The following is a 72,089-nucleotide window of genomic DNA, read 5'->3' as shown; positions in this document are numbered from 1 at the left end:
GAAGACCTAAGTGTCGGTACCTAGAACATGACGAACTTCCATAATACGGGCAAGATCCTCATGAACTGGTTTGCTTAAATTTCTGCTAATAATACAACCAAACACAATTTTTTAATTAATTAAAAAATAAAATTATCTCTTTTCTTAATTGTCGCAACTACCTCATCATTCTAATTAAAACACAAATTAAATTTTAAAATTGAAATTTTCTCTATTCTTATTAATTATCTCTAAAAATTTAAAATTTTATTTGGTTTCATACAAGTATTTTTCCTCACTCAATATAATATTTAGATGCACCTTTTGGTGTAATTTCTCTCGTCCCCTGTTTTTTGACCGTGAAAATATATAAAGCTTGAAATTGTAGTGTTTGCTGGAAGCACGTTCACATATATCTTTGACAAATTCTCCCAACTCCTCCCTAATACATAGTAATCTCGAACTATAACAACTTTGGTAATAGAATTATCATCTCGTCAACGTTGCATTTAATACAATCGAGTTTAACTTTGAAATTTGAACTTTAAATTTTTGAAAATAGATTGCCTCCATCTTTCTCTCTTACGTTTTTTCAATTTTTTTTATATCTCAATTAGAGCCAATATGTAGAATCATGCATGCATGAATACTATGCATAAATTTATAGTATATATTAAGAGAGCTGAGTTGGCCCATCCACAAATAATAAGATAAAGTTGACATGAACCCAAGTTCCATTAGTCTACAATTTTACAAACTAATTCAATATTTTAACAAAATAAATAAACAATTTTCATGAATAGAAAGCTTTCGGATATGGATGTAGAACTTAATTCACACGTAATCTACTAATTTAATTCATAACTAAGGCTACTTAATTAAGAAGCAGATAACATTCGTCATGACCACGACCAATGCAGTATTCATGCATGCACAATTATGACGTACTATTTAATTAATGTGGCACCTTGCATGACATTTGCATGCATTGTATATTCAACATTGACAATTTGCAGCTTAGAATACCTTTTCAAAGGGGTTTCCTTCAACTCCTTATGTGTCCATCAACAATTGCACTGTTGAAGTCATCCATGTAACATTCAATACAATAAGGTATAAAATTGCATGCTGTTGAATAAATAATTTGTTTTAAAATAATGTGATATATAATGAAGCTCATCTAAGCTTATCTTAGTAGCACACATCCTATTAATAAATATTTATATATTATTGCATATTAAAGTACTCTGTTATTTTTTTTATTAGCCATCTATTTTAGAAGATTTTTGTGTCACTATAATTTATTTATTAATTTAAAAGTTTTAAGGTTACATTAATATTTTTTTTGTTGATTATGTTATTACCTATTTATTATTGAGAACACCTAAGATATAATGCACGCTTAGCCTATAATATATTGTTGTTATTGTATATAAATTTTAAACTTTATCAAAACTTTATATTATGGTTTTGTTTGTGAAGTATTTTTTAAATGATTTTATTTGAATAATTGTTATATGTAGTTTTATAGATACATATTTGAGAAAAAGTTGGGTTTTAAGAATAATACAGAGGATCAATTAATTATGTTTATAAGATTTTCTTTTAATGAGTTTATTTATGTATGAGTTTATTATAATAGTTAAGAATATGTTAAATTTTAAGAACTAATAAAAAGATAGATATAATTGCAAATAATATATACTACTAGAAAAATCAAATTTAGAGACGGGAGAACTTTGACTCTAAAATATGAAATTTTTGTCATTGATGATGTTAGAGACGAATCTAATTTCGTCATTGAGTCTTTCGTCTCAAAAGAATTAGAGATGGATTTATTATATTGACCGACATATTTCATCTCTAGAGATTTAATTTCGGCACTATTATAATTTGGTAATGTAACTTACAAATTCCATATGGACAGAGACTAAATAATAAATCCATCTGTACAGAGACTAAATAATAAATCCGTCTCTGAAAATATATTTTAAGAAATTATTTCATTTATAAACCCTTTAAAAAATAATTACAGTTTTTTATTTTTATTTGAAAACAAATGCATAACAGTATTTAATTTTATTTTTTCATTAAGTATAAAATGCCAAGAGTTGCGAGAGTTAAGTAATCCATTGTATAATATAAAATCTTAACGAAAAATGATATGTTAATATAAATAGGGTATAATCTACTTTTGCCTATATTTTATTATTCTTTTACATGTTTTGACTAATGTGCTATAAATAAAATGTGCTTCAAAACTACCGTATGGGTCTACGGTGTCAAAATATTGGTGTACAGATAACATTTCTCAAATTTAACTTAAAGTTGTCTAAACATATCATATCATGTATTTGATAGGCAAAAATACAAGATTTATAATATCTAAAGCTAAAAATCCCATTATACACATGGTGCCTAGCTTTAAATTGTCTATTTTCAGCTCCCCTTGAGTTCTTAAAGTATCCTTCACCCCTATCAACATAACATACATTCTCAACCAACATTTTGAGAAATGTATTCATATACCGCCACCACCTTTTCAAACCTACAACAATAAGAATGTACAATAATAAAATCAGTAATTCAAGAACATCAATAGTCAACAAGTTTCTTAAAAAAAAAATAATAATAATAATAAAGATTTTTTTCTAATATTAATATTAGTATTGTTATGAATAAATATTATTGGAGATGTCCATATGTATTCTAATCTTTCATCTTCATATTCCCTATTAAGCGGTATAGTAAGGTTATGATTTTTCACCTTCCTAATGTCCTATAAATAAGGTCCACTTTACAATGTAAATAATACTTCTTGAACAAGATAATAGAATAGCACTTTCTCTACTTCATCTCTATATTGTTTTTGTTAATTTCTTAACACGTTATCAGCACGACAATCTACAACGCGAGTAATGATATAGCCAGGTTCTACGTTATTTTTCTAATCTTATTTGAACCAATATAATATAATTCGTGATTTTGTTACTATTTTTTTCTTCATATAAATATGTTTATTTTTTTATATATTTTGTAGAGAAATTGATTTTCCTTGTGCAATAATATTAGATTTCTTTGATCATTCTTGTTAAATTCCGGAAGAATTTAACATTAAAGCATTTTTATATGTTTGTTCGGAATTGAATTTTAACACATAAAAGTGTTAATTTAATATTCAAGCATCCCTGAAGGATTGCATATAGAATAATTTTTCTTGACCGTTGTTTATGGAAATAGTTTGTGATGTGATATTTATAAAACTAAATATTATTATTAAACTAACTCCAAATTATTTGTCAAAGATTGAGTTTGATCGAGTATTGTGTTTATCAATAACTGATGAATTCCAGAAGAATTCAATGTTCAATCACCTTTAAAAGGTCGCATCTATAATATTATTGAATCCCAGAGGGATCTCATAATTTTTTGTTGTTATATCGATCTAAATATTCATAATTTGTAATATGTTCATTAGAAGATTGTCATTCCAGAAAAATGACACAAATGATTTTAACGCATCCTAGAAGGATGGTTATATATATATATATATATATATATATATATATATATATATATATATATATATATATATATATATATATATATATATATATATATATATATATATATATATATATATATATATATATATATATATATTTAGATTATTGTTTATAACAAATTATTTATATAGTTCCTGAAGAACTTATCGAGCATCCCTGAATGATAGAAAAATAAATTATTTTTATAGTTCCTGAAGGATAATAAATCAAATTAATTATATGACGATATAATTTTAGTGATATAATATTGTTTGATTAAATATGTTTAATTTTATAAGGGGTAATTGTTTGATAATTATATGATCATATGTTCATATGAATGTATTTGATTAAAGTGTTTAATAATGAAATAATATTATATTGGTTTTGACTTATATTGGAGGTATCGAATATCTTTGTATTACACAACACAATTTGGACAAAAAATGTGTAATAGAAAAGCTATCGTCTTTTTCCCCACGTTTGTACTACACTTATATTAGTACAATTGAAACACATGTCATTGTAAACCAGTAGTTTATAAATTAGACTTAAATGTGTCGCACTACAAGAAAAGTTGCAATTTGCCAGGGGCTAATCCCCTCACAAATGGCAAAAACCCCTCACAAATACAAAATTTGCGAGGGGACCGCTCCCCTAGGAAAACAGGGGGTCGCAAATACATTTCCGAGGGGATACACACGTCGTAAAATTGTCAGGGGTAAAGCCCCTCGCTAAATGTAAATCCACTTTTCAAGTCTGCAACATGCAGACTAGACAATGACTAGTAGTCGGCCGATGTTCAGAGTGCGTCAGACATTTTGCTTGGGAAAAAGCCCCTCGCAAAATGCAGTAGTTTTCAGTTTGCGTGGGGTTAAGCCCCTGGCAAAATGTTGTCCATCTAAAAAATAATAATAATAAAAATAAAAATATATTTATAATATAATTTAAATTAAAACAAAATTAATATAATATATATATATATAAATAATTAATATTTATATAAAATTAAGAAAAAAAGATAAATAATTAATATTTATATAAAAATAAGAAAAATAGGTAAATAATATAATTTTCTAAAATATAAAAATAGTGTTTCTAAAATTAATAAATATACACTATTTATACAGTTACTTTAAAAAAGTAAAAAAGTAAATATACACTTGAAAACCTTATAGCTTGTTAAATGATAATAATAAGTTAGTAACCATATAAATTTTGGAGATGATTCATGAAAGAAGAAGAAAAAGTTGAAAAGCGAAATCAAAGTCAAGTCTATAGGAGCAACCAATCAAAGACCAATATCCTCTCCTCTTCTAGTGTTTTCCTATCAACTTGCTTTTCTGTATAAATATAGACTCAACAAAGAAGAAAATTTCAAACAAGTGTAGGAGAGAGAGAGTCTCATCACATGAAAAATCTATTTTTATTTATTTTTTAAAAAATTACTATGAATCACCATAAAACTCATTCTCTTTTCTATTTTTCTCTCTTTCTTCTCTTCTCTTTCTCAATCTCAGCTTTCGACCTTGCAACCATACCCTTCAATGATGGCTATTCTCCTCTCCTCGGAGATGGCAACGTTGTTCGTTCCGTCGACGGCAACGGCGTTTAACTCCTCCTCAATTGTTACACCGGTAATTCATGAAAGAAGAAGAAAAAGTTGAACAAAAAATATTTTTAAAAATGGAAGGAGAAAAGGAGCGGTGTAATTCATGAAAGAAGAAGAAAAAGTTGAACAAAAAATATTTTTAAGAATGGAAGGAGAAAAGTAGCGGTGGGTTTGGATAAGAAATCTAATATTTCTTATTATATAACATGTACTGAAGCAGTGGGTTTGGTGGGCATTTAATGGACCCATCAAAATTACCGTGGAGTATCCCCTCGGAAAATATTTGCTTGGAAACACAACCTACAAGCGCAGACTGCCAGCCTTGTGGATGGGACGCATGCATGTAATTATGTGTGGGGTATCCCCTCGGAAATGTACACCAGTCAGTTTTTTTCAAAATTCAAAATTATGCCGTGGACTATCCCCTCGCAAAAGTTTTTTTTAAAATTCAAATTTTTTCTCTTTTTTATTTGCGAGGGGTTCCCCACACTATAGTTTTTTTTTTTTTATTTATTATTATGTGTTGCGAGGGGCTTTACCCCAAGCAACTTTATTTTTTTGTTTGGGGTTTTACCCCTGGCTAAATCCCCTGGCAAATTGCAATTTTTCTTGTAGTGTCGTTGGTAAAATCGATTGGGTCATCTCAGATATAATATGATGCGAATAATTTGTATTGAAGAACCAGAAGTTTCTTCAATCCAGTCATTTTTTGTGTGTTTCTAAAGGAAAATAAAAATTTGAGAAATTGCGATTTTATGACATTAATTGTTGCATAGACTAAAATATCATGCATATGTCTCTACTCACAACCAGAAGTTTGTGAAATTATTTTCTCAACTAATTAAACTAAGATCTTGTTTTCTGGATTTTTTAGAAATTCCTGTATAAATATCACATATGGTTGATACTTATGAGATCATCAGTTCTAAATTATATATTTGAAACACCCAAAGTATGATATTGATATATTTATTCGCATTAAGCCAACAAAATACTATATCTTAGTCCTCCCTAATTAATTTATTCTAATACTTCTCATCTTAGTGAACATTTGGATGTGTTGTGTATATTCCAGTTGCTCCAATATAATACATTAAGATGAGTCATGATAGAATATTGGAAAAATATAGTTAATATGACTCTCAATTTTGAGGATATAATTTGAGAAAATAATCAAATACTTGATTGCAGCTCAGTAGGCTGATTATCACTAAATAAATTAATTTTCCTAATATTAGGGGGAGGGAAATGAACGGTTGAAATCATGAACAAGAAGTTCAAACGAACAAATTAAAATAAATTATTGTCTTGATTCTCGTACAAATCAATATGAATCAAAAGTTCAAAATATTATTCATTTGCAAAGTTTATGAAATAAATTATCAACTGGTAATACTCCACTCAAAGTGGGTTCTCCTATTGGATAATATAATATTGCAAATGAGTTGTTGATGCGCCTGAAGCGTGGTATGAAAGTTGGTTCCAAAGTTAAAAGTCCTCTACTAAGAAAAGAAACTAAAGATGACCCGAGTGAGGATATGAAAATGCTAAGAGCACTTTGACCTAATTTAATTTCTAGTTCCATAAGAACAAATCAAGTACATGAAATATGAAATAAAGAGATATCGATAAATTATGTCATGGATGAAATGGAATGAAACCAAAATTGAGATAACCAAATAAAGTCAATATTGACAATGTCTTTGTATATAATATAACGCTAAAAGTAATCAATGATAACGAGGATCATGAGTCAAAGACTATTAAAAATTGTAGACTAAGTGAGAATTGGGCAAAATAAATATATTCAATTGAAGAAGAATTAAACTCACTTTACAAGTGACTCACTTTTGGACTTGTAGTCCGACCACCTCAAGGTGTGAAACTAATTGGATATAAATGAGTTTTTGTGAAAAAGAAAAATAAGAATGATATAAAGTTTGATTTATTGCTCAATGATTTTCACAAAGACCTAATATTGATTTTGATAAAACATATTGACCTGTAGTGGATTCAATCGATTTTTGATAATTAATTAACCTTGTAACACATGAATGGCTTAATTTGAACATGATGGATGTAATGACGTCTTATTTATATGGTTCACTTAATAGTGACATTTACATGAAACTCCCTGAAGGGTTCAATATACCAGAGGCACGTAATTGTGGATCTCGATATAATTACTACATTAAATTGAACAAGTCTCTCTATGGACTGAGAGAATCTGGATGCATGTGGTATAATCGCCTCAGTGAATATCTATTAAATGATGAATATACAAATAACTCAATTTGTACTTGTATTTTCATAAAATGATGTGGAAAAGAATTTGCAATAATAGTTATCTATGTGCATGACATACATATTATTGGAACTCCTGAAGAGCTTCCAAAAGCTATAAATTGCTTAAATAAAGAGTTTGAGATGAAGGACCTAGAAAAGATAAAATATGTCTAGGTTTGTAAATTGAGCATGTAGACAAAAGAATATTTGTACATCAATAAGGCTATATAGAAAAGTGTTGAAATGATTCTATATGGACAAATGTCACATATAGCCTACTCTAATATGGTTATAGATCATTATATGTGGAAAAAGATCTTTTTAGGCCTCGAGAAAAGGATGAAAAATTACTTGGTCTTAAAGTATCATATCTCAGTGCAATTGGAGCACTAATGCACCTTGTTAATTATACACGTCTTGATATATCATTTACAGTTAATATATTAGCAAGATACAATTACTCACCTACACGAAGATATTGAAACAGAGTCAAACATATACTTCGCTATCTTAGAGATGCAGGTTACTTGTCAGATCCTCACAATGGTAGATCAGAAACAAGTTATTTGTTTACATGTGATGGTACAACCTTCATGGAGATCTATAAAACAAATCATGGCAACAACTTCATAAAATCCTGCATAATTATTAACACTACATGAAGTCACTTTGAAGAAGACATTTTAAGCAACGACTATAAAGAATATCGTCTCACATATAAATGTATACACGAGGGAGAGAAAAACATATGTTTTGCACTCTTTTTCCCTTCACCATGGTTTTGTCCCACTAGGTTTTCCTGGTAAGGTTTTTAACGAGGCAATTCATATTTAAAGGATATTGTACTCTTTTTCCTTCTCTAGAATTTTTCCCACTGGATTTTTTTTAGTAAGGTTTTAACGAGGCATATCCTCAATGGACATCAAAGGGGGAGTGTTATGAATAAATTTTATTGTGGATGTCCATATGTATTCTAATCTGTCATCTTCATATTCCCTATTAAGTGGTATAGTAAGGTTATGATTTTTTACCTTCCTAATATCCTATAAATAAGGTCCACTTTGCAATGTAAATAATACTTCTTGAAGAAGATAATAGAATAGCATTTTCTCTCTTACTTTCTCTACTTCATTTCTATATTGTTTTTGTTAATTTCTTAACAAGTATACTGAAATTAAAACCTGTAGAAGTGAAACAAACTTGATTATTTAGAAAATTAAAAGAATGTAATATCAAATAACTTACTTTTCACATTCTGCAACGTGTGGAAAATACTTAGTAAGCTACTAGCAAGCAAATAGGGACTTATCAACAAAACATAGAAATGATAATTTAACAACTTACTTTAAATCTCATAATTCATTAATGTTATTTTAACTTTAGAGATATTTCTAATACAGGCATAAAATAAGAAAGAATATAAACCAACATTGCAGTGGAGTTTAGGAGGCATGGAACCCTTCATTTTCATTGGATATCCATTTAGGATAACTTGCTTTATTTGTTTCGATCATTAGTTCTTGCTGAAAAAAAACAAATAGACATAAATACTCCCTCCGTTCCTTTATAATTGTCACTTTTGTGAAAAATTTTGTTTATTTTAAGTGTTACATTTCAAAGTTCAAAAAATTATTTTTGTTGTTTTCTCAAAATTACCCCTAATCATTATGATAGAGAAAGAAAAAGTTAAATAAAATCATTATTTAAAAATTAACAATAATCAATTGTTGTTTTGGTATGTGGAAAAACTTAAAAAGTGATAATTATAAAGGAATGGAGGGAGTAATAATTAATAGCCATATACTCCCTCCGTTCCTTTATAATTGTCACTTTTTAAGTTTTTACACATACCAAGACAACCAAGGATTATTGTTACTTTTTAAGTAATGATTATTCATTTTCCAATAATACCTTAAACTTTTTAATATTTTATTTAACTTTTTCTTTCTCTATCATAATGATTAGAGGTAATTTTGAGAAAACAACAAAAATAATTTCTTGAACTTTGAAATGTGACACTTAAAAAAACAATTTTTTTCACAAAAATGACAATTATAAAGGAACGGAGGGAGTACTAGAAACATCATGGTGCTTTTGGACTTGTAAAAAACATCAATTACAATAAAAGTGTCATAGATGTACCAGCACATATACTATTCAGGTTTCAACTTATCCCCTATAAGATCTATTTCGGCACCTGAGAAAGATACTAGTACACTCAAACATAAAAATGGAATACAGTTAAATACTAATAGCAGTTCAAGGATGCAAGCAAACCCAAATAGTAACATTAAAATGCATATGCACAACTTCTTTTCTAGTTCAACTTCTTCTTTACGGTGAATCTACTTTACCACAGGAAGCACCACCAAGAGCAACCAAACAAGATATTTAATTACCATAAAAGAAATAGGCACAACATATGCAAAATTTTGAAGGTGTGCATAATCAAATAGTCAATTTTTTACTTTCGAATATACCAATTTATTTTCGACAAAAAATCTGTTTTTTTTTTTTCGGAAAAATCTATTTCAAACTATTTAATTTCAAACAAATTATATATTAGAGCCTTACTTAGACTCCATAAAAAACAAAAATATAAGGGGACTTTGAAATATGAGGCCAAAAAAATATTCTTTTTTTTTTTTTTTGATTGGAAAGGCCAAAAAAAATATTCATTTTTAGTAAAGGGCCTAAAAAAAGGGCCATATAGAGGTTTAATTGTTAGGACTTTGCAATTTAGGGCTTTTTTGACCCACAAAACTGCTTCAAAACAGTATCAGCGCAACAAATATTTGGGGACGAATAGAGAACCAAGACCAAAAGATGATGGGTGTGTTTGGTTCGAGGTAGATGGATGGAAAGGGAGGTGGAATTTCTAATTAAATATGTTTTATTCAAATTTTAGAAGGGGGAGATAGGGGAGGGGGATTTGAACAGGAGGAGAAAGAATCTGAATTTTAATATGTAAAATATTATCATGTTTATTAAAATGTCTTCAGTTTAATTTTAGTATTTTAAAATTATTTAATTTTTTTCGTGTTACTACTTCTCTTCTATGTGATTTTTTTCGATTATTTCTATCAACTTATTATAACTGTCATTTACCTTCAAAGTTTTGTACTTAATAAAAATCATGATCATTGCATTATTTTCATAATTTTTTTAATGTTTATTATGCTTATTTTTTCTTCTAATTTTGTTATTTATCATATCATATTTTCTTTTATATCAAGTTTTAAATAATTTATTTTATTTTTTGTTTATTCATTTTTAAAAAAATCTAAATTATTAATTTTAAGAATAACTTGTTTTATGTATTTGCTTTATTGGATGATTCATTACAATTTAAAAATTGTTATTAGCATACAGTTTCATTTGTGTCGGAGAATTATAATCTAAATCAAGTGTACTCAGTTTATTAATATTATGGTAAATTATATTTTAGTCTCTCAATATTAGAAATTTTATTACCAAAAAAATATGTATGAATTTTTCATATTTGAATATCATATCACTATTATAAGATCATAAGGACGAAAAAGTAAAATATTAATAAAACTCCTCTCTTTCCCTCCTAAACCAAACATATTTTTAATTAAAACCCCTATATTCCCCTCGCATCTCTTCTTTTAAATAAAACACATGTCTGATTAAAAAAATTCTTTCCCTCCACTCCTCTCCCCCTCATTTAAAACAAATAGACCCGAAAGGACTTCGAGAGATTGAGGGGTTTCGGAACAAGGGAAATAGGGATTAAGGTATTCGAAGAGATGGAGTGATAGATGAATGAAAGGTTTGGATACCAAAGGATTTTGAGAGAATAGTTTTTTTGTTTGGTGAAATTAGAGAGAGGGAGGTTAAAAATTAAGGCTTTCGGTAAAATATGATGGAGGGAAAAGTTAGAGGTTCTCAAATTTTAGAATTTTTCTATGAAATTCAAGAGGGAAGAAATGAAATTTTGAGAATGAGTAACAACGATTAGAGTTGGACAAAGACCCAAAAATCGGCCCAGCCCGCATAACCGTAGCTAAAAAACCAAACTAGGCGAGATTTACATGGTTCTGTGGGCCCGAAACACGGTTTTGTTTGGGTTTAAATGGACGGGTTCGGTTCAAGAAACTAAACCTCGGGTAACCACACCCGCCCGCAGTAATTATTATTGAGAATTTCTTATCTCTCCCCATACATCTCTCAGGCACCACCGAATTGGCAAAAATACCCTCCAACTTCCATAGATGCATCTCATGAAACACTCTTTTTTTAATTTAGTGTTGATTTGTTCCCTAGATGCACATACGAAAGTTTCCGTAGATGCATCTACGGAAGCATTTAACGTTATATATCGCGCCAGACCCTTTCCCTCCCTCATTCATCACATTTCAAAAACTCAACCTCTCTTAACCCCAAATATCAAACTTCACCAATAGTGCATTTTTCTCCCGAGTTCGGCCGACAATGTCAACATCTAGCGTAACATCCGTAATTTTCCTTAATTTAATTTAATTGGAATTTAAATTATTTTATTGGAATTATTTGGCATTTCTCTGAAAATTATAAAAAATAATAGAATTGGGCCGAGGTAGTGTTTAGTAAAAGGAGGGGTGTTAGTCACAAGGACTTTATACTAAAATTATATTGTTTTTCATAAAAGAAGGAAAAGAGGAAAATGAGAAATAGAACGTGAAAAGAGCAAAAGAGGAGAAGAGAGCAAGAACGTGAAAGTGCAGAAGCAGAGAAAGAGGAAGAGTTCGAGAATTTGGCTAAGGTAAGAGGGGACTTATCTGATTAGCATCTATTATTGGGTTAGGAGTTAATAGCATAGAATAGGTGTGGAATTCGTGTCATACCCTAATTTTGACCCCCCTGAGATGTCACATCATTGACTTCAAATTCAAAAATGTTTCTTGATTGGTTTGGAAACCGTGATCAAGACTTCATTCATTCACTCTTGATTGGTTTATAGAATTCCACACTTCAGCCAAGACGCACTGAATGCCAGCCCAAAGCACCACCTTGCAATGCATCGACCAGCCATTGGAGATTACCTTCCAACAATCCTCAAGACAGGAAATAAATTGTCTCAGATCCATAAAAACATCAAACCAGTTCCAGAGTTTTTTGCTGAAATTGCAGGAAAAGAACAAGTGCTCCAAAGTTTCTGCCTTGGATTTGCAAAGAGAGCATTGAGAAGGAAAAGAAAATCCTATTTTGAGAATGTTTTCATCAGATGCAATAGCATTGTGAAGATACTTCCAAAGGACAAAAGTTATGGAAGGAGGGATTTTGTTGTACCAAAGCCAATCTTTCCAAGGAACATGATTGGAATGAGCTTGGAAGAAAGAATAGGCAGTTTTGGAAGTAAGAATGCCATTGTTAGAGTGTTTCCAAAAACGAGTATCTTGAGATTCCTCCATAGGTATATGGTAATTGGAGATATGATTAAGAAGAGAAGGGAAAGCCATAGAAAGGTTTGTGGGGATCTTCCACTGTTTATCCCTAATAAAGTCAACCACTGTAGATGTCAAGGTGTTATGAAATTGAGCAGGAACATTTAATTTAGAAGCTAGAGGTTCCCCACACCAAGAGTCCAACCAGAAATTCACAAACTTACCATCACCGATACTCCATAAGGAATTATCCATAACATTAGTAATTTGTTATTTGATGCCATTCCATAAAGATGAGCCAAGATAAGAAGCTACATGCTTACCTTTTCTTAAAGCCTTGACTCTGAGCAGCGTGGACCAACTGCTATCATCCCTAAAAAAATCCCAACACACCTTGAGATTAGTGGCTTTGTTGATGTTGCTAATGGATCTGAGTCCCAAACCCCTTTCTTTAAAAGACTTGCAGCATTCATGCCAAGAAACAGTCAAGAATTTTTGTTTGCCTATATCACCACTACACATAAAATTTCTGAACCATCTCTCTATGATTTTGATTGTTTTAAGTGGCCAGTCATATATTTGGATGAAGTATATAATCATTCTGAAAAGCAACTGATTTAATAAGTTGTAGCCTACCAGCCATGGAAAGAAGAGAGGCCTTCCAGCTAGAAAGCTTAAGATTTATCTTGTCTGCCATAGGTTGAAGATGCTTGGACTTAATTTTCTATTTAAATAAGGGGATCCCTATGTAAAGGTAAGGAGGGAGTGCAATCTTGAAACCAATAATGTCAGCCAATTTCTTGTGTCTATTATGGTTCATGGCTCCAGCATAAATAAGGGACTTAGAGGGGTTACATATATGGCCAGAGCAAGCAGCATACCTAGCCAGAAGATCTTTAATTAATGGTTGTGATGGATTTGGAATCCCCTCTGCAGAATATCATAATATCATCTGCAAATAAAGTGTGTGAAGGCACTGAACAATTCCTAGTAGCTTTAATCAACTTAATCGATCCAGAATAAACAAGATTTGTGAGTCCTTTACTAAGGATATCTTTAGCTATGCAAAATAGATGAGGAGATAAAGGATCTCCCTGCCTAACTCCATTGGTGCAATTGAAGAAGCCCACCTGATTACCATTTAATCCAATTAACAAAAAGGCAGACTGGAGGATAGTTGAGATCCAAGAGCAGAATTTGGGACTGAAGCCATAAATGTTAAGAACTTTAAGTATGAATTGCCATTGAAGAGTGTCAAAGGCTTTGGCCACATCAATATTTAAAGTAATGTTTCCCGCATAAGCCTTCTTGAAAAAGAGGTTGGTAGCCTCTGAAGCTAGACCAATATAGTTGCTTATTTTTCTGCCTTGAATGAATCCATTATGCTCCTTAGAAATGATTAGAGGGAGAATACTTGTCAGCCTATCAGCTAGGATTTTGGAGATGATTTTGTGCTTGAAGTTGGCCAAAGCTATAGGTTTGAATTGCTCCACCTTGTTAGCCCTTTGACCTTAGGGACAAGAACAATGGTGTTAGAGTTGTAGTGAGGGAGAATCCAGTCCTCTTTGAAGAATAGAGAAACAACATTTATGACGTCGATGCCAACAATATCCCAGTAGGTTTGGAAGAAAACAGCTCCAGATCCATCTGTCCCAGGGGCTCCATCTTCATTGAGACTCATAACAGCTTCCTCGATCTCCATTTCAGTTGGAATCGAGGTTAGAGTTTTGTTAGTGTCCTCATTGATAAGATTAGGGATGGTTTCCTCCACCAGTCCATTATCTTGCAGAACAACATTCTTATTAAAAAGCTGATGAAAATGATCAAGAAAATGCTTTTCAATAGTATCCATATTAGTATGAACAACATCATTTATGGTTATAGCATTGATAGTATTAGGGGATCTTTTAATAGCAGCATATCTATGGAAAAATTTAGTGTTTCTATCTCCATCAGTACACCAATTAATTCTGGCATTCTCTTTCCAGAATTGCTCCTCAAAATCCAAGGCTTTGTTATATTCCTCTTGAGGATTCTTCTCATGATTCCTTAGGGTGTCGTCATATTCCTTATTAACAATAGCCTGCTGAATATTCATTAAGTTTATCTCAGCCTCTTTGACCTTTTCCTGCACTTTACCAAAATGATTCTTGTTCCAATCTTTGAGTTTGGATTTTAAGATTCTCAATTTTTTGTCTAGAATATACATAGGGCAACCATAGATTCTAGTGTTCCAAGTTTTTTCCACAATTTCCCTGCAATCAGAATGATTAGTCCACATGTTCTTAAATTTAATTTGAGAAATGTATTTTATATCATTAAAATTAAAGTTGAGAAGGATATGATAGTGATCTGAATTGGCTTTTGTTAATGTGTGACAAGATGTTTTGATGTAGCAGTCTATCCATTTGAAATTGCAGATGGCTTTATCCAACCTCTTTTCAGTAAGCTTTTTAACCTTCCGGCCATTGTTCCAAGTATATTGGTTTCCCATGGTTGGAACATGAACCAGATGATTGGAATCAGACCAGCTGAGGAACTCTTTCATATGAGTAGTGGCAGGGCAGCTAGCACATTTGTATTCGCCATATTCTATGATGGCATTGAAGTCACCAATGAAACACCAAGGAGTATCATTAATAAGAGGACCAAGACAACTCCAAAGTCTTCTTCTATCTATGTAGTTGGTGACTGCATAAATAACAGAGAAACCTAAAACCAAGTTGTTAGAATCAATAGTGAATGATATATGTTGGTCATCATATTTCAAAATGGAAGGATTCATATCCATTTTACAAAAGCACCAAAGGTTTGGATGCATATCTAATCTCTCATTCATGGCAAAAAAGCTTAAGGTTAAGCCTCTTGGGCCAATTGGAAGGAAATTTTTTTAAGTCCATCCAAGGTTCTGCAATGAAAACCATGTCAGGATTGTTTATATTTATAAGCCTTTTTAGGGCCAGTCTGGAAGAGGCATTGGCAATGCCTCTTATGTTCCAGGAAATGCACTTCATAAGGAAGTGTGAGTAACACCAGGCCTAAACCTAGTAATGATTTTTCCTTTACTATCCTTGTTTTCTTCTTAGATGTCACTTGTTTGACACTTTCAAGATCTTGTTCATCTTCTTGCTCAGCCAAATTGGCCCAAGAGTCAACAAGGAATTCAGTAACAAGATGAGTATCTCCCTGCATAATCCGTTGAGTTTCTTCTACTCTTTCAACTTCAAGAGTTGCATCCACAAAATCTGATTTAGAGTCAGAGCTAGTTTTATCTTTTTCTGTTTCATTTATAACAATGATTTGATTTCTTTTCACTTTTTCTATAGTATCTTCATTGCCTTTGGGGACACCACTAGTCTCACCCACTTCTCTTTGCCCTTGTACTTCCTTTGGGACAATATAATCAGGTTCTTCCACCTCTTTATTATTTTCCACATTGTCATACCCCAAATTTGTCCTACCCTTTAACTTCTAACTGGCTTAGGCTTTGCATTCATGTACATACATCACTTAGGTCATAATCCATACCCATGCATGCATATCATTGGTATCAACCAAAGACCAGCAGGAAAGAACTTTTGTGGCAAGGTATTGATTGAAGGGTACAAGCTTGCAAATCATCTGGTTCCTTAAATCAGGGTTTCTTTGACCAAAGTCAACCAGTTGACTTTCTGGTCAACAGTTAATCAGGAATGGTTTCTATGTGTGAAAAGCTTCTCATACTAACTATGTGGATGTGTTTGTTTGACTGGATTTGACTGGAGGAGATTTAATCGGGAATTTCATCAATAGTCGGAAAAATCAGAATAGTTGACTTTTGGGTCAAAATCAGAAGAATTATTCAAATATTGACTTTTGGTGGAAAATTAATCAAGAAAGGTCGAAGAATGGATAAAATCGGGAGTTCGACAAAAAGTTGCCAAAATAGCAAAAAGACAAGTTTCCAACACTTAGAAAAGTTTTTGATGCTTTAAATCTTGTTGAGCAGCCCACTTCAGCACTAGATTACACGTGGAAAATGGCATTTTTTGAAGAAAATTCCAACATCAAAGTTGTTCCTCTCATGGAGGAGAACAACTTTGTAGTTGGACACTTTTTCATTTGAAACTTATATGAAGAGTTAAAGTGGTGTGAAGCTTCTGAGAATTCATTTAAACCAAGTCATAATCTAAGTCACAAGTCAGGTCATGACCTGGCATTTTAACAAACACATGGCATGCCAAATCTCCAGCCATTTTTAGAGCTCTACAGAAGTGCCATGAATGCAAACTTGGTATCATTCTCTTCTTTGCCATCTCCTTTATCCATTGAAACAAGAATTGGAATAATTGAACAAATATTGAGTGAGATACAAGCTTTCAAAGTCGTGCCCCAACACTGACCAAATCCTGCATGCAGCAAAGGCAGATTTCCAGGGCACATGCATGCATTTCAGCAAACACATGGTGTGCCAAATGTCAATGCCTTTTTCTTCCTCCACAAGTCACCATTTTGAACAATCTTGATTCTAAGCCAATCCTTGCCATGCCCTCTTTACATAGATCCAGATTTCATAACAATTAAGTAAGTGAGGAGCAAGATAGAGGGACTCAAAGTGTCACTCTCACAAAGTCATATTCTGACTATGCACACGAGCCCAAAGCTAAGGCATGCGCACGAGACTCCAGCAGTGTTGACAACATGAGTTCATGATCATTTTTCTCCCATTTCCAGATGACAATTCAAGATCCTTCAAACAGCAAATCTCATGTATTCCATCCCCTCTTCCATTTGAGCCAGAAAGTGAGTCATATGAAGGACCATGGCTTGAGATATGAGCACTCAAAGTGAGGCGCATGAAGTGTTATTGGCATTGGCCCAAGGAGTCATTGCTGTAGCATATGCATAAAATTATTCCATAATAACATCACATTGCCATTGCTAACCATGCAAATACCACATACATTGAAAGCTTGCAGGAAATTTACTCCATGTGGTACACTTGTTCCCTAAGCATGTAAAACTACGCATCACAAACATACACACCAAAGCAAGTCCCACATTCAAGAAATGCAAAAGAATATGCTGTCAATCACACTCTAGGCTCCACACTCAAGAAATCACCATCATTCTATAATCATTGGCCATATATAAAAGAAGCTGCAGCCACCATTCCTAGAGACACACATTCATTTTCACTATACTTTCATTCCTTCCATTTTCTTCTCACAGCCACATCTCTCCTCATTCTCTTTTCCTCTCTCCGATTCTCTCTCATTCCTCCCACACTCTCTAAGAGTTTGTTAAAACTGTAACAAACTCTTCTACTTTCTTCTTCAACCACCACCTACCTCTACTACAACCACCGGGAACCACCATCAATCTTCATCCTCCATCTACAACCATCATCATCATCAACCTCGCCCACTGCACCTTCACTCCTCACATCATCTGCTGCAGCTTGTATCCTTGTGTTCCGTCGGGCTCCATAATCACTCACCAGTCACGGTTCTTGAGTAAAGCATATGCTCTCTCCTCTTGCACGTGATCTCTGAGATTGAAAGAAAGCTGAAACTCGAGCCTCACTATCTTCACCTTGTTTTGGCAAAGGAGCTGCAGAGCATCTTTTCCACTTCGGCGCAAGAATCGGTTCAGGTGAGTTGTTGGTTTATCCTATAAAATATGAGGCATGTTCATGATTGCAGGCTTTCACTCAATGATTAGATAGAGTATAGAGTAGCACTGTATGCATTGGTGAGTCGAAAATATGCGAGATCTCATGATTCTTTGAGTTCGTTTCGTTTGCCACGCGTTTTGATTGTTCATGTGTATGGATCTTTGATTCGAGTCAGGAGGACTCTTGTGAGCATTTGTATGTGTCCATATCATGATTAGAGCAAATTTCTTCATGCTAGGGTTTTCTAAATGCATTCGGTTTAAGCTTTATAAGAAGATTCAATAAAATCTAAAGCCATATGTGAAATCAGCGTGAGATTCTGAGTAAGGAGGTGGTTGCTTTTTGTATTTCTGGATTTTTTATGGTGGCTCCGCCGTGCAGCTTGTCGGAGAAGACGACCGGAGTGGAATCTCCGGCGTCTGAAATTTTGATCTTCCTCTCTCACCGTTTGCGTATGTGTCGCGACGGTATTTGTCCGCTCTCCCATATTTTGGTCAACTTGTTTTACTTTAATCATTAGGTGATGAGTTAGCAGGGAATGATTAGCTGATGAGCAATTTTGTCTTATCCCAACTTAAATGATTTGTGACCGGTTGATGCACGTTTTAGATTATCTTTATGTCACATACATAATAAAAAGTATATGCTAAAAATATCACATGTTGATTAAATGAAAAATAAATAAATGCTGACACATAAATGATGTTGAGTAATAAGAATGGAAAAATGGAATAGGTTGAGTGCTGCCACGCTGGGCCATACGCGCATGGGCCTTGTCCCAATTTTTGGATTTCACCCCCATTTAACTAATGCACCACTGTTCAGTCCTTGGGCCTTAGCGCGCCCCATGCTTCCCGCACCCCCTAATTGTTGGCCCATAATCGCTATTAACTAATTTCAGTTCATATAGAAAATACTTTTGCACCCCTGCTGTTTAACAAAAAAAACAATAATAAAAATTGATTTTTCTTTTAATTCCTTTTGCACATTAATTGAATTCCTTTCTTAAATAAAATGACAAAAAACATTTTTCACCCAATTAGTTTCTTTGAAATTTTATTTTCTTTCAATTGAATTTTAATTGTTGTTTCCTTTGATTTTTGATTGGTTGATAAACCATAAATAAATAGTTTTTAGTCTTTAATTCAAAATAGTTTCTAACATGATAAAAATGCAATTGCTTGTGAATATTTTCATAAATAGTTTAGATTTTGTTCCCTTTATTTTTGTGAATATTTTTTATACTGTGAAATGCTTAAATAGATTTTTAGAATTAGAATAACATAGATTTAGAAATTAGGAATAGTTCCCTCTTTTCATTTCTTTTTCTTTTCAACTTAAAACATCTAAAAATATTCAAATAAAACCCCTTTAAAAAATACAAAGAAAATACTTAAAACATTAATAAAAAAGTGAAAATCATTAAAAAGGGAATGGAAGCTTGAATCTCCCTTGCTTTAGGGAATCATTCGAGTGCTTGGATCTCCCTTGCTTTAGGGAACCATTCGGGCGTAAGTTCCCAAATTCTAAAAGACACAAACCAAAGAGTAACTCGAGTTTCCCTTGCCTTAGGGATTTCCTCGAAACGCTCAAACTCTCTCTCTTTTCTCTCCTTTCTTAAGGGCATTGTTATCTCCGCTCTATTGCATCCTAGGTCGATCCCTTATGCAAGAGCGCGAGCGTTAACTCCGCCCAACTAAAAAACACAAAAACAAACAAAAACTATGAAGCCGAATTACGGCGCTCTGATTCCTGAAAAGGATACGTAGGCATCAAGTCGCGGGGCTTGAACGAGCACATTTGTAAATATTCTTTCTTTTCCCCGTATTTCTTTTTGCATTCATTCACATGTAGACATAGACATAGTACACACCCTTTAGATAGAAACAAACATAGGTGGATACCATCGAGTACGATGGGCGCGGGGGGGTGCTAATACCTTCCCCTTGCGTAACCGACTCCTGTACCTTGATTCTCTGGTCGCGAGACCTTGTTCCTTCCTTTGTTAGGTTTTCTGATATTCCTTTCCCTTATGGGATAAATATATTGGTGGCGACTCTGTTCATTTTTCGCGAGCGTGCGACACACATAAACCTTTTTTTGCACCTCTTTGTGTTTGTTTTTGTTAGTTTTTTGTTCTTTTAGGGTGCTTCTTCTACAGTTAGCCAAAGGATGACCAATGCAGTTACAGTAAGTGCACAAGTCAAGGATTTTTTCCTACTCTACTTCCACAAAGAAAGCAAACCCAACACGCTCTACTAACACTTTATATGTTAACTCTTTTTGTAAGTCAAGATCTATAAGGACTCTAACAAAGTGACCAAAAGCTTGGTCAAATGATGGTTTATAGGAAGCAGAATCAATACATATGGGAGTACCTATGCTACTTGTAATAGAAAATATAATTTTAGGTCTCCAGTATTCTTTGGATAATCCATGAACTCAAATCCATACTTGAGCCGATGACTGGTTCATATTAGACGGGACAAAGTCTTTTGTCCAGGCAAAAAGTTTGAGAGTACTTGGATTTAGGTTCCATGTTGCGACGGATCTCACCTTGCTGACATCTTCTATGCTTAAAAAGGAGAACTCAAAGTATCCTTTTCCCAGCGAAGTTAGACCCCATTTTCCGATGTTCTTCCATTGTTCATTCAATTTGGCTCTTAAACTTACCACCGTGAGTGGAGAGGTTCCTTTAGGGCAAATGATTCGACCATGTAAGTTGAGTTTACACGGGCCAAGCCCCAACTGGTATTCGTCTTCTAGTATGGAAATTGCTATGCGATCTCCCTTAACACAAGGTGTGGGAAATTGACTCATTGGAATGGTACAAACAATATTGACCACCTGTGCAAATGTTTTGTGATTGTTGGATTTGGGACATTGTTCTTTCTGTGCAAGGTTGGAAACTATACTGGGAGGCTTTCCTGCTCCTAGGAATATAATTAGAAAGGCTGGGTCGTTCATGGTGAATGGAGGAATTAGCAGTTTGAGAAGGAGATGAACAGTGTATTAACGGTCATATTTATTTTTATTATTTCTTATAAAACACATAAGTAATACTATTATTTAGAAAAATAATAATTTTAAAAATATCATTCTGAACGAAATTTTAAATATTGAAACAAATAAATATTTGACTTATTTTAATCTAAATATATTTTTAAATATTTATTTAAAATCTTTTTTCTTAAACAATTTGGTGGCTTAAAGTGACAGAGCATTAAGTCCATCATCTGTGTGACATTAGTTATATACCATTGGATTTATCAATATTAATTTAAGAGCTGAGATTTGTTTAAAATAAAAAGTTACAATTCTCAACCTTTCTTTTCCATTCCTTAACACTCGTCTAAGAACCAACCACATGGTCCCTATAGTTGTTCATCACTGAGTCAAATTATTCCCGTCAATTTTCGGTTGATTCATCGTCGCCAATTCATCGAAAACTTATCTAATCTCTATTGACCATTGTATCATCACATACTCACATACTTTAGGAGGGAGGAAACTTCGCCGCCAACACAGAAAGAATAATCAAATGGTCTAATGGAAGTAGTGCAGTAAGCCAAGAGTTAAAGCAAGCATATCTTGAAATATGTGGCAGACGGTAACTTATACCATATGATGAAAATCTGCAAGAATTTTCAACTTTTGTAATTCTTAGTTGAGCAATAATAGAGTCTTGAGTGAAATTAAAAGCATAAATTACAAGACAACATTAAAAATTATGCATTTTTTTATTCAATAGAATGTGAAATAATCACATAAAGACGGTTGGTAAAAATATTATAGTTAAATTTTGTTTTAGGTTTAAATAAATTGAAATTACAATATTATTTATTGATTTTAGAAAGTTTTTTGTTAAAGAATGTTTTGTCTGCTGTTTGCAAATATTTATAGCAGAAAACAAAAACTAGAACAAGGGGTTGTGAAAAATTCCCTTACCAAAAGTATGTTTACTGGAAAAGAAAAAGAATAAATCATAGCATGATTTGATGGTGAAAAATATAGAGTATTATATTTATTTTCAACAAATCTGAACCTTGAATTATTTGTTACTTTGTTACTGATCCAACGGTATATAATTTAGGGGTGGCAAAACGGGCAGTGGCCCGCGGGACCGGCCCGCCACCCGCTAAAAAATGGCGGGTTGGGTTGGGATTTTAGGCTCGCCGCTCGCCAAAGCTCGCCCCGCAAAAACCCTCCGCCCGCCATACCCCCCGCCAAAGCCCGCTGCCCGCCAAAACCCGCCTCTCCTCCAAAACTCACTCTTTTTTTTAGTTAATTCTAGTAAATTTAATTCTTGATGGTTTATTTTATACATTTATTTATAAATATATGTAATATTTTTTTAAGTAAATTTGTTAAAAAGTTGCTTTTATAAAAGATTGTTTTACAAAATAAGTGAAAAGTTTAATTAAAGCGTAAAAAAAGCCTATTAATCTATTAAAAAAATATAAATAAAAATAGGCGGGTAAGCCCGCCGCCCGCCAACCCGCCATCTTGGCGGGGCGGGCATGACTTTTATGCCCATTTTACTTGGCGGGCATGCCTGCCCCGCTCGTTTTTTGGCGGGCATAAGGCGGGGCGGGCGGCGGGCGGCCCGTTTTGCCACCCCTAATATAATTGATGGCATGAGGGACTTAACTTCTCCCTCACCTTAGAATCCACCAAACAATTTAGTTGATATAAATAATAATAAAAAATGTTAAATTAAAGTTTTTACGATTTTAGTTCTCTTATTTTATTTTTAAACACTTTTGGTCTCTCATCTTCATTTTGGCTAAAAAAAATACTTATGTGTCACTTTTTAAAATACTAGCTCATTCTCAAGTGGGGACGGGAGACCAAAAGTGAAGGTGAAATATTAAAAAAATATATTTTAAGTGCGACAGATAAGCGTTTTTTGTAGGCAAAGTGGAAATGAGAAACCAAAAGTGTTTAAAAATAAAATAGGAAGACTAAAATGGTGAAAATACAAAAATAAGAGGACTAGAACTGTCATTTAGTCAAAAAAAATTCTAGAGAAAATGAAATATTAAAACAATTTTTAAAATAACTTTAATGTTGAATGGTTATAACTAAAATATTAAAATAAAATTGGGTTTTGCTACAATAGACCCACTTGTTTTTATGAAGGTCTATTTTAGCAAGTTTTAACTATAAAATGATTAAATGCACCTTAAGGTGTATGTTGATAAAATAGACCTTCATAAAACTAAGTGGGTGTATTATAGCAAACCTCAGCGAGGTTTCCTATAATACACCCACTTAATTTTATGAAGGTGTATTTTAGTAAGTTTTAACTAAAAAATACTTAAATAATGCACCCTAAGGTGCATGTTGCTAAAATAGACCTTCATAAAAATAAGTGGGTCTATTGTAGTAAAACCCAATAAAATTATAAAAACTTATAGAATCAAAATAAAATTTAAAATTAAGAGGACAATAAATTGCATGAAAATAATATAAAAGAGTGTCAAACATATATACCTAAAATTTAAAAAATATATTAATGAATCTACTATGTACTTTTAATTATTTTATTTTAAGACGGATAAACTTGTGATAAGACAATGTAAGATTATAATTAAGATAATGATTAATGGTATTGGTTATGTGTATAGAGATCAAAATAATGTAGATATTAGTGTATATCCATAGATAGATAAAATTACAAATATAAAACATATTTATAACAAAATTAATTTAACTTCATAAGTTTTGAAGAAAAAAAAGAGATAGACATTGTAAGAATATAGAATAGTGTAGATAAATAAATAGATTATATAATAGTATATAGATAATATATATAAATAGATTATATACTAGTATATAGATAATATATAATAGTATATAGATAAAATTAAAAATATATTTTAACAGAGTTTGTAATAAATAGAATCAAATATGAAACAAATGAGAAGTGAATAGTAGAAATGAGAGAGTATATATAAATCATATTAAAACTCATAATTTTGACCAAAGTTAAAACTCATATTATAGGTATGATGTATCTACCATCATTTAGTAGTTAGTACGTAACTAATATCTATCGGATAATTTATTCTATAAAATTTTATCAAAAGTTCTTACATGATTCCACTCTTTAGATAAAATATGATCATGTCTTCCAATATATAAACTTTATAGAATCAACCGAAAGCTATTATATCATTTTAAAAATACATTATCAATTAACATTTTTATATAAGCTAAAATTGACTCAAAAAATTAAAAATATAACAAAGACGCTTGACACATAAACCTAACTAGGAAAAAAAAAGAAAGAAAATAGAAAGAAAAAAAAAACAAAATGAAAAACAAATACATTTAAGAAAATTATTAAGAACTTTATGGTGTACAAGTATTATTATATTATACAAATAATAAATTATACTAGCATGTTACATATGCTAATTGATCACTCAACCATACACAACATGCACTTTAAACACACAAAAAACCACACAACATGCACTTTTGGTGTTCACAAAAAAAAATCACCATGTTATATGAACAATTAATAGACAAAGTTATGTGTCATGTCACTTATGTTTGCCCTTTTGGTTAGGTTAATCCTTTCATTCGTTTTATATCGATTTGTCACGGTTGGGTTGGGTGGTCTATGAAAAAAAAGACCCATCACTTTTCTGTTATTTTTATTAAAAATTGAAATAATTTAAAATGGAATCCTTCAAAACCAAGAACACTTAAGATTTATATGGATAACATGACCGCCAAATCTAAAAAACAAAAAGAACACACGATTTCTTTATGGTATGTTTGGATGACAAGAGAAAATAAAAGGAAAGAAAGGGAAAGAAAAGAAAGTAAAAGAAAAGAAAGAGAGTAGAAAATGGAATGATTATTTGATTGTGTGGTATAAGAGAAAGTGAAAGGAAAGAAATTTAAATAACAAGAAAAAAGAAATATATATTTATACAATGACAAAACTAACCCTAATAATTTTATTGATATTCTATCAAATTATTTATTATATAAAGTAAATTTGAATGTAACCTTCTATAAAATAAATCTATACTAATTACTGCATCTTAATATAAGCTAGTTATACTGTTTTCTTTTTCGTTACCGTATTTTTTAAAAATATACTATAATGCATCTTTAATATTTATTTTTGTCACAATATCAAATAGATTATTAATATAACATAACATTAAATAGGGTTAATTTTGTCTTTTACATCAAAAGTGAATTACAACTTCTTGTTTCCTTTCCAATTCTGCGCAGAAAGTTTTTATTTGTGGGTCCCAGCCCAATCTTTCTTTCCTTTCTTTTTTTCAGTGTTAACAAACAGCAGAAAGTAGATCAATCCCCTTACTTTCTTTCCTTCTTCATATCTTTCCACTAAACCAAACATAGTGTTAAAGTGATCAAATATATGATGTGACTGAACCAAAAAATACACCTTGAAATTAATGTTTGGGAATTTTTAGAGTCTTATCTACTATCTACTCTACTCTACTTCTACTTCTATCTATCATATATCTACCACATATATATATATATATATATATATATATATATATATATATATATATATATATATATATATATATATATATATATATATAATTTTATTTATTTATTTATTCTACCCTATACTAATCAATTGGCCAAAGAGACTAAAACACCATTTTATTAAAATAAATTTGCATTGCAATTTGGACATAAAAGTAATTAACAAATTAAGCACTACCTTTTTCAACTCTCCTCAAAGAATGTTACACCTGTTCATTTTTCATTGGCCCAATTTAAAATTCAAATCCTACTATTTGGAACAACTCATTCTCTCTCTTTCTCCCTCTTTATCGCCTAACCCTCTCTCTCTCTCTCTCTCTCTCTCTCTCTCTCTCTCTCTCTCAAAACCCTACATAGTCGCTGCCACTATATCTCCACCACCGTGTACATCCGGTGCACCGTTCATCTTCCCAGGTTCACCAAATCGGATTCGTAAAGTCACCTTCTCCGAATGACACCTTCGACACCATCACTAAGCTCCGATATGCGTTGACGCACCTACGAATTTCCGGTGGCAGGTTTTATGTTTCTTCTATTTTTAACTTACATCCACCTTTCATCTTCCAAATCAAACAAACATTTCATTTGTTTCTGTAGATTGACCCCAAGATTTACAGTGTTTTTTTAATCAAAACTCACGTCTTAACTATTAACCTTTGATTCAGAAGAACCCAGGAAGACGAATATATATTATATCAAGGAACATTCAGCTCTCAGAGAGTATTTTGCCACATAGGATTGACAAGTTGGCCTGGTTTTTAGTCTGTGGTTTGGTTTTTCCTAAATAGCCTTTTAGCTGAATTAATTCAGTCCCAGTATTTTGTATACATGCTTTTGTGAACATATAAATAAGCTAACTCAAATTACACACTTACTGCAGTTCCCTCTGCTCTCATGCTTTCTATGCAAAAACGTATTTGCCTGGTTTAAATCAACTTACGGTTTTTGACGAGTCCAGTACCTGGCTAACCCTGGCGGATTTAATGTCTCCATTATTTGAAGTTTCTTATAGAAGAAATCAATCAACTACTTTCAATGCAGAAGGGCTTGGTCCAAACAAAGTTCATGTTTGGTCTAATGGGGTAGGGCTGATATCATAACAGATTTGTTTGTCTTTGCCCTTTTTAATTCTTCTCAATTATCCAATTTATCGGGAGATGAATGAATTTTGTAGAAATGCAATTGTCTTTTCCCATTTTTTCAACTATATAGGAATTTGTCGAACTACCTTCAACGCTCCAGTTCGATTTGAATTGTCACAGATCGTTAATTTGGATACACTGTAAAGCTATAATTTGGTAAAAGACAATTTTCTTCTAGACATGTAAGCTATAATTTTTGCATAGTTTTCTTCACTACAATTTCTTTGCAATGATATTGAATTTGAATCATGTGTAACATATATACAACCTTTGATTTTTCAATTGTAGAATAGTTTGTGACACCTAATAATCAAGGCAAAAAAGTTGTGAAAGGCTTATTGATGTTGACAACTTCACAGTTTATGCAGGACAATCCTGAGTTATGAGCTTGGTCAAGAATGTGAACTACTACAAACATACCGAGTAGCATATAAACATAAGAAGTGAGTTTTTCTAACTTAACTATTTTGATTTCTAAATCAAATAAATGATGGAATATTGTAATGCAGTGTTGAGTTCTACATAGTGCATAATTGAAATATGTTAAATGTGTATTCGAACCTTTTTGTTTTCTTCTTCATTGACATGGGTGAAATATTATGTTTATAGTTTATATGATTACACATTTTCTGAAAACTTCCTGAAAATTCTGTGACAACCTATCAACTTACATATAGTTGCTGCTACACTCATGGATTATGGTTTTTAAAATGAAAACACATGTTTGCACTAGCCTTTCTAATTTTGTATATTTATCTACTCTTCGTACATAAACAAAACAAAGATTTTTGAAAAGTCTTTTTATTTTTCAGAATACTATGGAAGCTGCTCCTACCGCTTCTGAACTATGTGATGATTCTACACAATCTTTAAGCTATTTGGTTCCAAATTCATGATAGTACTTTTTGAGTCAAATGCATATAACATTAGATTGTTGTAGTAGTTTATTTGTTACGTAAGTTGTTGTAGTAGTTTAATAGGTAGAATATTGTAGTAGTTTTTTTCTTTTTAATACTTGTCATAGATGAAAAATGAATTTTTTTTCTTATTGAATTTGTACATGCTATTAGAATTTGGAGTGAAGAAGATTTATTAATATTTAGTTCCAAGAGTAGGCCATGGCACACAACTTTATCAGCTGCTATTCCTTACTGAAGGCCATGGCACACAACTTTATCAGCTGTTGGAGATAACTCTGTTGGTGGAGCCATTGTATTGTATTGTGGCTTCTGGAGGAAATTCAAACCTTAAATATCACTGTTGTTGCTGCTAACACAATTAATAGTGACTTCACAAGTTATGTCAATGCTTGCTACGAACTCTTAATTAAAGTGGACAAGAGATAAAACTTGAATGTCAATGCTATTTAAGAAATTATCATATTTAAATGTTGTTCATGAATTATTGATAAAGGATACTACCCGTGTTGTTGTTGCCAATGTAATATATATGTTTAATAGTTTTCAATTTGTATTAGTCTTTTTATTTTTGTATGGGTTTATGATTTATTAACTTTTTTCTTGTCACAAGTATTTTTTATTTTTTATTATTATTTAATATAATTGAGTTCATATAATAATTGTTTATTTTATAATTAAGTAATTTAATTTAAATTCATTTGTCTATTTAAATACATCCTTTGTCAAGTTTACCTTTCATAATTTTATATTGTACTTTCTCAATTAAAATGAGTTTTTCATATGTATATCTAAAAAATTTATTGATATATGACCAAAATAAATTTATCCGTGCTCCGCACGAGTCACTAACAAGACAATATTTATTTTAGTTTAATTGATTATTATTTTAATTTAAGAGACAAAATCTTTATTTTTTAATTTTTTTTCTATCTTATAATTATATTTATTCTTCATTGTATATGATTATTTAATATAATTAAATCTATATCATTACTGTTCATTTTTTAAAAAATAAATTATTTTAAATTTTGTATTTATATCTAAAATTTTACATTTGTATTTGATATTATCTAAGTGTTATGGAATTAAAACTCATTTTTGTGTTATCACATTAACAAATATTTTATTGTTATTTTTATTTTTTTTAATGATTATTATTTGAAGATTCTAAATTACTATATTTTTTTAAATTATTTATACAATATCATAATTAAAGTCTCTTACTAGTTTCATATAGATAAATTAGGTTAAGGTTAATATGATATTCTTAAAGATAAAAGAAAAATCTAAAAGTATTTTAATCGTCTTATCTCAATCTATCTTTAAACGAACACATCATACAACCGTTAATTTTTCAACTTTTATTTTTAATTTTAAAAAAGTTAAACATGATTTACAAATAACAATAATAAAAAAATAATAATAATAGTAGTAATTCCAAAAAAAAAAAAACAAGAAATCAATCAATATAAATATATAAAAAGTTAAGTACCTGAAAATTACAAGTTAAGCCCACTGTTTAAATGTTTAATCTAATCTAATTTTAAGGGTAAAAATGACTAATTGCACTGTGCTGCAATTACATGTATTTGATCATAAATGCAGCTGATGTGTCATGCCAACAATTTTTGTTACATTTTATAATTTTTTTTAATTCCATATTATTATTAACTATCATCAACCCTAATTCCATATTCCATTGACGTGACATTGTTTTTGAAGAATGAAAAAGTCACATTGATGGTAGAAGCCTCACAATTTCCCATTCAAACCACTATTTCCCAAATATTTTTTTCCTACTCTCACGTGAAACTTTTCATCTTCCCATTCAAAGCTACATATATCCACCCATTCCATTTTAAACCTTAAACATCTCATCTTCCACAAGCCTTAAATCCAACAGATATAAATATGATTCATATGTAGGGATATGAAGCATCTTCAGATTTCATTATCAGTTTGTTATTTCTGCCTCTTTTGTTCCTTGATTTGGTTTTCTACACGTCAAAGTTCGTCAAAATCCCGTCTCTCCCATTCAATTGATGATTTTTTTTTTCAATTTTTCAACTTTACCGTTATTGGTCTTTATCAAAACCCCATTTTTTAACTGTTAAATTAGAGCGATGATTTTGTTGGGATTTAAAGTTCAAAAATGTAAAATTTTATTTTATTCTTATTAGAATTGATTTGTTTCCAACTGTGAAATTGTTTCCACTTCTCAAATTGTTTACTGTTGCTATTTTTTATAATTATTTTGATGACTTCATGATTTTTTTTATTTATTTTAAAGTAGAGTACTATGTTTTCTACGTTTTCTTGGAGTTTAACCATGTGGTTCTTTCATAAATTGGTTTAAAGACAATGGATGGGCTTATAGTTTATGTATTTAATCTCAAAGTTACTCATTTCTTCATGTTTGATGTGTTGCTATTTTGTTTTGTGTTTACCTCTTGATATGTTTTCTTCCTTTTGTCATTGTTGCGTAATTGGATGGGGATGGAGTTTTGAGGAAATTATGTTTATTCACTCTGAAACTTATTTGAGTCTGTAAGAAAAATATCCTGTTTTTTTTAGAATTACTTCGATGTTTTAGGTTGTGTTGGTTGCTCAGTTGTTTTGTTAGCCGGACAAATATTTGGACATATTGAGTTTGAGGTAAATCACTGTTGTATCACTGAAAAAACAATATATTCTTCTTACACTAAGTTTTTGGATAACATTTCTCAAGCTTTTCTAATGGCTCCTTTCTTTGTGATTTTTGAGATTTTTGAGGTCTTTTTTTGTTTTCCATAGTACTTTGTTGGATATGTGTCATATTTATTGAAAATTAAAATGAAGTTGATTATATTAATTTGTTTTGTAGATTCTTCGCACCACGATTGTATATGAAGCATATTTTGGATTTGAGTAAAAGGTGAAGGTTGTAGATTCTTCGCACCACGATTGTATATGAAGCATATTTTGGATTTGAGAAAAAGGTGAAGGCCGAGGATAGATCTTAGTACCAAAGAACGGAAGGATAAGCAGCAAACGAAACTTATGAAAAAGTTGTTTAGAAATGTTGTTGTGATAAATTATTGCTATGAAAGTAAAGAAAAATAGTTTGAGAATGGGACTATTTGATTTGTTGTGTCATTATATCCCTTTCTTTGTGATAAATTTTTTCTTAAAATATGTATAACTAAAATATAATAATTTGTAATTTTATTTAATTGTCATATTCTTTTTAAAAATATATGTAATATATTAACTTTAATTATAAACACCATTAAAGTATAATAATTTATATTAAAATATTAATTTATAAAAAAAAAAATTGCAAATATTTTAATATATTATGTCATAATTTTCTTTCAATATTTTTACCATTAATTTTTTAAAAAAGGAAATATGACAAGTCTATCATTACCAAATCTCCTAAAATATAATATAATTATTATTATTACTATTTATTATTTTTATAGCATATATTAGTATTTATTAATAATTGATGATTAATGATACTATTTTTTATTTTATTTTAATGACTTTCATGATAGTTAGTTTGAGATTTTTTTTGCTAAGTCTCTCTATCTATATTTGACTCTTATTTTTTCTTTATTCACTTAAAATTTGAAATAGTTTTATTTACAGAAAATTGTAAATAGTTTTAATACATTTTTTTCCGTATAAGAATTTTTTGGTTTACCGAATTCACGTACCATCATTATGTTTGGGCTGAAATACAAATCATAAACCCTATAAATATATGATCATGTGTAATAAATGTTTTTATTAGAATTTATGTACGAAAAATTATAAATTTTTTTGACATTTTAAGAAAAAGATTTTTTATAATACATCTGACAGGTTATAAACTAAAGTTCTCGAAAACTACGAACTATATTTAGTATAAAAACAAAGAGTAAAACGGAAGTGTAATATTCATTTAGAAAATATTAACATAATTCTAATTATAATTTTATATAGTTCTAATTGTTTCAAATTAATTTTTATTTCATTCAATGCATTAATTAATAATTTAATTTATTCTTATTATTATCATATTTAAAGGGAAATTTTAAATATCTTTATTAAAAAATAATTCTTAAAAAACGTAATTTTAAATATCTTTATCTAATTTCAAAATTTTACTTTAATATTCTCATTCACTGTCTTTCCAATATCATTGGAAAGTAGGTTTTTTTTTTTTTAAAATTCAAACATACATATATTCATAGTTGTATTAATTAATAAGTTATCTTTTTTTTTATCCAATAAAGAAAAAATAATTTTTTTTCTATAGTGATAATTGTACATGATGTCAATATAATGCATATCTTCAATTTCTAGAGGCGGGCTAGGAAAAAATTGCTTTATTTTTTGTTTATTTATATTAGCTTAAACTTAAGCCTAGATTTGACTTTGGAAAACAACTCATATATTTTTTCATTTTAATGGCCAATTATTCAACATTTAATATTTAAATTAGGTTAATAAACAACTATTTTAATATTTTTTTATTCCAATATCAATTTTTTTTTTAAATTGGAGTTTTATAAACAATTAATTTAGTTTTTAGTTATTATCACTATATATTATTATCAAGCATATTAAATTTTATATAAATTCAAAATTATTATTATTAGTTATATATTTTTTTAAAGTTTATTATATTTTTATTTAAAATTATTCAACGAAATATCAAATAATTTAAATTTTTTAAAATTTTCTAAACTTTGTAGAGTGAACGTCTATTATGAAATTCTCCTAAATAAAAAAAAAAATAGAGAAAATATTCATTTGAACTGAAATTTCAAGATACGAAAGATTTAAAACTAATATTTGACGGGAAACTATTATAAATTTTAGGTTTGGAAAAATTGACTAATATATCTCAAAAGTTATGTTATTTAAATTGAAAAATAATTTTAATAAAATATGTAGTTTTACAATTAACTCATCTGGATTCACGGGTAGATGTAAACGTATCTATTAGATAATATCTGTAGACTGTTCATTTTAGTGTCCATCTTTTAAATATTTCTCTTGCTACTGTAATATTATTGTAAGTATGAAGCAATGCTTAAAATTTGGTGCATATTATTAATATATATTTTTAACTATGTCAATGTTAACCAATTGAAAAATGAACTCAAACTTTATAAATGATGGTTTAGTAAACGTGTGATGTGAATTCTTACTAGTTAACGGTTGAAAACAAAGGTGAGCAAGAAATGAGTGGGCCAAGAGAAAGCGCGAAAGAACAACAGGCACCGTCTCTGTCTCCGTCGTTTCTCCTTTCAGAAAGCTCCTAACACATGCTTCTTCAACAGACTCAATGACTAGAGTCCACACACACTCACACCCCTTCCAAAACCCTGCATTACACTCTTTCCAAATTTCCCATCCTCACTTTCATTTCTGATCAAAAATCGCAATGCATTCTTTCTCTCACACTCTCTCTCCTCCACACACCACTGTTTCTCACTCTACAACACTTGCTCTCATCAACAGAACGAACTTACTCCAACTTCACAATCTCAATCACAATCACAACCACAGTAGAATCTCCATAATCACTTCCTCCAACTCAAGTTCCAACAAGATCTCCGCTATCGGAAATCGCGTCGGCGTTGAAACTGAAATCGCGGTTGTTAAAATTGATAAGCCTCAATTCGAAGTTTCCAGAGGTTTCCCCTCTCCTTTCGGTGCTACTGCTCAAGAAGACGGAGTCAATTTCGCCGTTTACTCTCTCAATGCACAATCAGCTACTCTCTGTTTGTTCACTCTTTCTGATTTCAAAAACGTCTGTAATTCAATTCCATCAATTTCAGCATTTTCAAAATTCTCCGAGTTTTTAGGGTTTTGATTTTTTATTTGATTTTTGTTGCAGAATAAAGTGACGGAGTACATTGCACTTGATCCATTGCTGAATAAAACTGGATGTGTTTGGCATGTGTTTCTAAAAGGAGATTTTAAAGATATGCTGTATGGATATAAATTTGACGGCAAATTTTCTCCTCAACAAGGACATTACTATGATTCTTCTCGTGTTTTACTTGATCCTTATGCAAAAGTTAGTTATACAAGAAAACCTAATTTATAATTAATTTGTTTTTCTTTGAAATACTGTATTGCATGCATGGTTTGTGCTGTGTAGAGCCTTATGATTATGATATACTACTGATTTGTTTAGGCTGTTATAAGCAGAGGAGAATATGGGGCTGTTGGACTTGATGGTAACTGCTGGCCTCAAATGGCTGGCATGGTACCTTTTGATCACGAGGAGGTACTTTTTTTTTTTTGTTTATAGCTGTTTTGTTTTTGCTTAAATTCTTAATTTGAAGACTTTATGATTCATTTTTTTCCTTGTCATGTAATGCATATAGTTTGACTGGGAAGGAGACTTGCCATTGAAGTATCCACAAAAGGATCTTATTATATATGAAATGCATGTGCGAGGGTTTACAAAGCATGAGTCGAGCAAGACCGAGTTCCCTGGAACTTATCTTGGTGTAGTGGAGAAACTTGATCACTTAAAGGTGAAGTTTCTGATTACTTTCTAAATTGACATGTCGTCAGTAGATCCCAGTGACATTTCTACCTATGCCTTTAATGTTGGTGATACAAAATGTTGATTTCTATATGTTTTATTCTGTGGGTTGAAAAGTAGTTTATCAAAAGTGGAAGCTTACTCTCCACAGGAGAAGTAATCGTGTCCTGTAAAAACGAGTTATTTTAATAATTTGATGAATGGTAAGTAGAGGGAGAATAAGAATATAAAAAAGCTACTAGTATTTCTCAGTGGTAGATTGAAAGACTCGTACTATATTTTTTATTAGTGAGAGGAAAAGGCATATCTTTTATTCTTCCGTGAGATATCATATAATCGTAGTGCATGATTGTAAATGAACTTGATCAAGGTATCAGAAGGAGACTGAGCTGACTCATACGGCCATCAATATGTTTGGACAATTGAGTCTCCCAGCCTTGGTGCACTGTGTTATTGTTGGATCCACAATATTGGTTTTCCTAAACATGGGATTGCGTTATTTGTTTTTCCACTTTATTGCATTACAACATAAAGCAGACATGAAATTCGTGATGAAACTGTTTACATTTGGCACTGTTCATTTTTGCAGGAGCTTGGAATAAATTGTATAGAATTAATGCCATGTAATGAGTTCAATGAGCTGGAATACTACAGTTACAATGCTGTACAAGGGGACTATAGGTAAGAGAGTCATTTGGTGATGAAATCATTATTATTCTTATTATATTGTTGACTTCTGATTGTATGATCTTCTTGTCTGCTGTTAATCACAGTTAGCCATTTATTTGTATCATTGTCATTTTAACACTTGACGCCTTGCATAAAATTATGAACTAATTGGATGTTATTCTACATTTGTGGCTCAGTATGATTCCTACTTTAACTTCTCTTTAGTTTTATCTCAAGTATATGATAAACCTGCTTCATTTTTCTTAAAGGGTCAATTTTTGGGGCTATTCAACCATCAATTTCTTTTCACCAATGATCAGATACTCATCAGCTGGCACACAAAACTGTGGCCATGATGGGATTAATGAAATTAAGTTCCTCATCAAAGAGGCGCACAAGCGAGGAATAGAGGTGATCAATTTTGCATATAATTTATTGTTGTTTTTTAATTTTAGATTAAGTTATGATTTCATTGCTATATTACTGGAGCAGGTTATTATGGATGTTGTTTTCAATCATACAGCTGAAGGGAATGAAAAGGGTCCTATTATTTCTTTCAGAGGAGTTGACAATAGCGTGTATTACATGGTAGCACCCAAGGTATTCCTAAACATTCTTATTCTCTTTCAGCTATTTGGTTGGAAATTTTGAAGCCTTGGAGGAACTCAAGTCATAAAGAAAAAGGTTGGTAAAATCATATAAATGAAATTCTTGATGAAAATAGTTCTGATTAGGAATGTTTAAACAAAATTAACTACTAAACCAGTTAATAGTGATCAATGACTAGTCGGTAAAAATTCACTATCTAAATTAATCACCTGAGTGATTATCTGAATATTCATGAACTGGAACCAATATTATAGACACAAGTTACTGAACAAGATTGTATTTCTAGTTAATTGAAACAATGAAGGATACAATGACCTATATATGGCTAGAAAGAAAGAGCTGGGAAAAGTTAACAACCTAACAAGCATAACGGCTAGAATAATAAAGATTAATCTAAATACTAGAAAATATGATGACTAATTACTCCTAATAACCCCCCTTAAGTTGGAGAATGTATGCTTAATATTCCCAGATTACAAAAAATAACAGAAGAAGGAAGAGGTTCCAGAGGTTTGGTAAACAAGTCTGCCAATTGATTTGAAGATGTAATCGGAAGATGAAAAAGAACAGCTTGAAGTTGTTGACGAACGATGTGACAGTCAATGTTAAGATGTTTAGTACGCTCATGAAAGGTAGATTCATGGAAATACATCGAGCAGAGTTTCTGTTGCAGTATAAGAGTGTTGGTTTGGTGAATGAAATTTGCGATTCATTAAGCAAGTAAGCCACTGAATTTCACATGTGGTAGATGCGAGAGCCCTGTATTCAGCTTCGGATGACGAATGAGATACAATAGTTTGCTTCTTAGAACGCCGGGAAATTAATGAGGAACCCAGGAAAATACAGAAACCGGTTGTTGATCTTCGAGACACAAGGCAAGTATCCCAGTCAAAGTCGCTGAAAACCTAGAGATGCACAGGAGAATCGGAGGAGAAAACCAGACCATGAGCAGGAGAGTCTTTAATGTAAAAATTCTCAGAGTATCTTCATAATGATTTGTAGTGGGATGTTGCATGAATTGACTTGTGTTGAATGGCCAACCTTATGTCGGGACGAGTATTGGTTAACTAAAGTAAAAGACCAATCAAACGTCTAAAGAAAGTTGGATTATGAGGAGGAGAGGTTGTATCAAATAGAGGCTTTGAGTCTTTTATCACGGGAGTAGCAACTGATTTGGCTGCAAGCAGCCCTGTATTGGCCAGAGTATCTTAGGCATACGTGCATTGACTTAGGCGAATTCCATTGTTGGTGCGCAAAACTTCAAGACCAAGAAAGTACTTGAGATTGCCTAACTCTTTGATGCAAAAGGTGGAAAAGTATTTAGTTTAGTGACAGGAGAAAAAGTATCAAAAAAGTTTTCCCCTTCTTGTTGAGTTTAGCCTTTGACCACAAGGCGAGCTTTATAGGATTACACAGTGCCGTCAGCTTTATGTTTGATACGATATACCCTTTGACAACCAGTAGCAACCTTGTCCTTCGTCAATGCTGTTAGATAACAAGTGTTGTTAGTGGCAAGGGCTTGAGGTTCATTGTTCATGGCATCAATCCATTGTGGGATTTGATAGCCTGCTTGTATGTTTGTGGTTCAATAGCATTGGATATGAAGAGTGTTTAATGAAGATGAGAAGGAGATACCTTGTGGTAAGATAATACAGAATGCAAAGGATACATCAAGTTTGTGGTAAGATAATACAGAATGCAAAGGATACATCAAGTTTGTGGTAGAGGTTCCAGTTGTAAGTGTAAGTTAACAATGGAAATCTTTCAGATATCTAGGAGCTTTTGTAGTCCTATATGATCGTTTGAGGTTGGTCTTTTCAATAGTTTGGTTTTGATTAGAATTAGGAATATGAGGTGGCAGAGGAGCAGCAGTAACAATAGGTTCAGAAGAGGAGGGATTAGAGATTGGTGCAGTGGTTGGTGAAGGCACGGGGTAAGTTGTAAGTTGCAGGATCAGTAGGATCATCAAACAGAAAAATGGAATAATCTTCAGCTGTAGAGTCAGTACTATCAAGAAAATAGTCAATAATATCAGCTTAAGGGGAAGTAGATTCTTAAAAAACAACATTGCGATAAATGAATATTTCTCTAATAGATAGATCAAAGACGACATAAACTTTGGTACCAATTTTGAAACCTAAGAAGATACATTTTCCAGCTCTTGTATTAAGTTTAGTATGATGCTGTTCCAAGATAGAGACATATCATAAAGATCCAAAAACTTTTAGTTCTAGAAAAGTGGATGGTTGTTCATAAAGTATTTCAAAAGGAGACTTGTTGTTCAAAACAAGATAAGGTAATCTATTTATCAAGTAAACAGCATGCAAAACAGCATAGGACCCGGAATATTTGGGAAGTCTGCCATGGAAAAGAAGGCTTCTGGTAGCAATAAGAATGTCACCATGCTTCCTTTCAACAAGGAAATGTTGTTGAGGAGTAGCAATACAAGAAGTTTGATGAAAAATGCCAAGTTTTATTATAAAACTCATTACCAAGAAATTCAGATCCGTTGTCGGATTAACAGATTGATAGATTTATTAAGCTGAGGTTTTGATAAGAATAACAAACTTTGTAACAAAGATCTTGTTTCATATTTAGCGGTCATTAAGAAAATCCTATAATGCCTAGTATGGATATCAACAATAGTTAAGAAGTACTTATGGCCATGTAAAGATGGAATTGAAAGAGGTCCCCATGTGTCAACATGAACTAAATCAGAAGCATGTAAAGTAACAGAAGAACTTAAGGGAAAAGTAGTTTGCATTGCTTAGCATAATGAAAAGAATAACAAATGTGTTTATTATCATATTTGACATAAGGAAAAACATTACACAATTGATCACTCAATTGATCAAGAACTTTATTTGAGGGATGTCCAAATCGATAATGCCAAGTATCAAAACAAGAAATTGAATTTTTAACAGTAAAGGTAGCAAAATTAGATGAAATTTTAGGCAAAGGATTTTCAATATAGTAAAGGCCATTGAGAAGTCTAGCAAGTCTAATCATCTTCAAACTTGTAACCTCCTGAATATGGTAAATAGATTCAAGAAAAGTTAATGTGCAATTAGAATTACAAATAAGGAGATGAACAAAGAAAATATTCAATTTAAAAGTTGGTAAATAGAGAACATTATAAAGTTTCAAAGAAAAATTTGATCCATTTGGTAAAATTTGTGCCAGAAAAATTTGCAACAATTGATCCATTTGGTAAAGAAACATTAATAGGATTGATTTTGCAAAAAGAAGTTAAGTATGTTTTGGAATGGGTGTCATGATTAGTTGCCCCACTATCAGGAACCTAACAATCTTTTGAAGAATCAATGATACCTGTTTCGGAAGTTGAAATTTGACCATTCACTGAAGAATGGAATGGATCAATGTAGGCAGGGTTAACATTGTGACCAGACACATGGTTAGATTGGGAAGAATTGTCCAACAAAGACAGAAGTTACTTGATTTGTTCAGCATTCAATTGAGGGTTAAAAGAGTCGTGTGAAACATCAGTGGAAGAGACTGTTAGTGACAATCTATCGAGCCTTAGGTTTATACCCAGGGGGGAAACCATATTTGATGTAGCAAGTGTCAACCGTGTGACCTAGACGTGTGCAAAAGGTGCATTGCTTTGGTGGAGAGGCATTGGAGAGAATTTTTGAATCTGGAATTGCAGTAACAGTAGGGCTTGATTCTTGTTGGAGAACCAATAAGAAAACATCATTGATGGAGGGAAGGGGGTCCATGAGAAGAATTTGAGAACGCACTGTATTGTAATTTTCACCTAACCCTTTGAGGAAACAAATCACCAACTCGGAGTCTCGCTGCTGCTTGATAATCTCGAATGCACCGCAATTACAAGGTGTTTGACAAGAGCATGATGGCAAAGGACGAAGATCCTCAAGATCTTCCCAAGAGGTTTTAATGGAGTCAAAGAATTCGGAAATTGAACGTTCACCTTGCTTCGCAGAGTGAATATCTTGCAAAAGGTCCAAGAAGCAAAAGTGATTGCCTTTGGTGAATTGTTTCTTTAATTCTTCCCAAAGAACCCTAGCATTTTCGACGTGTGCGACACTTTGAGCGATTGAAGGTGTGAGAGATCGAAGAATCCAAGAGATTACAAGGCTGTTACATCTTTCCCAGGTATCATAAAGAGGATCAGATTCCAGTAACGGTGGTAATTTTCCATTGATGAATTGCAATTTGTTCCTTGCAAGAAGCGCTTGCTTCATACCGCGGCTCCATGTGTGGTAATTGCTGTTGTTCAATTGCGGTGAGACCAAAGCCATTTCTGGATTTTCTCCGGGCTGAATGTAGTAAGGAGAAGAATGCGATGTAGATGGATCTTCTGTGTAATGAATCGAAGAATCATGGTGTGAATCAGACGAAGGTGAAGGACTTTCGTCTTCCATTGGAGAGGAAGAAAGAGAAAAGAATGTTTTTTTTGTTAAGATATCACTGATACCATATCAGAGAAACAAGTTACGGAACAAGATTGTATTTCTCATTAATTGAAAGAATACAATGACTTACATATGGCTAGAAGAGCTGGGAAAAATTGTTAACAACCATAACAACTAGAATAATAAAGATTAATCTAATTACTAGAAAAATAGGATGACTAATTACTCCTAATAACCAAAAATACCTTTTTCATAATTTTCCAAAAAAAGTTGACGGTTATCATTTTTCAAATTTATATATATGTAATACATAAAAATCTATTTAGCATATTTTATTTTTGGTACACCTAATTTGGGATTTAGTTCTTATTATTTTGGCTAGACATCATGCTTCTATAGGTTAGTGCATTAAGTATACAAAAGTAACAGGAAACTAGAGGATACCAAATTCTAGTTTCCAACATGATAACCGCTAAAAATCAGGATTAAATACCATCCATCTAGCAAACCAGAAATCTTTGTTAGCCAACACTATTATTTCAAAATACACGTCTTTACTTTTTAAGGCTTGTACTTAGAATGCAGATTGAGTTTTAATGGTTCTTTGGTTGTTTTCAAATTTAATTATATCTTCATTTTTTTTTATTCTTTTAAGAGTGAAGACCCATTTTGGTCCCTCACAAATATTACACGAGTCAAATTGGTCTCTCACAAAAAAATTGACCCAACTTAATCCCTTACAAAATTTAACCGGATCATATTAGTCCTTCTGCTAATATTTTTCTCAAATCGAATTTTTTTTTTTAGTTTTAAACCGTGACTGGACTGCCACGTTGGATTTTATTTATTTTTCATTTTGTAAATACTAAATTGACTTTTATTTTTAATTTCATTTTTAAACAATTATAAATTAATAATATAAAAAAACCAAAATTGTTTCTTATAAGGAGTTGAACTCAGGCCCACGTGGTTAATCTTTAACAATTCTAAATTTAAATTACAAAATACAAAATTTGTATCAATATGGTCTCGAACCTAAGTCTCTTCAGATTAAATGACAGTCAATTTAATACAATAGAAATTGATTTATCTATCTGTAAATGATAGTCACTTTACTAACAATAGAAATTGATTTGTCTAGTTGTTATTGATAATCACTTTACTAACCGTATAAATTGATTTGTCTAGTTGTAAATGATAATCACTTTATTAACAATAGAAATTGATTTATCTAGTTGTAAATGATAATCACTTTACTAACAATAGAAATTGATTTGTCTTGTTGTAAATAATAGTTGCTTTACTAACAATATAAATTGATTTTTCTAGTTGTAAATGATAGTCACTTTATTAACGATAGAAATTGATTTGTTTAGTTGTAAAGTGAAGATTATTTAACTTGAATGAGACTTGGATTTGAGACCTCATATGTAAAAATTTATGTATAGAATTTGTTAATATTAGTAGAAATCATGGAAATTACTTGTTTAAAAATTACTTTATAAGAAATAATTTAGGCTTTTTTGATATTATTCATTGATAACTGTTTAAAAATGAAATTAAAAATAAAAATTAATTTAGTATTTTTAAAAAAATCTAACGTGTCAGTCCAGTCACGGTTTAGAAGTATGAAAAGAACCGGTTTAGAAGTAGAAAAAACCAACTTGAGAAAAATATTAGCAGAAGGACTAATATGACCCGGTTAAATTTTGTAAGGGATTAAGTTGAGTCAATTTTTTTGTGAGGGACTAATTTGACTCGTGTAATATTTGTGAGGGACCAAAATGGGTCATCACTCTTCTTTTAAACTATGGATAATGTCAACTAGGCCCGCTTTCATGTCTTTAGGGGGAATTCTACAATTATTCAGGATGTGGGAACACATTCAATTGCAACCATCCAGTTGTACGGAAATTCATAGTGGACTGCTTAAGGTATGTTTACAATGATTATCAAGGATGCGCTTTTATTAAAAAAATTATTCATGAAGTATTTTAATTTTAAAATAATTCATTTCAAACCTTTTAATGTATATTATCTCTTTCAATTCTCAATTGAAAAACCTTTTGGCAGTTATCAAAACATTGTTAACTTTTTGTGTCTATTGGCATTTACATGTTTGTTTAAATTGCCACTCCCTAAACTTACATGCATATATAAAATCTAGATCCGAGATTAATGATTTTATGTCTTTTGCTCCATTATATATTTTAGTATATAATTGTATATTCTTTAAATTTATTTCACTGCACACTGGTCAGATTTGTTTCAATTTTTATTTACAAGGGGGTGGCAGTTGCTGCCATATAAATTGAAGACCTTACTAATTTTCTCTTGTGCAACAGATATTGGGTAACAGAAATGCATGTAGATGGTTTTCGCTTTGATCTTGCTTCCATCATGACCAGGGGTAGCAGGTTATATAATATAGAATGCATTAGTAGTTGGTACTGAAATTGACTGATGCATCTTACTGTACTTATTTTCATTTACTGTCTGTAACCAGTCTCTGGAACGGAGTTAATGTATTTGGTACTCCAATAGAAGGCGACATGCTGACAATTGGAACCCCTCTAAGCAGCCCACCATTGATTGATATGATCAGTAACGATCCAATACTTTGTGGAGTGAAGGTTTTTCTACTTACATAATTCTGTTAAATTAATTACAATTGGAACCCCTCTAGGCAGCCCACCATTGATTGCCTCATTGTATCCTCCGGCTGCATTGACCAGATTGCATTCAATGACAGAGGGCAGCATTACCCTGCATTCTTCATTCTTTTAGTTTATCCTAAATCTTCCTATCATAATCAGTTGAATCCTATCAGGAGCTTGTGTTAGTAGTTACTGTATTAACTAGTTTCACTTTTGGCACTTGAATAGTCGCATATAATGGGATGCCTTTTAAGGTAGTGTTTCCTTCTAGGCGCTGTTTATTTTCTAGCCTCATCTAGATTGATTGCCTACGACAGTAGACAATTATTCAGCTTGACTCAGGCATTCCTCAAAGTATTTTGATTAGTCATTGCAATCATTATTATCATATAGATTAGTTTTCAGTTGTTTGAAAGCAGTAAGCTAAATATGTTCTGTTTCTTGATTTTTCCTTTATAGCTTATAGCCGAAGCCTGGGATGCTGGAGGTCTCTACCAAGTTGGCACTTTCCCTCACTGGGGTATTTGGTCGGAATGGAATGGGAAGGTTAGTGCAGACATACAATTGTTGGATTCATAAACTTATTTATTATGATGTGACTGGAAAATGCAAGGATGTAGTTGCATAGCTTCAATGGACTCGTAACACATTTTCATTGAAATATTTAAATTTATCTAAATTACAAACACATCCAAATGTATGTTTTGTTATTATTACTTTATAGATCAAATTATTTAGTGAAACTAAATTAATTAACTGAATATTTAAAGTCCAAAATAACTAACAAAAGAAGCATTTTAAGTTTATTTGTTAATCAAATATATTTAATGACTTTTGTATCACTATCTCACATATATAAAAAAAAAAAAAAAAAATAGTGGAAACTCAATCTATAATATAGGTTTTTTTTTTTTACATATTTTTTTTATTGTATTAAGTATTAAAAAAATTATTTTTCAAAATTAAGTTTAGACACCATTATCAACACAACCCACAACTTGGACCCTCTAGATGATAGTATATAACTCTGATATAAATAAATGAAAAATATAGAACATATTTTTTCATTGCCTCAGTTTATTAAAACATTTATTCCTTTATAATTTTAACTAAAGTCTTACCATAATATAATATTACATTACTGCAATGTAAAGCCAGGTGCTTATGTTTTTCTTAGTGGACCACATAATATCTTTTATGGAAGGTTAATAAAACTTTCATTCAATAAATGTAATAAAAGTAATCTGTGTAATATAAGTAATACATGTATAGCATTAGTAATGTTTATGAAAAATTTTTGGTCGTGACTAGTGACTAGAATCTTTTTGAATCCCTTTATGCAAGCTAAAATGCTGCAATTTAACCGAAATCCGTAGGCTATTTAACTTTGACTAGTGTTATTATCCTCTACACTACATGCTCTATGTAGTTCACTACTTTCCACTCTTTATGTAGTTCATTACTTTCCATATAAACAAAATCTATGTAACCTAATTGTATTTTGTAAATGCACTTTTGTGAAATCTACTAGCTATTTAATTTAATGTGCAATTCTTGAATTTTTCAGTATAGAGACACAGTACGCCAGTTTATCAAGGGCACAGATGGCTTTGCTGGAGCATTTGCTGAATGTGTTTGTGGGAGTCCTAGTTTGTATCAGGTTTATTTGCTGTCTCATGTCACACTGTAGTAGCAGTTCCTTTGGATATTAACTCCCACTTCTATTATATTATTAATATGATGATTATTTTAGTTTAAATCATTGTCTTTTGAATTGTTTTTCTTATTTATTGAATTCAAATGTAGACTTTTAAACATCCTCTTTGACGGTCTTTGAACTTGCTCAATATATTTTATTGTCAAGGGATTGGTGTTTATTTCAGCTAAATTTTCTTGCTCTTGGTTTTCTGTTGATATCCTATATAGTTTACTTTGTTCTTTTGCGTGGAGGACATTACTCTATTCTTGGCACAGGGAGGAAGAAAACCATGGAATAGTATTAACCTTGTATGTGCTCATGATGGCTTCACTCTAGCTGATTTGGTGACTTATAACAGCAAGCATAACTTGCCCAATGGAGAAGACAATAATGACGGAGAAAATCATAACAATAGCTGGAACTGTGGAGAGGTAGGTGTTTGGAAACCTGCTTCAGAGTTGCATTAAAATTATTTTTTCTTCAAATTTTGTTTCCTACTGCTTGGTGTTACATCATCACAAGATTATTCCTCCTTCCCCTTTCTCCCTCAGTTGTATGCAACATATGAATTAGGCTTTTAAACTGTGTCTAGAACGTTATATCTATTTTCTCGCATATGCGTGTTTATGCTAGCACATATAAAGCACTTTTGGGCTTAGTTAATTACTGCTTAAAGGGACACAGCACACCTCACTTTCTGACTCCTTCAAATAGTCCCCTGAAAGTATTAGAATCTTAATCTACTTACACAGAAGTTAAATGATTTTATATTAAATGTTGATTTTATTTCTCAAATTAATGTAGGAGGGGGAGTTTGTCAGTGCCTCAGTAAAGAAATTGAGGAAACGACAAATGTGTAATTTCTTTCTGTCTCTCATGGTTTCCCAGGTAAGGCCCAGTCAACATAACAAAAATTATTTTTTTAAAAATAAATTCGTATCCGATTAAATACAGATGATATTGTTGACAACACTGGTATGCTTACTGACTTTTAGTTTATCTTATCAGGGAGTGCCGATGATATTTATGGGTGATGAGTATGGACATACAAAAGGGGGAAACAACAATACCTACTGTCATGATAATTATGTGATCCCTTTTTCTACTAGAATTTTTCAATGCACATCCCACCATATTGTCAATTCCATTAACTTATCCTCAAGCCTTTTCGCAGCTTAATTATTTCCGATGGGACAAAAAGGAAGAATTCAAATCAGACTTCTTCAGATTTTGCAGCCTTTTGATCAAGTTTCGCCAGTAAGTACTTTCTGCCTTCTTCTTGGACTCTAGCATTTTTTGCATGTTCTTACGTTACTTCTGCAGAGAATGTGAATCACTTGGCTTAGATGACTTCCCAACATCAGAGAGGCTGCAGTGGCATGGTCTTTTTCCTGCAACTCCAGACTGGTCAGAAACTAGCCGTTTTGTGGCTTTTACCCTGGTACGTTGCCCATATTCAATGACAGAGATATAAGAATTCAGTTACTGATAAAAGACTATGGGAATCACATCTTAGGACCTATTTCGTAAGATCTTTACCTAAAATGTAGAATTAAGACATGTTTCCTCTCTGCACTAACCAAACCTTGAACCTACATGTTTGACAATGAACAACAAGCACTTCAGGAAAAGAAAGTTGAAATAATCTTGCAGTGATAAGAACTAACCTAGGAGGTTGTATCTTCTAAGAATACTAACAATCAATCTTGAATGTCTATAAATTTAGTTATCCTCAAGCTGCAGCATTCATGTCATATGCACCAAACTTTACAAACAGATTCAACCCCAGATACTCGCAAAGATTATATAAATATGTCAACCACTTGATCATTTGAACCAACAAAATTAGTTATGATTTCCCCTGAAAGAACATTATCTCATACAAAGTGACAATATTATAAATACACTTTGTGTGCTCTGATACCATATTACTTCTATAGTTTCTGTCTCTATACTCATGAGTCATAACACCACTTTTATTTATAATTGTGTTGCAATAAATACATTGAATGCCTAATGAATAAGCACTAATCTAGGAAGTTGTATATTATAACTAAGCTGCTATGCGTTGAACTTATTTGTCTTGTTGAGTAACCGCCGCTTGGAAACTTCGTAAATGACTAATATCCCCCCTAATTTGGCATGAAAATCAACTCAGGTGGACTCGGTAAAGGGAGAAATTTACATTGCTTTCAATACGAGTCATCTACCTTTCACAGTTACCTTGCCAGAGCGTCCTGGATACAGATGGGAACCTCTCATAGACACCAGCAAGTCCACACCATATGATTTCCTCACGCCTGATCTTCCTGGAAGAGATATTGCAATACAACAGTATGCTCATTTTCTTGACGCCAATATGTATCCCATGCTTAGTTACTCTTCCATCATCCTCTTGCGCACTCCAGATGTAAATGCCTAGCCTGGAAAATCTTGCTGCTTTGAAGATACCCTGTTATATGCTGGAGCCATAAATGATTCATTGGATCCGTAAAATGCATTGAAAATTTTCCTTTCCCTTTATGTAGGAAAGGATATATTATGAAGAAAAATGTTGGGTTATGGAAATCATGTATGATGGAAAAGTGGACGAGTTGTATCTGCCTTAATTTAGATATTTTATTTTGTTTTTAATTTGTACTAAAAAAATTGTATTTAATTTATTTAAGTCGAAGGATTTAAATAATTAAAAATATTAAGTTGATTAATAACCATTTTAATGAAGTGTTATATTATAATGTGATGTGAATACAAGTAATAGAAAAATGACACTATTTAACTTCTGTCAAAAATTATTTAAATATATGATTAATTTTTTCTTAAGAAGCAATGATGAAAAAGTTGTACAAGGACATATTGTTCTTTTTTTCATTGACATGGCTGAGTGGAATAATTTTAAAATTTCCTCTACTTTTCCCTGAGAGTTGGAGCTGACTTCAATCTATTTTTTTACTCAGACTTCAATCTTACCTTAAGTGAAGGAATTGTTAAAATGTATGATTTATTATTTGGCATATTAATGGTAGGTTAGTCATTTTAAAGTATGTATAGTTTATTTTACCCATTTTTTTTTTTGTTAATTTATGGAAATCTAGCCACCACTATTGTTGTCAATCCTCTCTTCTCCTCTATTGTATGTCTCTGCATTGCAAATTTAAGAAGATCATCAGTTGTTTAAAGAGGATCAATGGTCAAATGCAAACAATAAATGTCAGGAGAGAACATAGGACATTTTGGTGAGCATTTGTTATAATTATTTTTAAACAGTTTGATGAGATTTTTTATAAACTTTTTTTAAACAAGTCGTTAATTTATAAATATGAGCAACTTGTCGTTAAGTAATGTATAAATAGAAATAAATGTTGTTGTCAACCGGTTGAATTACTCCACCTACCTTTGTTATTAATTAAGAAAATTTCTTTAGCCACCTCCCTATGGGGGTCACCCCAGCGAAAATTCCAAAATACCCCTGCTTCGGAAGTTCATTTCCGAAAGCGTCTTTTTTTGAAAAAATTGACTTATTTCGGAAGTTCATTTCCGAAAACATTATTTCGGAAGTGCACTTTCGAAATACTGCGATTTCTGCAGATTTATCAAAACACTCCCCCTCCCCCAATCATTTACCCTAAATCAAAACAAAAAGTGGCAAAGGCGAAAATTTGTGCAAACAGAATTCCAAAGCTGCATCAAGGCTCCAATCACACTGCTAAACAACATTCAAAAGCCCTCAATCCTAACACTTTGTAAGTTTTGAATTTTTTAGATCTATTATTGAAATGCATGTTATTTAGGGTTTTAATTGCATAAATGATATATGGTTAGGTTGTTAGTAGTATTTAGGTTGTTTAGAAGCATTTTGATTTGGTTTGAAGTTTGGTTTAGGGGTCTGTCATGGAAGTTGCAGAAAACTCCATCGCATGGGTGTTTCAGAAGTTCATTTCCGAAAACACCTCCATCCCAGTTTTCGGAAATGAACTTCCGAAATGTATCAGAAGTTCAAATTTTTTTGTTTTTTATTTTGTCTCGCATATTAATCGATTTCAATTGTTTACAGGAACATGTCAGATAACCAACCAGCACGCAGGACTGCGTCTTCTAAAGAGGGCGCTAAGGGAAGAAAGGGTTCTTCAAAGAAGGAGGTGAAAGAGGTGAAGGAGGTGAAGGAGGTGAAGGAGAAGAAGAAGCTTTTGACTGGTTCTGCTTCTCGTCCCCTGGGGGTCCATGGCTCGGACGTGCAGGCTCAGCCTTCAGGTGTGATCAACGCTGATGGTTCTGATACTGAGTGGGATGAGGATTGGTATAATTATCTTCATTCGGAGGAGTTCGCTCGTCGGGAAGAATAACGTGTTTTTATTTTGTTTGCTGTGTATTTTGTAACGCTCGTCGGGCAGAATAACAGTAGTACGTATTTTTATTAAAAGAATAAAAAAACCTTTTGAAATTTGGAAGCCTTTTTTTCTCCCCACCACTCTCTCATCCCCACCTACCCGTGTTCAACAATATGTAACTTTAATTTTATGTAATATTATCGTTGTAATTTTCACCCAATTAAATAAAGCGAATTGTTGTTGTTTTTCATTTTATTCTGTCCAGACATATTTTCGGAGGTTCATTTCCGAATTCTCCAAGGGGGGTGCGTTCGGAGATGAACTTCCGAAACACCACATTTTCTGAATAGTAACTTTATTTCGGAGATGCATCTCCGAAATCAATATTTTATATTAAAAAACACACGTTTTCGGAGATACATTTCCGAAAACACCTTTTTTAAGAAAATAAGTACAGTTTCGGAAATGAACTTCCGAAACAAGGGGTATTGTGGTAAATTCACCAGGGGTGAGCAAGAAGGTTAGGAGGTGGGTGAAGAAATTTCCTTAATTAAAATAAGTTCATACATATACTATTCATCACTTTCAAATTATATATCATTTTGAGAAAAATAAACATGTCTTTGTTATTAATTAAAATAAGTTCATACATATACTACTCATCACTTTCAAATTATATATCATTTCGAGAAAAATAAATATGTTTGTTCTAAATTATACGCTTATTCCAGGGAGGAACAAAAGATTGATGATTTATCAATGCAAAACACTTCGATTTGGCAGTGTTGATTTCCATTACGGTACGGTGGAGGCGTGTCTGCAAGGTTAACACTTTAATGTCCAAGACCATGAAGTCAAAGAGGTGAACCTTTGCAAGAGTGGATAAAAATTATACCAGTTATGGCGTGTAGACAAGTTTATATATGAAGGGCGGTTAAAACCCTCCCCAGTTTGCGCAACCCACATGTGGGAGACCATGTGATAGAATGCAATGGTTGTTGACGAGCAAGTAGTTCAGATATGGTGTGTGACCTTTTTGTGAGGATCCACCTGTCGAACTTTCTAATGTGAGGATGTTCTAGATTAGGCATTTGGCAGTGTGATGGTCTTTTTGGGTCATTCGGTTGGCACGAAACAATTTCCCCTTAAGTTCTTGTAGCCAAGTATGAAGCTAAGATTGTGCTGGAAGCATTGAGACTGGCCTCGAGACCGTTCTTCTTTGTTGCCTCAAAGTACTCGAGAAGGTCCCCCACCTTGAAGACAGGCCCGAAGTGTTAGAACATAGTTTGGTTCTACATCTTCGAACGAGTTTTGATGATAACAAACACATAATTTTAGAGAAGATCAAATATGCACTCTAATCCTACGTTTTAAATTGAAGAAGTTCTAAAGTAGTTAAAAGTGATTTCTCAGAAGTAGAAGGTTGCATTGAGATAAGCTTATAAGAAGAAGATGTTCTAGACAGTGATTTCTCAAAAGCAAAAGACTGCATTGAGAAAGGTTTACAAGAATAAGAAGATCTATACGTTGAGAGAAGTATACAAGAACAAGAAGTTCTAAGTGATTGAAGGAAGTTTACAAGAGCAAGATGTTCTGAAGTCAAACAAAGAAAAGATGTAAACTCTGATTAGTCAAACACTTCAAGCACCAACAAGTTGTAACGATTACTCTGATGATCAGAAGATCCAATATTCAATAGTCAAATGCAGAATCATTCTGTAACGGTTGGAAATTAATTACAGCATACAGAATCTTCATTTTTGGAAACAAAATTAATCAGTATTTCATCAGGTTTCCAAAACGAGAATGGTTGTCTCTCAACGGATCTAAAAGTTCACGCTATATAAAGGAAACACCGTGAAAAAGAAAAACAACTAACGCACGCACGAATTCAAGAGCTCAAAATTATTATTATCTTTTTTAAGTGTATTCATAATTTTATTGTGCTTAATTTTTGTATAAACATCACAGTTGTGATATAGCTTATTAGAAGCAATCTCTTAAGCACAAAAGTTGTAATTGTATAAGTATTTCCTTGAGCAAACCGGGTTGTGGTTTGATCTTGAGAAGATGTCGACAGTTGTCTTCGTGATTGTGTAATCATAATTTTGATTTAGTGGATTAAGACCTCGTAAGAGAGAGGAAAAATCACCTTGGCAGGGTGGACTGGAGTAGTTTAAGTTCAAACGAACCAGCATAACCAAACGTGTCATATTTTTAATTAGTTTTAAAAACCCAATCCAATCCCCCTTATTGTGTTTTTTCATTTCTTCACGAAGGCATCTTGAGTGGGAACATATGGCTTTGAGAGCACGCACATTAAATGCTTTTTTTGTAATTTAAATGTTTTGAAATGTAACTTTTCCATGTGGCCCTAGATTCCTGTGAAATGGGAGTGACGACGTTGTTACAGTAGTTGAGTGCACTCAAGTGTCGTATCGCATCAAGGATGATCGCGAGTCATTGACTGCGCCTTCTAGTATTATTTTAAATATTAATGGTAGATTTCACTTCCTAGTTAGATATAAAATGGGTCAGAGTGTAATAAGTTGTTATTTTCACTCCTATTGCGCAAAACTTTGTATCTCTATTTCTTCATGCAATCTCTGTTTTGCAAGCTGTCTTCTGCAAATTATTTAGACCTTTACTCTCGCCCGTGCAATGTTTCTGGGTCCATTTTCTGATTGGAGGTTTCCCATGTATATTCTAGCAAAAGGTTATGCATCCACTTCTATGGGTGTGTGTTTCCCCTTCATGAGTGCTTGTCTTCCAAAGTGGGATTCAAGCTTTCTTTCAATGAGTTTCTGTAGGTTGAGATCTGATATCCACCAACAACTTCTGAGCCCCTTCCATATGTCTAGAGCATCCATTGTCAAAGTACCAATATTCTCTAGTTGAAGCTCTCAAATAAGTATGAGCTATAAGGTTAACATCCCTATTTTTAGAACTTCTCTTTTTACTCACTAGGTTAGCCTTAAATTGAGCTGAAGGTTTTTGAGCTCCATACAATTTGTAACAAAAAGGCTTTATATGATCATATTCACTACAATAATGACATCTCCAAGTTGAATTTTTGGTCTTAGTTGGAGTTTCAAGATGTCTGCCAGGATGTTGTAACATGCGGGTGGACATGGTTATCACTTTCTTTCTTTTAGAAGGAGTGAACTTCTCTTCATGCACTTTGCCTCGAGGATTATGTGATTGATCATTATTCCTCATATTTCCAACCCTCTTTATCATATCAGTTCAATTGTTCATCCTTCTCAAATATCTGGCCATGTTGTCAAGTTTGGAATTTAGGAAAGTTACCTCTTTTTGAATATCAGAGACAGTACTTAGAAGTTTCTCCCTTTCATTCTTCAGTTGAGCTATGATCTTTTTCTGATTTTCTTCTATCTTATAGCTTTCATCACATCTGATACACGACTTCTTGTAAGACACATCCAGATCCACGTAAAAACCATTCTCACCACAAGATTCTACATTAGATCCCCATCTGTCAATGAGAGCAGTCATAACATTAGTTTCATTTTCTGATTCATCATCATCAGACCAAGACACATAAAGACCCTTCTTCTGTTTCTTGAGAAAAGTGAGACATTCAATTTGTCATTTTAAGAAAGACTCTTCTTCTGTTTTTTGAGAAAAGTAGGACACTCAATTTGTCATTTTTAAGAAAGACCCTTCTTTTGTTTCTTGAGAAAGACCTTCTTTTATTTCTTGAAAAAAAATAAAAAAAGTGATCAGACTAAAACACAAAAAGATCATTCTTCATCATCATTAGTTGTCATTTTTAAACAAGAATAATTTTACTAATAAAAAATTTAACATTTTTATTTGTTATTATTTTATATTGGGTTAAATAAATTTTTCGTCCCTCTAAATATTTGAGTTTTCATTTTTAGTCCCTCAAAAAATTTCCTTCAACTTTTCATCCCTTAAAAATTTTCCGTCTCAATTATTAGTCCCTGACGTCAGATTCCACTAACGGTTGCTTATGTGGCAGCCTACGTGTAATTAATTTTTGTTTTTCTTTTTAATTTTTTGTATTAAATTAGCTTAGGTGGTATTTAGTGGTCCTTCTCCATTCAGAATCCCTAATTCTACGTTCAAAATCCCTAATCCAAAAAACATTTCAGAATCCCTAATAGAAAGGTGTGGTCCCTTCTGTTCCCTTCAATCCCCCAGCGCGCCTCTGTGGTCCCTCCATTGACGAAGATTACGCAGCTTGTTGCGGTCCCAAGAACGACAAGGTAAGGCCCACTTCATTTTGTTTATTCTCTGCAGTACTGATAGTATCTCTTTAGTAATGATAGTAATAGAAAACGCTTCCAACTGTATTACGTACCTGAAAGCTAGGGTTTATGAGATTTCTTAAAAACTGAACCTACCTTTGTTTTTCTTGAAACGTGTAGGAAATGGGTTTATTTAAGGTGGTTTTCTATACGAAAGGTTCTTTTGTAAAGGATGAAGGGTTAACATATGAAGGGGGGAACATTTATGCTATTAGTGGTCAAGACCCAGATTATTGGTCATATTTTGAAGCAGTTGACTTGATTAAGGACATGGATTCTTCATTTAAAATCGAAGATGTTAAGATGTGGTGGAAGACAGAAAAGGAAAGTCTTGGAAATGATCTTAAACCATTTGATAATGATGTTGATGCAAGTAAGTTAGCTGTGTGTGCTGAGGAGAATAAGTGTGATGTCGAGATATATGCAGAGACAAGATTACTTGGTAGTGAGAAGACTTTCATGGAGAGGTTAATAGGGAAAGAAAAAGGCCATGTTGTTGATGAGGAAATTGAAGAGGTTAATAGTGAATCATCTGAGGACTCACTGAATGGCATACACTTTGAAGACAGTGAAGAGGAGAGAATGCATGATTTTGATGATCTCATTGGTGAAGGTCCAAGTCATGTGGAGAAGGGGGGGAAGAGCTGGGAATGATGATGCTGGTAATGGTGTTGGTGATGGGACAAGTAATGTGCATGATCCTGTTGGTGCTGGGACAAGTAATGTGCATGATCCTGTTGGTGCTGGGAGCAGTCAAGGTATTAAGAAGGGTTTGATTACTGATGAGATGGATAGGGAACATGTAATTGGTTACCAACCTATGCTGGTAGATTAACCTTTCAGGTCACACATGTTATGTTCACAGATAGCTTTGTTGTAGATTTATCAAAAAATACTTGTTCTTGTAACTTTTGGGATTTGGTTGGTATCCCTTGTAGACATGCAGTTGCAGCCATAAATAGGAAAGTTGATGATCCCATTAAGTATGTCCACAAATGTTATCATAGGGATACTTATTTAGCATTCTACAATAAAGTTATCACCCCTATTAATGGCCAAAATAAATGGCCAAGGACTTCTGACCCAAACATTTTTCCACCTAGTTTTAAGAGAGGTCCAGGTAGACCCAAGAAACTCAGAAGAAGAGAGCAAGATGAAACTTCTCAAAACAAATGGCAAAGGACAAATACAAGTCACAGGTGTAAGACTTGCTTTGAGTATGGACACAACAAAAGGACTTGTAAGAAAAATAAACAACTAGCATGTGTTGAAGGAGAAGTGCCAAGAACTGTTGCAGCCACCCAAGGTAGTCAAACTCAAACTGCAACAATGGAGACAACATCAAAAAAAAGGGTTTGTATCTCAAATTGTCATTATACCATATCTTTTTGAATGTCATTAGGCTATATTTCTGGTTTAATTGGGATGGTTGCAGAGTGTGCCAAAGGGAACAACTAAAAAAGGAGTCCAGAATAAGAAAAGTAAGAAGACTAATGTTGCTGCAAATACTGAGTCCCAGCCCCAGCTTGATGTTGCTGCTAGTAATGTGCCCCACCCTGATGTTGCTGCTAGTAATGTGCCCCAGCCTGATGTTGCTGCAAACAATGTGCCTGAGCCAGATGTTGCTGCAAGTACTGAGACCCAGCCTGATGTTGATGCTAACAATGTGCCCCAGCCTGCAAGTAATGTGCCCCAACCAAATGCACAACCTGAGGTAACAAGTACACAATCTTCTGCTGAAGCTCCACTTTCTATGTGATTTGCAACTTAAGTAATGTGGTCCTTATGTTACATACATGTTATCCTTGTATTCTGCCAATTTACCAATTATAATTAAATCTTGCTATCAACTTACCAATTCGCCAATTTTGATCACTAATGATTTTTAAGAGTAAATTATGCAGAACATAACAATCTCATTTCATTGAAAATCAACTTAACATTACAACACTACCACCATCACAAATGACATTACAAAGTTAATGAGATAAGACATAATTCAGCAACTAGAGTTCATAATAAGATACACATTTAGGATAAAGGACACAACAAGACAAAACATCTTCAATCTTCCACGAAATTTCTCTGTTTTCAACTTCATCTTCAAGTTCTTGCTCTTCTTCCTTGATTCTTCATACGAGAACTTCATATGATTCACTGCCATGGCTGATGATTCACTGTTCATCGAATCTGCACCTTCAGTTCCAACATGGTCTACAAAATCATCATCCCATATGAAGAGATCACATGTTTCTGCACTCCTCCAATTAGGGCATCTCCAAAACAACCTACCCTTGTTTGGTCCATTCTTGCAGAGATACGACACCATACGAACATGACAACCACAAAACTTTCCAACACCAGATTTCACCGAAGTAGTTGACATGATGGAGAGCAGAACGAGAAGGAGGTCAAAATGATGAAAAAAACAAGCAAATGAGAAGATGGGGGACACGATTTTAGTAGATAGGAGATGAGGAAGGAGAGGTAGAAGAATAACGTGAAGAAGAACATACAAATTTGTGAAATTAGGGCAACTGGTGAAATTAGGAATCCCTTTATAAACTAACCTACTAATGCCACAGTGTCATTGCAGAATTAAAAAGAAAAAAAATTAATTACACGTAGGCTGCCACATAAGCAACCGTTAGTGGAATCTGACGTCAGGGACTAATAATTGAGACGGAAAATTTTTAAGGGATGAAAAGTTGAAGGAAATTTTTTGAGGGACTAAAAATGAAATCTCAAATATTTAGAGGGACGAAAAACTTATTTAACCCTTTTATATTTGATAAAAAAATTGAGTCCTTTTAAGTTTTAAAAATCCATAAAATAATTTAAAATCTTAAAAATCTGTATTATAAATTCTTTAAAATCTAAACCGAAATATTTTTATAGGAAACAAACTTTTAAAAAAGTTTAAAACTTAATATAATTTTTCAAAATTGTTAAAATTTTAAATACTTTTATCATCAATCTTGTAAACAAAGCATGTCCTTTTAAGTTTTAAAAATTTATAAAATAATTTAAAATCTTAAAAAATTTGTATTATAAATTCTTTAAAATTTAAACATGAATATTTTTATAGGAAACAATCTTTTAAAAAAGTTTAAAAAATTAATATAATTTTACAAAATTATTAAAATTTTAAATACTTTATCCTCCTAAAATTTCAATCTAATCTTCATACTTTATCCAAACAAAAGCATGAAAATGTATTTGAATAGAAGAATGATTTGAGATAATTTAATATTAGGAGGAAGGAATTCTTATTTATAAATTTTATTGTTTAGATGAAAAATTATTAAATTTTTTTAAAATAAGGTGAAACAATGAAAAAATTACTAAATTTTTATTAATTATTTCTATTAGTTAGTATGAACAAAAGGGAAGAAGAAGAAAAAAAAATAGAAAATAGGAAGAATTAAAAAAGTGGATAGAGACAAGTGAGGAAAAAGAGTGGAAGGTTTTGGAAGGAAAAGAGCCCGAAACAACAATTCCAGAGAACTCTAGACACTACCCCCGCGCTTATTAATCCTTCCCACTATTTTCATTCTTTCCACTCTTTCTTTCACAAATTCCACACTCTCACCAAACCCTAATTATCACTCCTCCTCCGTTAATCTCTCAAATTCCATGGCTGCACACTACAATTTCCTCAAGAGAAAAGCCACCGGCACCGTCGATCAAATCAGCCACGATTTCTCCGATTTCTCTCTATCTTCTCCAGCTACCAAAATTCGTCGCCTCGTACGTATTCTCTGTCATCGATTATTCTTCAATTTCATGAATTTTTTTTTTGTTGTTTACGGTTTCCGATTATTCTGATTAGGATGCTGAATTGACTCCAATTGTTGAAGAAGAAGAAGAAGAAAACGAACCGTTAACTGTTTCTAACGACGAGAGAGCTATTGTACTCTTCAAACCATCTCTTCACTCTTCTCCCTCTTTCTCTCTCACTCTCAATTCCGATCTCATCTCTGGAATTAAGAATAGTAAGTATTTTATTCTTCTCCTTTTTAGCTTAATTAATTTCATAATTTTGCTTACTATTCCTTAATTAATGTTTAATTTTAATTTAATTAATTTTATTAATTTGATTAATTGGATTCAGATCAAGTTTCATGGTCAAAACAATGTGATGATTATTATGATAACCTAATTGAACAAAACGACAACAAGGATCGTCGTTTAGCTATTGTGCCCTGGGTACCACAATCTTCCTCCGGTTCTTCTTCCCATACTTTTGATGATGATGGTGATGATGATAACAATGAAAATACTATAGAGTTGATGGAAGCTGATGTAATGGGAGAAGAAAAAGAAGATGAAGAAGATGAAGGAGCCATGATGGATGTAGAAGAACAACAACAACGACACAATGACTCTTCATGTTTTAACTCTTCAGGTTTTAACTATCCTCCAACAATGGTTGAGGGGTTTCAGCAGCACTGTTTGTTCCCTCAGATTATTCCTCAAAACACTTCAACTCCTATTACTTGGACTCGTTGAAAATTATGACCTAGTTAGTAGTTAATATCTTTGTTGTCTTTGTTCTCTTTAGAGTGATAGATTACACTAGACAAGACCATAGATTTTGGTTTTGTTGGAGACAAAAGTGTGGTTTTCTTCTTTAGGTGACTAGGATAAGTTGGTTAAATGTCTATCTCGTGATTAAGATGGATTGGGTGATGGAATTCCTTGTATTCAGATCCTTCATGTTACAATGAAAAATCAATGTTTTATTTATTTGTGAATCTTTAAATTCGTTCATTCGTGATGAGACATTATAATGATAATAAACTCATTGTTATTATAATGATAATAAACTCATTGTTATGATGAGATATGGATATATTATTCACCACTTAAATTACAATAAGTGTACTTGTAACAATATTATATTGAGTTTTATTTATAGCATATTTTTTACTTATAAGATAAAATCAACAATAACAAGTATATTTATCAACAAATAAGATATAATACATTTTACTATTAAAAAGAGTCTCGCATCAGAATGAGCAAAATTCAAATAAGTGTACTTGTAAAAATAGGGGATATTTATAGGTCTTTATAGCTAAGCAGAGTTAGATGGTTGGATGGTGGAAGATCATGTTTGATGATGTTTTATGGTGCTTGATGATGTTTTATGGTGCTAGACTATGTGTTTATGAGCTATGTTGAGGATATAATGAGGAAGGGGAAAAAGATGTTTCTATGAAACGTTTGAGCACAAGGCTTTTTAAAGATTGATAATCGTTCATTTTTTATCAATAGGGGACATGACTGAGTTTGTTGACTCAAACTTTCTTGCAATCTAGGAACGTCCTTTTCAAGTTTTTCATGTCTGGGCGAGTGAAGGACGCTTAGGGCGGGATAGTTGTTAATGGAGGCGACGTATAGGTCCTGAAAGTCACCATTCTCCTCTTTTACCTAGTCTTTCAAAAATAGAGCATTATATAATTCTCAAACACAAGGGCATTAACAAAGGGCAAAGTGCTTTAAACTATAAAGTATTGGGGGCATCACGAGTCCTTAAGTTTTTCGAACGAGATTATATGTTGATCCTGACTGATGAGACTTCAACTAAGAACTCCGAGTCCTTCGTGAGAGAATTTAGATAAGTCTGCTCGAAAGGACTCTTAGTCCCTCAAACGAGTTTATGTTAAGCTTGAATGATGAGACTTTAAACTCCTCAGGTGAGGTCTAAGACTTCTCGGGCGAGACTTCTATCAAGTTCTTAGACAAGACTTTAAGTTAAGTCTCATAGGTTAGACTTGGATAATACCTTTTCGGTGGGACTATGTTGGATTCCGTCCGAGGAAACTCCAAGTCCCTCAGGCTAAGAATTTAGATAAGTTTGTTTGATGGGTCTCTTATTTTCTCGGGTGAGGTTATATTGAACCTGGATGATGATGTGGATCTGTGTGTTTGGAGATATAAAGTTGATAAATTCACAAAAGTTACTCTCTGAAGTTATGATGACGACAACGATGATTAAAATTGGTGATAATAGATTTTAACTCTTTGATAATGGTGACCTAATTAGAGAAATATTGTATGCTTTATCAACAAAAATGGACTCAAAATTAAAGTGCTTATAAGATCAGAAGCATCCAGCAAGAATTTTGAAGCCTCAGATAAAGTGTGAAATCTCGTTAGGTTCTACGTGTCTATCTATTTAAGGAATTCAAATTTTATAAAAGTAAAGAAGTAACTTCTAAGTATTGAGGTCTCTCTCTCTCTCTCTCTCTCTCTCTCTCTCTCTCTCTCTCTCTCTCTCTCTCTTTCTCTCTCTGACACACATTAAAAATCATTTTCAAATGTTTTTAATATGAAAATTATATTCTAAGCCAATCCAAGTGATTAAAATTTGTCCAAACTTTTTTCCAACTATCTTTGAACTTTGTGGTTAAAAATGAGTTGGCCAATCGTTAGAGCTTTGTGCCAATAGATAAGCTCATTAACAATCCGCAAATTATTTTCGTTTATGGTTTTTCTAACTCCTATATAATGGAGGCTCACCTCTACTTCATTTCAAACCACTTTTCAATTATTTACATTTTTTATAGAATTTATCTCTTTAATTTTCTTCTTTTTATCTCTCTAAAAAATATTTCTTTCACTTTAAATTGCTTTAGTGCTAGTAAGTGAAAATTTACTTGTGAGGAAAAATTTTGTGTAATGGTCGAGTTGTTTGTTTAATTCCTGAAAGTGTGATACTCTTAAGAGAATTTTGTTTGGTTTGTGAGATAAATTAATCTTAGAATCTTTGTTGTGATTTATTGAACTTTGTCGAAAAAAGTTTTACTTTTGGTTATTGAGATCAGCTTAAAAATCTCTAAGAAAGTTCTAGCTTAGCTTGTGATAAAAGTTATTTATGGTTAGGGATAAGCCTGTAAAACTTTCAAGATCAGCTTGTATAAATATTTATGGGAATAACCTTCAACAGCTCAAAATATATAGTCAAACTCTCAAAACGATCTCTTGGGGACAAGACAAGGCCAACGTTCGGACAAATCTGTATAAATCTCTGGTACAATCCCTCTAACCCTATCCTTTTAATTTATATCATTTACTTTTATTATTTATTTTGCTACAGTTAACTCATCCTAAACTACTAACATGATCTTAATTGAGAAAAGTTTTTAAGTTACACGAATTATAAATATCATAATTCACCCCCCACCCTCTTGTGCTTGAAGCCATTTGTCCAATAGATGAGATTGCAAGTCCCTCAGACGAGGCATTAGACCTCTCGGGTGGTACTTCTATCAAGCCATCCGACATAACTTTTAGTTAAGTCTCTTGGGCTATACTTCAGTTGCATCCATTGGTGGTTATTCTGATCATATGGCCTTAAAGGGCGACAAGGATCTTCCCATAGATGTCCAGCGTGTTTATATTGACTTAAGATGCAACAAGAATCTTTGTACGGAAGTTCAAACATGTCCAGATAACCTTTTAATGTGACAAATATCTTTCACATGAAATTCCAACATTTTTAAGTAATAACACCTTTAACTAATCAAAAAAATTTGAATACCACAATTCACCTCCCAACCACAATTGACAAGCTATTGAGCAAGTCATGCAATACTTTAAAAAGGATCATGAATCTCAGTCTACATTATCTGAGATTTCATGTTGTACTTGAATGATACAATGATTGAGATTTGAATACCTAATTAGATTACTTCAGAGCAACTAGTGGATATATATTCAATATAGTTAGAGGAAATGTATATTGGAAATCAAAGAAACATATTATCTTGGCTCAGTCCACAATGGAGTATGAAATTATAGCATTAGCAACTGCTAATGAAAAAGCAAGTTAGTGAGTATGCTTGCTAGTTAAGATCTCTTTGTGTAAAAATCTATGCCAATTGTGTTCACCCGTTGCAATAGTGCCGCGACTATTTCAAAAATTTAGAATCATTATTATAATAGTAAGAGACTCGAATAAGAATAAAACACGTCACCACTAGACATCTATCTCTAAAAAAACCTATAAGAGTGGATTATGTATGCACTAATGTAAACCTAAGCAGATCCTTTGACGAAAGGACTATCTAGAGAAAAGTCCATAATACATCTGTTCAGGACCGGCCCAATTATTCCAATTGGTCCAATCCACTCCTTGGCCCAATAAGCATTGGCCCAACACACGCTACCCACATGCAAGGGCATATCCCCTCTCTGCCGGGCACGACTGATGACCAACCGAACACGCGGGGATCCCATCTTCGGCAACGACTAGTTCTCCCGGTCAGGACCCAGTCTAAAGGTCTCCTATATTATGGGCCACAAATAGCGCCCAAGCCCACGAAAGTAGGGGATCCAATCCACTTCAAAGAGACCATTATGAATAGCCATTTACCTCTAGAGGGCGAAGTAATTCATTTCTCTAACCTAAAATCTCATACTATCTGTTATACTTCTTTTTTTCCTCACTTACTTTGGTATCGGAGTGCCTTGCAGGTAGAGCTGTCAAAATGGGCTCGGCCCATTGGGCCGGCCCATAAGCCCTACAATTTAGCGTGGTCCGGGTCGTAAAATACCTTAAAAAAACACGACTCTGTCTTTTTGGGCCAGCTCACCGGGCCTATGTTTTTTATGGGTTGGGTCGGGCTGGGCCAGGCGGGCTTTGGGCTGGCCCATTAAAAAAATATTTTGGTAAATTTTGGAGAAAAAAGATTGAGATAAGATATGATTTTATAAATGTGTTTTCAAGTCATAAAGAAAAATTAAAGAGGATCAAGATATATTTTCAAAATGATGTGATCAAGGAAATGGTTGTGAGATGTAGAGAAAATTTGATAAGTATTGGAATATTAAGTTACTTTATACTTTTACATGGATGATTTTGTGGTATTCATATATATTTATAGATAAATATTTTAAACATCACTTATATACGTTTATGATGACTTTCTACCTATGTTGTATTCCATTTATCCATTACATCCTTTTTATAAAATTAAAATTATAATATTGAAATATGGGTCGGGCTGGCCCATTGGGCCGCACGGGCCTTTGAAAAATGGGTCAGACTCATTTTATGTGGCCCATTTAGAAATTGGGCTGGGCCGGGCTAGCCCATTAAAACACGTTGGCCCACCGGGCCGAAGCGGACTGGGCCGGGCCGGCCCATTTGACAGCTCTACTTGCAGGTACAACCCCCTTTTTTCTCTCAACCATCAGAGAAGATCAAGCCTATCATTGTTGGCCACCTGTTCAACCGGAAAGAACAACATCCAATAGTATGGGACCAATTCCAATAGATAAGTGAATTTCTTATGATGGTAACACGACCTAAGAATTTGGATATCCCAAGATATAGGTTCAATGGGTAATAAAAAAATTGTGAGCAATACGAGATGTTCATGCTATATAAGAGAAACATGAATCCCGAAGGAATAAGAGGATGATATATCATAAGCTCGTAATGATATTTATACTCTATACGAGTCGAGTACCAAGCTACAAGAGTGCTTTTGATAGGCTCACATGTGTCATTGTGGAACTTAGGTTGATTCCTAAAAAAATTTGAGGTAGAATTCCTAGAACCTTAATTAAATTTGGATAGATGTGCTAGGCCTTTAAAACAATGACTTATAAAATACACCCTAAAAAAAGGTTATGTCCGGGTTTGATGTCTGAGATAGAATCCAAGACAATAAGTTGCTATTGTTAAATTAGAACCCTACTTGATATGCCTTCAGGTTGCAAACTTCTTTATTTATGCATAATTTTATAAGCATTTAACATTATTTCTGAAACACAATTTTATATTCAAGTGGGGGATTGTTGTAAATGAATGTATAGTTGAAAAATGGAAAGAAGTTGGGTTAAAATTGATAAGAAATAAGCATGAGTAAGACATAGTCTATGAAAATGTGAATTTGAAAAAAACTTCTTTATGATCCCACATTGGAGGGATACCACGGTTTAGTAGTGCTTATATAATCTAGGCTGACCTCTTGAAATGTGTTAACGAATACACAATTTTATGAAAGGGAGAGAATGTGCCACAATAAACCATCACACACGCGCTACGTCTGGTCGCGTCAGGCTTGGACTTAGGTGATCCATTTTATTTTGTACCAAGAATGAAAAAATAATTAACTTTTTAAATGAGTTATTCTTAACCATTGCATTAATTGTGTTTGACCAAGGGTTTTCGTGTTTTACTTGGTGAGCAAGGCCTCCTAACGATTATTTAGAAGAATTGATCAATCCCCCCCCCCCACCTTATTTTTTCTCTTTTTTAGTTCTAAATTCTTTTATAAATAGAAGCATTTTCCACTCATTTTCTCCACACATCCTTTCTATATTAATCGAAATATTTCTCCTTTTTCACGTCTCTATTTCGATCGAGTACCTACTGTCCAAAAGTAATCTTCAGTTAAGAATTAAGTTGTTTTATCGTGAAGGTGACGTTGTTTATTGTCTGCTTTGTACAATTTTTAGATAGTACCACAAAATGTATTAAAGAGATCTATACAAAGCAATTTTTAGATAGTACCACAAAATGTATTAAAGAGATCTATATTAATCAAAATATTTCTCCTTTTTCACGTTTTTATTTTGATCGAGTACCTACTGTCCAAAAGTAATCTTCAGTTAAGAACTAAGTTGTTTTATCGTGAAGGTGACGTTGTTTATTGTCTGCTTTGTACAATTTTTAGATAGTACCACAAAATGTATTAAAGAGATAGATCTAAACTGTAACTCGGCCTTGTAATTTCTTTTGTGACATTTTTCAAAATCGATTTTTAAATCAAAAAACAACCGATTACAATATAATGAATAAAATATAGAAAATAAATTACAACAAAATACTAAAAAAAAAAATTACTATACAATCCTTATTAAAATACAATACAGCAAGTCAAAATAACATTAACTATCAATTAACCTTGAACAGTTAAAACGCAGGCAGGTTATGAAAATCACTGGATATTTAAAAACCATATCATTAAATAATTTTACTTTAAAATAAAAAACTCAAAAGAATATTCTATTAATATTGAAATTCGTCTGCCGATAAATTATTATCTCGGACTATTCATCATGTTTATATAACATCATCACATGTGCAATGTCTGCGGGTTTATAATTCACTCTTCTTAAATCATAAAAAAACAATCAAACATGTTCTACACGTTCCAAAGAAAAGATTCTATCAAGTTGAGCAATTGGTGATGCATATAACTTTGGACAGATAATGAATACTACTGCATACACTAAATAAATAAAATCAATACCAGAGCAAAAATACAAATGCCATAAAACTTGTAGGGCTAACCAGCCTTTCAAATGACAAGAAAAAAATGTGTAGGGACACTATAGTACAATGGTATTCCCAAGTAATCTACAATAATCTCATTCTATGTCATACACTGTACTAATGGTCCTTCAACAAATGTATAGATTTCCTGCTATATCAAGTATCTCTCACAGGGTTATGTTTGTAGACCAGTAACAAACTAAAGTCTATACATGCTAGTCACCAGAAACGTATTTTCTCTCTTCATAGTATCTCTTCTCACTCTTGGCTTTCTTGGCGTTCCGTTGCTGCATCATAGATAATAAAAGACAAAAACAGAAAAACATATCACAACTTGAACTAAAATGCCAACACCGAACGAAGGTTGGTTCAATATTCAAAAAGGAAGGAAAAAGAAATTACCACATAGGCGTCATGATTGGCCATTATCCTTTGGGCTACTGAGGTAGTAGTAATGTCTTTTGGGCTTTCAAGCAAGCGGAATTTGCCAATGCTCTTAGGAACTTCATAAGGATCTTTTTCACTCTGTGCAATACAAATTGTTCAGTACCGGGCCAGATGAAAAATAGTGGTATTGTATTATTACACATGAAAAGGTGGGTGAACTTACGGGTAATGACTTCTCAGCAACAGTGCCGTGAACAACTAGTGAGATATTGAAAGTTGTGATCTGTTTGATTCCAAAAAAATAAATAAATAAACCTTATGAAGATGAAAATATTCGATAGATTCAAATTATGTTCAAACACATTTCAGACCCTCTCTGTCAAGTGGATGCAAAGTATACAGATAATGTAGAATTGGGGACATACCATGTCCTTTGTAATTTCCCAAGGTGCACCAATAATGACTTCATCAACATAACGGCAAGCTAACACACTAAGGCTCCGCTCATGTAGATGCATAATTGGATAGTGATTTCCTCGATTTTCACTGCAGGAAATTTGTTAGTTCCTCATTAATGGTTGGCAGGAATATCAGAAGAATACCAAAGTCAACATGATAAAAATATGTTTACCTCACTGTCTCATCAGAGTGAATACCAACCAAAAGAAAATCTCCAAGTTCCCTAGCTCTCTTAAGCATCTGATAGAACACAGAATAATGAATCAAACAAAATGACATCAGAGTAATAGGATAAAATTGTTTCCTGTCTACTGGATCATGGTGATCCATGAATTAAAGCATTTAATTGAGGATAACAAATCACACACTACATGAATCCTATCTTTACCTCAACATGACCTGCATGGAAGAGATCAAATGCTCCATCAATGTATACAATCCGAGCATTCGGCCTTGGACCCTAAAATAAGATAAATAATGATGGATAATCAAACAAAAAGTTCGGCAAACTATGATGAAGAAAAAAATCACCCATTTTACCCTTGAAACCACCAAAAGTCACATAAATTCAAATTGAAACGATTTAGGGCAGTTCATGATGAAACAGAAGAAACTTATTACACTAAAAGTTAAACTACTGAAACACAAACTGGTTTGTAGAATTATGAACCAGATATATAATATTTCTTAGAAAGAGTAGAGACTACTACACTAGCAACCAAATACCTTGCCATTTGAAAACTGCACAATACGTCGGGAAGTTGGTAGGAATTGGGATATGTGCGAAACCTTTGACTGGCATTCGTCTTGGGGTTTTACATCTTCACGATTGTTTTGTTCTTTTAAAGAAGACATTATTCTTCCTGTATTGAATCATAGTTAGATTAAATGCATATGATTATCTTAATATCTTAACAAAGATTATTGAAATTAGTTTATGAGCATCAGAAAGGCATTGATCATGAAGCCCCACACCACATGTTAGAGAAGCCCAAGTAAAATTTTCATGTTAGGAAGACAAATTGCACACACACCAATACAATATTTTTCCTGCAGGACCATTTTCTCCCAGCAAAACACGTGGACCCATACTCACCCCACACCCTCATACAAAAAAATATCTATCAACCAAAAAATGTGGCCACAATTCACAGAACTCCTGGATTTCTATAGAAACTCAGTACCTACGATATCCGTACTAGAGACTCCTTCAGTACGCTTAATTTGTTTGTAACGGCCAGCTTTCTTTGCCGCAGCATAAGCATCTGTTCCGTCAGGAAGCAGGCAAGGATCATCGCCATGTATGACATAGTCAATGTTGTATTCATGAAAGAGACGGTTCAAGAAATTCTCAGTAATTGCATAAGGAGCATCAGTTATGACCTCATCCACCCACTTTAATCCACTGACAAGGGCAAGCCTGGAAAACAAATTTATTTTCAAAATCACTAATACAGGAGAAAAGGCAATCATAAAAAGTTAGCTTTAACATTAATAACAATAAGACTATATACACTATCAAATTTCTGGAGTTGATTACATGATTTTCCTACTTTCACCTAAAAGAAAAAGAAAAATAAAAAAGAAACACGGACATGGGCACCTAACATGTTAGTAAGATTCCAAAACACGGTCGTATGAATTTACAGTACATTTTCGAAAGAAAAATAAAGGCAAAAGTATTTATACCTCTCATCCATGGACAAAACGGGAGGTCCTTTATTAGCAACAATCTCCTCATCACTAACAAGCCCCACAACCAATTCATCCCCTAAAGCTTTAGCTTGTCTGAGTGCATTAGCATGACCATAATGCATCAGATCAAAACACCCATCCATGTAAACCCGAACGCGCCTCTTCCCAACGTTCTTCTTCTTGCGAAAAACCCCCAAATTGTACCAAGAGTGCGGAAGTGGCAAAGGAACCCCAATCACACCAAAGTAACTCGTTGACAAACCCAACAAAGCCGCCGTAACCATTAAACCCCCAAACAAATGTGGATAATAGTACACCCCTTCCCAAATCCAACTATTACTTTCATAATCCATCCTTTCCTCTAAAATTTTCTCTCCCAGAAACTAACTAGCTTTTATATTAAGAGGAGCCACAGACCTGAAAAAACAAAACCATATTGGAAAAAAAGGAATAAAATGAATTTTACTAAGAAGGACACCCCGAACACGTCACTGACACAGCGACCTCGGTAATAATTAAAAAAATGAATAAAATAAACTTAATCACAAGTGTTGGTGTCAGTGTTCGACATGAACACATACACAGATGAATTTTAATCTCATCAAATTCATACATACATAATTCACATCATTCTCAAATCTCAAGTTCAATTCAAATTCAAATTCAAAACATGAAAATGAAAATCACACAAACAAAACGAAATTAAAAAATAATAATAATTACATTTGCATGTAAAATTCAGATAAAAAAACAAAAATTAAAAAATTGAAATCTCCTCAAATTCCGGATCTAGCTAAGAACAACATAAGAGTGATAAATGCATAATCGATGAATTAAGTATCCAGATTCGAATTAATGCGTGAAAGTGAAAACCTAGCTGAGATCGTGAAGGAGATTAACAAAAAACGAGTAAGCAAGCAAGTATGAACCAAAAAAATCAGAGAATTGTGAAATTGATTAATTGAAAAAAGCGATTAATAGAAATTATATGAACCTGTAGTTGATTTGATTTGTGTCTGTGTCTCCTCTTTGTTCTTCTTCTTTTTTTTCTTCTGTGTTCTTCTCTCTCAGATTCTAACGCAGAAATGAAAAAGCACTTTCTTATGCAAAGATCCTATTTTCTGAATATATAGGTATTAAATATTAATATTAATATATATTACAAGTATGTAATATAAGTCAATTAAATGGACAAGTCTTAATTATTCAATTGTGAAATATCTTATTTTTTATATTAGTATTATTTAATTTTTTAATGGGAAATTATTTATGGTTCTAGAATGAAAATAAAATATCTAGGTGTTGGTTTATTTGTTATTCCGTCCATGAAACGAAAGGAAGCCATTCATTGGAATGACGTGGCAGATGCGTTGTGTTGTTTATGGTCTTTATGGTAGCTTCCAAATAGACTACTCTTTTTCTATAGATTCATAATTCATTTTCTTATAATATTTATGATATTTACTTTATTTTTATTTTAAAAAATAAATAAATATTTTCTCCAAAAAAAATTAATATTGATTCGAAATCAAAATCTTTATTAAATTAAAAGAAGTTTCTTATCATTATTTTCAAAATTTATGATATTTATTCAATAATTGAAATTGCTCTAATAATAGTTTATGATATTTATTTTATTTTATTTGTAATAGATTTATTTTTTAATAAAAAATTCCAATTGCATTTTTATAATATTATATATATGCATGCTATTTTTATTTTTCTGAATTTTTGTTTAAATTATTATAAAAAAGTTTATTAGTTGTTATGATGCTAAAGTGTATAATATTGATGCAATAAGAACATAATTGAACAAATTTGACAACTATACAAAATTGTTTTGCTATTGCACTTTTTATACTGTCATTCAATAAAAAGTCATCAATTTATCGTGTCATTAAATTATTTTTAAAATAAAAAACTTGTTTAATTGAATATATTGTGGTGATTGATTCTCAATATAAAATTATTTTATACTTTTTATTCTTCAATTAACCATTATTTCTATTTATTTTCCAAAATAATCTGGTACCTATCAATCTATAGTTATGTTATGTCGACATTTTTATTTAAGTAGAAATATTTTAAAGAAAAAAAAAACAATAAGTAATTTATCATTAATTTTTATTTTAGAAAAAAAAAACTGCTACGTGTAAGAGCTTTATGGAATCCTAGAAATAAAAGTGAGGTGTAGTCATGAAAATTGACTGGTAGGTAGCCTGGAAATGGGATTTCGGCGTGAGGTTGTTTGATTTGATTTTGATCCATTGATGCGTCAATTTGATGACACTGTATGTACTATTTCTTCCCATTTGGCTGCTTTCTTATATTTGCATTTTTTAGAAAAGTGCTTCAAAGTATAGCAAAAGACCCAAATGTTCCACAAACTAATGGGAAGGTCGGATCAAAGTAAGATGAAATTTAAGAGCATTTGGGTCTTTGAGATTGTGTCTTCGAAGAGTAGGTTCTAGAGAACTGAATTCTAGAATCCTATTATAAGGTTTAATGAAGGTTTCAATTTCAAGCACATATTATTGTAATATAAAATATCACTCACTATTGATTGTTCTTAATTTGAACGTCGGAATATTTGTAGGTATCGGACTTGAATAATAAGACAAAAATTATATATTAAAATTTGTCATCTGAACTAGATTCATCACTTTGTTCGTGAACCTCGTCGTTCTTTTCAAAATCATTTGGCATCGTTTGTGGAAAAAGGATTTGGACGCTCTATTTTGTCACTCATTTTGATGGAGAAACATGACGAGTCCTAAATTGAAGGTTTAAGGTATAGCACGATAGGTTCTTGGAAGAATCCTTCAGATAGTAACTCATGTCGAATTGAGCTCAATCGCAACCAACGAGACCGCGCCAAAAAATAGAGATAAAGAGACGAAGGGAGGTGTAGCTCCCTCTCATGCTTTCATTCGCCAACAAAGTATATAACCGTTGGGATGATATCCACATTGTAGCATGTGTAGCGGGACAAAGCTATGCACCTTGTTGTAGCATGTGTAGCGAGACAAAGCTATGCACCTTTGGGAGGTCTTCCGCATAAATTCTTTGACTTGGCACATAGCTGAAAATCACACCAAATCACTTTTTGTTTCATGAGGACTTCTCCATTCTGAAAATGAGAGAGCACAGAGATGACGTGGTCATCGACTCAGCGTTGGATGAATCCTATGTAAAATAGAGAGACATCTGCTATCTTTTATGAAGAGGAATTTTTCAACAATGTACCAAACCCAAATACTGATAAAGGTGGTGAGGGTTGGTTTCGACGTCAGTAACGTGTTGGTGAACCAAGAGAGCACATGCGACATCATATATGCATAAATGTAACACCAAATAAGGCTTGGAGCATATCCAACAACTTTATCACAACGAAACCTTCCTAGAATTCAATGGCACTGACACAAAATCCTAAGGGTACGTATAATTGCTTATAGTGTTTAGAGAAAGTGAACACATAGAATCTTCATGGTTAAATTTTTTATCATATGGTGCGAATTTGTTTACAACTACATTGTGGTAAGCTTGGCATTAATAGAGTTATACACGGTTGTCTACCGTGAAATTTAGTAAACAACCGCTAGCCTCTTATTAAAGTTTACTTGCATGATCGACTAGTGAATCCTAAGACACAATGGTTAAGGTTTTATGGAATTGGTATGAGTTTATGTAAAAAAAAGAAAGGATTTTGACATAGGCGAAATCTTGATAGTAGAATGAAAGAAATAAAGTAAAATGCGTTGTAAAATTGTAAAACATTTTGACAGTGGTCTAATTTGTGATAACTGAAAGTAAATGAAATTGAATTTAAATGAAAATGAACTTGAATGCATAAAAGTAGCTTTTAAATAAAAGACTTTGCATCGAATGAAAATTCATTGCACTCGATCAACTCGTTTCTCACTTTGCTTTGGTACTTTGAGTATAACGAGTTTTTTGTAGTAAATTCAACTCACTTAATCCTAACGCTAAGATTTCTATTTATACTAATATATAAATAATTGTTAAGAGCAGTCATTTCTATACTGATTGACACGTCTTCGATGCATGCATTTGCCTTCGATTTTGTCTCCACGTGTCCTACTAATGCATATAAGGCCAAAAGATAGTTATTTAGCCACGCTACATATTCCAACTGCCTCCGTCAAAATGTTCCTTATGTTGCTTTGAAAATTGTTAAGTCCCAAACACTGCGGTGCACCTAATGACTTGGATGCTTTCCTTTGAATATCGTCATGCTGAAAGGTAACTCCAACATGCCGTCGAAAACACATTATAGAATCATCCAAATTCAACTAAGTGTTTCTTCAACCTTCTTCTTGATATGCTGAGATTTGAGAATGTCAAGAATCCCAGCTAACAAATTGCCTTCAAAAAATGTCACCTTAGACGAATAGGAAATATGGGCATTTTTTAATATACTTGACGCTGCAACCCACACTGTGCCAAGGTTATGGTCATTATGACCACTTTATCACACGCCACTTCGAGGCATGCGAAGTTAAAAAAATCTAATCATGGCTCTGATTTTCAAGGAGGACGTGGGCCATAGAAAGCAACTGCTTAGCTCAAACCCTGGCGAGATACACGTGTCCCACGATTAAACTCCACTTGTCAATAATGAAACTAAAAAGTTTCTTATTTTTCTTCTATAAATAACCATTCTTCTTCATTTCTTCTTTCCAACTCCTAATTTCCTTCATAATATTTTGAGTTTTCACTTTCCAAAACACATGAAAAACCTTTTTTCCTCTAAATCATCCACCAGTCTTCAACATGGTTGGTTCAAAATCAAAGAATTTGAAGGATTCAAAGAGCTCAAAAGAATCTTTTCCTTTTCCTCTAGAATCATGGGTCCACTCATTTTGAAAGCCATGAGTATGTTCCTGAACCTCCACTTCAAGAGAAGAATATGTGCATCTACAAATCCTAAGTATCGATCCCTTTTTCTATATCTAGTGAAACTC

At 32.5% G+C, this 72,089-nt stretch overlaps 4 protein-coding genes across 7 annotated transcripts; 2 read left to right on the top strand and 2 right to left on the bottom strand.

Moving 5' to 3' along the window:
- Positions 1–14,283: 14,283 nt before the first annotated feature.
- Positions 14,284–15,603, bottom strand: LOC131605962 (uncharacterized). Its single transcript, XM_058878248.1, has one exon. The coding sequence runs from the start codon at positions 15,601–15,603 to the stop codon at positions 14,284–14,286; it is 1,320 nt and encodes a 439-aa protein (XP_058734231.1).
- Positions 15,604–33,272: 17,669 nt separating this feature from the next.
- Positions 33,273–47,417, top strand: LOC131603773 (isoamylase 1, chloroplastic). 4 transcript variants are annotated; one of them, XM_058876197.1, is made up of 18 exons: positions 33,273–33,866; positions 33,954–34,136; positions 34,257–34,349; positions 34,450–34,602; positions 35,203–35,294; positions 35,552–35,693; positions 35,775–35,882; positions 42,137–42,222; positions 42,634–42,705; positions 42,795–42,921; positions 43,405–43,491; positions 44,513–44,605; positions 44,896–45,075; positions 45,449–45,532; positions 45,653–45,733; positions 45,819–45,901; positions 45,968–46,085; positions 46,803–47,413. In XM_058876197.1, exons 1-18 carry the CDS (start codon positions 33,498–33,500, stop codon positions 47,064–47,066), a joined length of 2,415 nt encoding a protein of 804 aa, XP_058732180.1. In that variant the 5' UTR covers positions 33,273–33,497; the 3' UTR covers positions 47,067–47,413. The 4 variants fall into 4 exon arrangements, with proteins under 4 accessions (XP_058732180.1, XP_058732182.1, XP_058732183.1 ...); XM_058876199.1 differs by having other exon boundaries at positions 44,920–45,075; positions 46,803–47,407; XM_058876201.1 differs by having other exon boundaries at positions 33,728–33,866; positions 34,271–34,349; positions 46,803–47,417.
- Positions 47,418–56,728: 9,311 nt separating this feature from the next.
- Positions 56,729–58,016, top strand: LOC131608123 (uncharacterized). The gene is made up of 3 exons (XM_058880052.1): positions 56,729–57,017; positions 57,100–57,262; positions 57,382–58,016. Exons 1-3 carry the CDS (start codon positions 56,904–56,906, stop codon positions 57,777–57,779), a joined length of 675 nt encoding a protein of 224 aa, XP_058736035.1. The 5' UTR covers positions 56,729–56,903; the 3' UTR covers positions 57,780–58,016.
- A 6,526-nt stretch (positions 58,017–64,542) lies between these two features.
- On the bottom strand, positions 64,543–68,256 carry LOC131603772 (ethanolamine-phosphate cytidylyltransferase-like). The gene is made up of 10 exons (XM_058876196.1): positions 68,099–68,256; positions 67,099–67,521; positions 66,594–66,829; positions 66,136–66,272; positions 65,798–65,869; positions 65,582–65,649; positions 65,376–65,496; positions 65,174–65,233; positions 64,966–65,088; positions 64,543–64,850 (listed from the first exon to the last, which is right to left on the bottom strand). The coding sequence occupies exons 2-10, from the start codon at positions 67,455–67,457 to the stop codon at positions 64,779–64,781; spliced, it is 1,248 nt and encodes a 415-aa protein (XP_058732179.1). The 5' UTR covers positions 67,458–67,521; positions 68,099–68,256; the 3' UTR covers positions 64,543–64,778.
- Between the last annotated feature and the right edge of the window lie 3,833 nt (positions 68,257–72,089).

Source organism: Vicia villosa, linkage group LG5 (genome assembly GCF_029867415.1).
Source record: "Vicia villosa cultivar HV-30 ecotype Madison, WI linkage group LG5, Vvil1.0, whole genome shotgun sequence".
Taxonomy (NCBI): Eukaryota; Viridiplantae; Streptophyta; class Magnoliopsida; order Fabales; family Fabaceae; genus Vicia; species Vicia villosa.
The sequence above is the reverse complement of the archived record's forward strand: the minus strand, read 5'-3'. Positions and strand labels throughout refer to the sequence as shown.

Excerpts from the sequence above, each read along its gene's own strand:
- LOC131603773 (XM_058876197.1), top strand. The coding sequence starts at position 33,498 with ATGCATTCTTTCTCTCACACTCTCTCTCCTCCACACACCACTGTTTCT. Across the intron at positions 35,694-35,774 it reads CGCACAAGCGAGGAATAGAG|GTTATTATGGATGTTGTTTT; the intron begins GTGATCAATTTT and ends TTACTGGAGCAG. Across the intron at positions 43,492-44,512 it reads GGTCGGAATGGAATGGGAAG|TATAGAGACACAGTACGCCA; the intron begins GTTAGTGCAGAC and ends TGAATTTTTCAG.
- LOC131608123 (XM_058880052.1), top strand. The coding sequence starts at position 56,904 with ATGGCTGCACACTACAATTTCCTCAAGAGAAAAGCCACCGGCACCGTC. Across the intron at positions 57,018-57,099 it reads CTACCAAAATTCGTCGCCTC|GATGCTGAATTGACTCCAAT; the intron begins GTACGTATTCTC and ends TATTCTGATTAG. Across the intron at positions 57,263-57,381 it reads CATCTCTGGAATTAAGAATA|ATCAAGTTTCATGGTCAAAA; the intron begins GTAAGTATTTTA and ends AATTGGATTCAG.
- LOC131603772 (XM_058876196.1), bottom strand. The coding sequence starts at position 67,457 with ATGGATTATGAAAGTAATAGTTGGATTTGGGAAGGGGTGTACTATTAT. Across the intron at positions 66,830-67,098 it reads GTTTTGTCCATGGATGAGAG|GCTTGCCCTTGTCAGTGGAT; the intron begins GTATAAATACTT and ends TTTGTTTTCCAG. Across the intron at positions 65,870-66,135 it reads TGCAGTTTTCAAATGGCAAG|GGTCCAAGGCCGAATGCTCG; the intron begins GTATTTGGTTGC and ends ATCTTATTTTAG.
- LOC131605962 (XM_058878248.1), bottom strand. The coding sequence starts at position 15,603 with ATGGATATGAATCCTTCCATTTTGAAATATGATGACCAACATATATCA.